The 72,089-nt window shown below is 42.0% G+C and overlaps 1 protein-coding gene across 1 annotated transcript; it reads right to left on the bottom strand.

The window, feature by feature from the left end:
* Positions 1-40,662: 40,662 nt before the first annotated feature.
* Positions 40,663-68,667, bottom strand: NXPH3 (neurexophilin 3). The gene is made up of 2 exons (XM_089674490.1): positions 68,016-68,667; positions 40,663-41,682 (listed from the first exon to the last, which is right to left on the bottom strand). The coding sequence occupies exons 1-2, from the start codon at positions 68,067-68,069 to the stop codon at positions 40,933-40,935; spliced, it is 804 nt and encodes a 267-aa protein (XP_089530616.1). The 5' UTR covers positions 68,070-68,667; the 3' UTR covers positions 40,663-40,932.
* Positions 68,668-72,089: the final 3,422 nt, after the last annotated feature.

Here is a 72,089-nt window from a genome sequence, read left to right as displayed (position 1 = left end):
ACTATTCCTCCCACTGACATCAATGATGGGGCACTATTCCTCCCACTGACACCAATGATGGGGCGCTATTCCTCCTACTGAAACCAATGATGGGGCACTATTCCTCCCACTGACATCAATGATGGGGCACTATTCCTCCCACTGACACCAATGATGGGGCACTATTCCTCCCACTGACATCAATGATGGGGCACTATTCCTCCCCCTGACATCAATGATGGAACACTATTTCTTCCACTGATACCAATAATGGGGCGCTATTCCTCCTACTGAAACCAATGATGGAGCACTATTCCTCCCACTGACATCAATGTTGAGGCACTATTCCTCCCCCTGACACCAACAATGGGAAATTATTCCTCCCATTGATAACAGTGATGGGGCACTATATCTCCCGTTAATACCAATGTTTTTGCATCGTTTACTCCGACTGATCCAGGACATTTTCTTCTCCCACTGGCCACAGTCCGTCCCCCCCTAAAGTCTGAAGGACAGTAAACTGGCCCTTCGTTTATACAGTTTGGAGTCCCCTGCTCTAAAGGAACGACACGGGTATGCTGTTCCTTCAGAGCATACGCACCATGACGTCACCGGCTGTAGAGACACTGAATATCTTCTAAACGGTGCACATTTAGGAGATTTTCCTTGTACCTACAGGTAGGCTTTATTATAACTCACCTGTAGGTAAAAGGGTCCAATGGGAGCAGTGGCGGACTGACCATTTGAGCACCAAGGGCCCGGGGTCAGTAGGGGGCCCCATGAGATGCCCCTGGTACCTTTTTATAGGCTTTTTTGGGTGTGGACGAGGACACGGGGGCCCCATGATCCCCTATTGCCCGGGGGGCCCCATGAGTTGTCAGTCCGCCCCTGAATGGGAGCTTACTACCACTAACTATATGTACCAATAAATTGCTTAATGTATTGAAGATCATTCCTTGTTGCTGACTTTCCTGATGGATTTGATCAATGCTGCGGTAAAGAGATGCCACCAGCTGAAGTTCCTACAGAATCCGACACTTCCAGAAGTGTCGGATGCATGGGCCTCTGCTGCACTCAGTGGCATGATCTGCTGCCCATACAACATTACTGTGCCCAGTAGTGATGCAGAGGCTGGTGGGAGGCACCAGGGCGTGCAGCAGAGGGACTAGAGCACAGTTGTCAAACACAAGGTCGAATCCGGCTCTCCAGGCCATTTCATGTGGCCCTTGCAATTCTCCTGCAGGTACCCTCTTGTTTCTGCCCCCACCCTGTCTCAGCAGTTGGCAGCAGAGAGGAGAATAGGACTCCTCTGTCAAATCCTGCACCTCTCAGTGCAACTTCAGCACCCCCCCCCCCCATCTCTGCCTCCCCTGGTCACAGCATTCAGCAGATTCTGGTAACTGTCTCCACTCCTCCTCTGTTCCTCCTCCAGACCCTGCACTTTCTGCTTTCCAGCTCTGTGCATGGTGATGCTAGGGAGGGTGTGCGATTCTTGACATCTGATGTAATGGGGGGTGGGGTGCTCTGGACATCTAGTCTTACAGATACAACCGGCCCTTTGAGGGCAACCATAATGCTGATACGGCCTGCCATGAAATGGAGTTTGACACCCCTGGACTAGAGAATCGACTTTCCTGAAAGTGTCAGGTTCTACATTTTCAGCTAGCAGTTTCTCTTTACGAGAAAGGGGGCACCACACCATTTTATTTTTGCTGACTGGCACTATAAAACACTGGTGCCCATGAGCGCAAAGCAGTGGTGGCATTTTTTTTTATTATACATCCCACATGTATACGTCCCATTGTGTTGGCAACGTGTGTCGGAACGCCAAAGCCATATATTAATGGGGGCTATTTTTAATGCCCTGGAAGCGATGAATAGTGAGGATTTGTGTGCAGAGAATTCCCACTCAGCTGTAGAACTGCTGTTCAGTACAGAATCAGCTTTACAGCTGCGTAAGTGTTCATCCAACAGTAATTACTTTGCTTTAATTAGATTTTTTCGATCTGTCCTGGGACGCCCATTAGGCGATGCTGTAGATTCCGTCAACCTATTTACATGTTACAACTATCCCTTTAATTTAATCACCCCGGGTCCCAGGTTTATGACCTGCCACTGTCCTCCAGATGGTGATCATTCACTGACTTTCTGTCTGCTTTATAAGGCGGTTGGGATGGATCGGAGTGTGTGTGGAACACATGGAGATCTTGGGTTCCTTATCATGCTTCAGGCATGGTTCCAGTTCCAGTAGACAGTGATTGAACGGGGCTGGCAGAGGGGAGGAGGAAATGTTTTCTATCTGTTGTCAGCTTGCTATGAGGAAGGGAGTGTTGGCTGCTTTAGGCTCCACTCTGAGTGAGGGTGCAAGCTGGGAAAAGCAAATATTGTCTAAATACAAGAGTCCTGTGCATTCCTAGTTGAATCTTGATGCGCTATGTGTATTTCACATCTCTGCAATAATCTTTACCTTCCTGTAATAAAGACCTGTCACTGCTGCTCTCTCCACTAGTGCAGGGTGGCTGGTCTTGTACCCGCCCCTTCCTACTATTAGCCTGTAGTGGGTGGGCCTGCTGGGCCCCTCCCACAGCTTTCTTCTGTACAGCACACTGATGAGGTCTCATCTACCTTTTACGGTATTAATTTGCAAAAAAAAATTGTGGGGTACACAAACTGGATTTACATCCTTTATGGATATTGAGGAATACATTTAACCTCTTGGCGCCGGCCAAACGCAAATGTGCGTCTGGGTCTAGACACCGAGCGGCCGCACATTTGCGTTCTATTAAAAATAAACATATGTGCTGAGAGCGTGCGTCCTGCGCGCTCCCGGCACACATGTCCGGTACTCACAGAAAGGTCCCGAACTCCTCTTTCGATCGGGACCTTTCCCGATCATGTGACCGTCATGATGGCGTGTCACGGCGGTCACATGACCCTAAAGCCCCGCCTCCCGGCTTCTGAAACCCTTAAAGGGCCGGGAGGCACCGGCGCCAATGGGTTAAGTAAAAGCTTTTGTGGCCAGCTTTAACAGTTTAGTGCATCTTTAAAAAGCATACAGGAGCTGTTTTACCTGCCAAAGGATTTGTATTTCTGTCTATTTATTTCACATACTTATATAGCGTCATCAATTTATGCAGTGCCTTACATATATATATTGTACATTCACATCAGTCCCTGCCCTCAAGGAGCTTACACTCTATTGTTCCTAACCAGGGGTGGACTGACAAATCATGGGGCCCCCGGGCAATAAGGGATCATGGGGCCCCTGTGTCCTTGCCAAAACTCAAAAAAGCCTATGAAAAAGGTACCAGGGGCATCTCATGGGGCCCCCTATGGACCCCGGGCCCTCGGGCAGTGCCCAAGTTTCCAAATGGTCAGTCCGCCCCTGTTCCTAACTCACATTCATACACATACTAGGGCCAATTTAGACAGGAGCCAATTAACCTACCAGCATGTCTTTGGAGTGTGGGAGGAAACTGGAGTATCCACACAGTCACAGGGAGAACATACAAGCTCCAGGTAGGTGGTGCTCTGGTTGAACTGATGACCCTAGTACTGCCAGGTGGAAGTGCTAATTATTTAGCCACTATGCTGCCATTTTTATTACTGAGATTTGCCCTGCCACACAGCACAACCAGGCTAGTTTTCTTTGCTGAAGTTAGGCAACACAAGTGGGTCACCTCTCCTCCCTTAAGCAGGCCATACATGGGTCGAATTCCGAATGACTTTTCGATCGAAACTCGAAAACATCGTTCGTTCTGTAATTCGATGGTGCCACCAATGATTTTGAAAAGCGGTAGTTTTTCACAAATTTTCCAGCATGCCCGATAAACTAAATGGGGAGGAAATATGAAAATCAGCTGGTGCCATTGCTCTACTAACAGAGCGAAAATTGGCCGATTATACTTAGGTGCAATTTTTAAACAAAGAAACGTTCGAAAATCGACCCGTCTATGGCCGAACCTAGTCTGAGATTGAAAGTGAAGAAATAGCAACAGGCTGATGAGGCTCTCTCTCTCTCTACTCTCTCCTTCTGTCAGCATGTGCCTTATCAGAATATATAAATGCATCACACCTGATTGGCTCATAGAGCTGATCCCTATTCTTCCAGTCTAATGCAGGCCATAGACGGGTCGTTTATTGGCCAAATTTTTGTCCGAACGAAAGATCGGCCGATATTCACACCATTAAGTGGGGCAATGCCGTCGGCCGTTCTTCGCGGATCTTCTCGTTTCTTTTTATCGGTCATGCTGGAAAATCCCCTTTTTTCGTAAGCATTGGTGGCAGCATCCATGGCAGCAACGACCGATTTTTTGTTTATCGGCAGACAATTCGGTCGATAAACGGCCCATCTATGGCCAGCCTAATTGCTACGATAAAAGGATTACAAGGGAAAGAAATCTAAGTCAGATATTTGCATTTAACCCCTTGCCCTCCTGAGGATTTCCCCCCTTCCTGAGCAGGCCATTTTTTGCGTTACGGCGCTGCGTTACTTTAACTGACAATTGCGCGGTCATGCGACGCCACACCCAAATGAAATTTACATTTTTTTCCCCACAAATAGAGCTTTCTTTTGGTGGTATTTGATCGCCTGTGCATTGTTTTATTTTTTGCGCAATAAGCAAAAAAAAGACCGACAATTTAAGAAAAAAAACTATATTTTGGACTTTTTGTTATTAAACATGTCCAGTAAAAAAATTAAAAAAATTAAATTTCATCATAAATTTAGGCCAAAGTATATTCTGCAACATGTCTTTGCTAAAAAAAAATCCCAATACGTGTACATTAATTGGTTTATGTGACAGTTATAGCATTTACAAATGGCGGTATAGATACTGGGATTTTGTTTTCTACTAGTAATTAGTGGGACTGCGGGACTGCGGGACTACGGCGGACATTCTGACACTGGGGTGAACTAACTTGGTGTCACTGATACCCCAGTGACACCAATACAGTGATCAGTGCTAAAAAAAAGCACTGACACTGTACTAATGGCACTGGGCAGGAAGGGGTTAATGTGAGGGTCGATCTTAGGGGTAACTGTGTGCTGGGAGCAGGGGCGGACTGAACATTTGGAAACTTGGGCACTGCCCGAGGGCCCGGGGCCAGTAGGGGGCCCCATGAGATGCCCCTGGTACCTTTTTCATAGGCTTTTTTGAGTTTGGGCAAGGACACAGGGGCCCCATGATCCCCTATTGCCCGGGGGCCCCATGAGTTGTCAGTCCGCCCCTGGCTGGGAGTGTTTTACTAGGGGGCGGGGGGTGTGTTCTTCACTGTAAACACACTGATCAGGATGGCTGTACTGTGCACAGCCATCCCAAGCAGTGTGCTGGAGCTGACAGGGAGGAAGATTGTTTGTAAACAAAACAATCTTCCTCCCCATTGGAGATGCTCGGTAATCACCAGGCGCCTGTGGGTAATTACCGACGACCCATTCATTTCAATGGGCTGCCAAATGCAAAGGAACATGCAAAAAATATGGCAGGTGCAACTTTTGAAATCGTGCCACGCCAAACCACATGATACTATGGAACTATGGAAAGCATCTTGCTTTTGCTAGATTCATTTAGAGTGCCATTACCCATTAACAGAGGACACCTCGTTCCCAACTGGTGCAGAAAACGCACACGCAAAAACCTTTTTTTCATGCCGCAAGTGGTGTGAATGGGCCCCTAAAGGACCTATGAAAGTATCGAAGCCACAAGCAGTCAAGCAACCTGCATTTTCAGTTTATGGTCAGCAGCAGCGGCCCCCATCTCTCCATACAGGTTCCATCTAATGGCCTTTGATGATAAATGCTTTTTCATTAGCATGCGGTGGCGTACGGATAAATGATTCTTTCTTCCAATTTCATTTTTTATCAGATCAAAACAGTAATTTAGACTTTTGCCAGTTTAAAGTAACATTTAATTACTTTCGGGCTCCCATGCTGCACTGCCTGCAGTGTGTATCATTATAGGTACATCTCCGATGGCTGCTTATGGTAATAAGACGGGCGGAGGACGTTCTAATTTACTGTTCCCCTCCTATGTTTGGATAGCTGCATACAGAGTTCCCTGTTTATGTGCTCGCTGACTCTAATTCCACCAGATATACACACTGGATGTTTGCACAACTGCTTAGCACTGCATCTAAAGACCGCTATGCTGAATGTAATTATGTTCTGTTTTTATTCCCTGACTATAATCACTTTGAATTAGCATCCTGATCTTTCACATCGGCATGCGGGAGAAGTTCTTGGCTTAGTCTCCATGGCTACAAAGATGCTATTTAGGCAACGGGTGGAGGTAGAAGATACTGGGAGGTTACTGCAGTTCTTGGTGCATTTCAGAACTATTCCTGAATAGGCGCATCGGCTACATACCCGGGGTATCCAAAGCCAAAACTTTTATCTTTGGTTTTTAGTGTTTGTAATGGAACCGACCCCAGACTGCGCTTGGGTACTTCTGTTAGACTACCGCTTCCCCATCTGAACACCGACAACAGACACCACTGACCATACAAGACTAGACGACAACAGTGTAACGGAACCGGACCCCAGACCACACTTGGGTATATTCCGTTATACCGCAGCTTCCCTGTCCGAACACCATCCACGGACCACACCCTTGAAATCCCTCAGGAAATAGACAGCACCCGACCCTTCTTAAAACAGGAAGTCAACTACTTTATTTTACACACACAACAAGTTATATACACAGGGCGGGGAAACACAACCAGGAACAGGAAACACATCATCAGCCCACCCCATCAGTGAGGAGGGCTACAGGAAACACATCACCCCTCCCCATCCAATCAAGACACAGAACAATGGGGCAGCACATGGCAAAAGGACAATAGACAGCCATGTGGCCGAGAACAAAGGACAACACACCAATACACAATAGACATTCACGTACACACCCTGTACCCTAACAGGCACAGGGTCACTTAAACATAAGAATTTGGGAAGATGATACAGAGGTCCCCCCACCCCCAAAAGTCACTTCCGTCACAACCAGTCTTGAAGTAATCCAGAAAGTAGACTACTTTATTTGAACACAAATACAAGATATATACACTCAGGGAACAATCCCCCCTTCCTGCATAATGACACGGGGCGGGGCAATCTACATTTAGTAACAAGAGACACACAGGTATTCAAACTTCACACCAGTAGACAGTCCCATCAGGAGGGAGGGCTGCTGGAGACCCCCCCCACTAAGCTAATACACATAAACACATACATCCCATAATAGTTTGGTCCCAAGCAAGACACACAATAGAACAATGGGAAGCAACCACATAACACCAAACAATCCACAACCCCCACCCCACCTATCTCCTAGACATGTCTACACAATATTAGGACAGATCACCCTGTACCCCTAACAGGCACAGGGTGACTTACACATAAGAGGGATATGGGGAGCTGAGACAGGAGTCTCCCCACCTCTCCAAAATGAGCTGGGTTCCATTGGCCCCCCCACCCAAAAGTGACTCCCGTCACAGTGTTCATGGTGTAGCACCCTCCTAAGGTTTAGAGTAAGGATGGCCATACATTATACAATTTTCTTGAGATTTTTGGTTTAGATTTACCAAAAACCATAAAATAGGAGGTCAAAACTAACAACACTTTCAACTGTATCAAATTATGAAGGCTCTTGCACTACATATTTGAAGGTAAATCTAAAGGAAATTGGGCAGAAATTGGACAGAAAATTGTATAGTGTATGGCCAGCCTAAGCTGCAAGGCAAATTTAGTTTAGCTTGATTGTAATTAGTGGAGCAGTGGTTGATTAATTGGGACTGCTCAGGTTTTCACAGGCTGCTGCTTTGCTACTTCCACTGTTTTCTAGAGATTTCTAGTACATAGTGGGTGGGGGGCAAGGCTGCAACCTGAAAATGTATGGGACTTCAGCCAATCCCTGGGGAGGTGTGCCCAGAAGGTGGGGATTGCCCATAAATAGTCTAAAGCCTAAGAGGCAGAGGGCAGTGATCAGTGTGTTGGTGTAAGGCAGCATTCCAGAGTCCAGCCTGCTGGAGAAGACCCCTGTTGAGGGGCTTTGCCCTCCTGGGCAGAAGCCGGGGAAGAAAGCCAGCTTTAAGAAACCGAGGTTCCAGCTAGGCTTACGTGGGGAGCCTAACAGCAGTGTGCCCAAAAATCTAGAGAGTCAGGAGAGAGAGTTCAAAGGATAGAGCCAATGGGAAGCTGTGGGAGAGAGTGCCGATTGTCCAAAAGTCGGTGTGAGTCTTCATCTCCCTCACGGGGAAAGAGCCTGGTGGATATTGGCAATAGGCAACTGATCATCCTGCAGCTAAGTACAAGTGTGCAAGCTGCACGTGTGACAGTGAGGGGCTTTAGTTTCTGGGAAGAGGACAGGTCACAGACAGCATAGAGATTCTGTAGGACTTTGCTGGAAGGTTTCAGGACTGGGACCCCTGTGGCACCGAGTAACCTTTCGATTTCTCTGCCCTCACGGAAGAGTGTGTGTTTCTACCCTACTGGGTCACCACAACCTCAGCAGAAGTTCTTTTATACCAATTAACTATTTTGAGGTATTGATCATCTAGGGCTCCCCTACCTCCCTCGAGTTGTCCCTTGGGTCTGCAAGTAACCTTTGTGGCTGAACCCCTCGGATCTCCTAGAACCACCACAACCCAAAATCTTGATGGGTTAGAACTTCTTTCAGGTTCTTAATGCTCTGTGTGTCCATGCTGGAGAGATTTTCTCTCTCTACTTGTCTACTGGACAGAGAGTGATTGAAAATTCAGGGATGCATTTATAAAAAATGTACATACTTGTTCAACCAACGAAAACTGCGAGTAAATTCTTCATGTGCAAATCAGGCAAAATCGAATGTTCTCAGAATATATTCTGCGCAGAATGAAATTTGTCAATTGAAAAAAAGAAAGTGTGAACAAGAACAATACTGCAGAAGATGAACACGAGAAGGAGTTAGCAGGAGGGGTGCTGAGGTGCTGGGACTAAGGAGGAGAACATTTTAAGGGAAGGCTTCAAAGGGGATGTTCCACCCCTCACCAATACAAGGGGAAATATCTGAGGAATCTACTGCCTCCATCCAAGATGAAGTCCAAAATGACCCACTCTGAAGATGCAATACAAAAAACTCTTTTCACATTTTTAGATGGCAACTGCCATATTGAAGGCACAGCTACAGGGAGAAAACCTATGACCATAGGATGCCTGGAACTGGAAATGGGCAAAGCTGCCCTTTGTTGCAGCATGTCACTTATAATATATATATATATATATATATATATATATATATATATATATATATACATTATACATACACATTATGTATGTATTTATGTATTTTTAAAAAAAATCTCCTTATTGCTATAGCTGCCATTATAATAAAGGGACAGGCAGGCCTAAAGTGAGAGGTTCTGTACGTGGAGGGAGTACAGTTTAAACAGATATAATATATATAATATATATAATTTTTTTTTTTAAATGATCATTTTGAAATCTTTTTTTTCTTTATAAGGCCAACTCTTTCATGCTGAAGCAAACACAGACTTGGCAGAATGCTAATTGGGTATCCTACTAGGTAGGAAGGAAGTCCTAGCACTTAATATAGAACTAAAGACAAAACCTATTTTTCATTTCGGATAGAGTAAGGGTTGTAACCCCATGTGAGGTTTATTTTTGCTATCTGTGTCTCATTGCGGAGATTTCCCATTACTTCCTGTTCCAATATCCAAAACAGGAATTGAGAAAATCGCGCTTAAGTGAGGGAATTTCTAGTTGTCACCAGAATTAGTGTCCCCATATGAAGATTTCTGCAGTATTCCTGTTCTGGGAACAACCAAAAATGTGGGATTTTCTTTGACTTTCACTGATAATAGTAAACAGGACAAATAGAGAGGGTGAATCTCCCTAACAGTGTCACAGACAGCAATGAAAACCTGACTCTATCTAAAACTAAAAAAACATTTTGCCTTTAGTTTCACTTTAACACCACCTTACCCCCCACCCAGGGGCGGACTGACAACTCATGGGGCCCCCAGGCAATAGGGGATCATGGGGCCCCTGTGTCCTTGCTCACATTCAAAGCACACCCAAAAAAGCCTATAAAAGGTACCAGGGGCATTTCATGGGGGGCAATAGGGGGTCATGGGGCCCCGGTGTCCTTGCCGACACTCAAAGCATCCCCAAAAAGCCTATAAAAGGAACCAGGGGCATTTCATGGGGCCCCCTACTGACCCCGGGCCCTCGGGCAGTGCCCGAGTACTCGAATGGTCAGTCCGCCCCTGCCCCCACCCCAAAAAAAAGGTTCCTCGCAACATAAGACCACCAGCTCAGGCACTCTCATGAAATGATACAGCGGCGTGCTGCAAACAAAATGCAGCTTCAAGAACAGATGGTCATCATTAACAAGTGAATGCTGCGCTTGTGCATCCAAAACTTTAAAACAAAGCCTTTTCAACATAAAAAAAAAAAAAAGAAATCAAAAATCCCCAAAATAATACCTCTGAAACAAAAGCCTACTTTTTAAAAAGTGAAGCCTTTCTCCAGAAAGAAAAAACATGAAGCTACATAAAATAAATAATATACCCCAGAAATAAATATACCTTTGCAGCCATTAAAAAAAAAGAAAGAAAAATTGACTGTGGATTGGTTAAGGTGATAGCTACAATAAATACCACCTTGTAGGCGGGAGTAGACAGAGGAATGTCCCTAAGGGGTTCATCTAGAGAACCAGATTGTTACAGAAAAAATAGACAGTGGACCCTCCGTGTACTTTGTGATGGTAGGAGTCCTTCCACACCAGACCTTCACCAGCGCACCCCACAAGCAGTGTTGCCAACCACATGACGTGAAATTTACTGACAGGACACCCAAAATTTAAGAACAGCACCAATTTTTTTTTTGACTGACAAGAATCATGAACAGGGGCGGACTGACCATTTGGGAACTCGGGGCCCGGGGTCAGTAGGGGGCCCCATGAGATGCCCCTGGTACCTTTTTCATAGGCTTTTTTGAGTTTGAGCAAGGACACAGGGGCCCCATGATCCCCTATTGCCCGGGGGCCCCATGAGTTGTCAGTCCGCCCCTGATCATGAAATTTACTGACAGAGCCACTTTTTTTACTGACACTTCAAAAAATTATAAAATGTCAGTTTGAAGTGCAAAATATATACCTAGTGCGATTAGCAATGTGTTTACGGTATAGGAAAAGTAAAAAAACCATATTTCCATGTAGGTCAGATTAAAATAATCCAGTACAGAGTTCCCCCTTACATCAGAGTCTGCAGGATTCCCCTTTATAATGCAAGGGGAACGTTGATGTAAAGGGGAACGCTGCAGATCATGATGTAAGAGGAAATGCTGCAGACTTTGGTGTAAAGGGGAACTCTGATATAAGGTGGTCTCTGGTCACCAGAGCACTCCACCCCCTTACATCAGAGTCCACAGTATTTCCCTTTACATCAGAGTTCCCACTTACATCAGGGTCTGCAGCACTGTCCTTTATATCAGGGTCCGCAGAGTTCCCCCTTGCACTGTAAGTTTAATCCTGCAGACACTGATTTAAGAGGGAACTCGGGGAACTCTGACATGGGAGGGACTCTGATGACCACAGACCACCTTCCACAGAGTGAATACACTGAGGAAAAGGGGGGGTTATTGATATAAGGGGGAACATTTATATCAGTGCCCCCCCCCTTACCTTACTGTATTCACTCCCCCTTACATCAGTGACGCCCCTCACCTCAGCATAGCCTCGTAGCATTGTCACCGACCTTCTCTCAGGTGCACCTTGCAGGGCTCATTCAGATGGTCCTCTCCGGGCTCAAGCTTGGTGGCTCTGGTTTCATCCTATATTCTCCTATGTTCATTATAAATGAGATGGTCAGAGACTGCAGACATGATACAGGAGAATTTCAGAGACTGCAGACATGATCCAAGAGATGGTGAGTACTCACTCAGAGTGGTCCTAGTTCTGGACTCGAAGAGCAAACAGTCCTCCCACCCTGTGTCGGGACTCGAGCAGCACACTAGGGATCATATTTTATGAGGATCTGGAGTCTAGTGGAGCTCACAAGTGATCGTCCCATGGACAGGTGGCCGCAGGCCTCAGATCCCAGCAAATCAGCAATTCCCCATCATCCATCCATTCATTCATGCATCATTGACAGTGGAGTGAGTGCATGGATGTGAGGGCCAGGGAGTCAAACTCCGTCAGCAGTAACAACAGTCAGATTTCTATGAATCAGCAGTTCCCCCTTACATCAGAGTCTGCAGAATTCGCCATTGGAATGCAAGGGGAACCCTGATGTAAAAGGGGAACACTGCAGATCATGATGTAAAGGGGAATACTGCAGACTTTCGTGTAAAAGGGGAACTCTGATATAAGGTGGTCTCAGAAATTCCCATTTACATCAGGGTCTGCAACGTTGACCTATATATCAGGGTCTGCAGAGATCCCCCTTGCACTGTAAGGGGGAATCCTGCAGACTCTGATGTAAAGAGGAACTCTGAGGACACTGATTTTGGGGGAACGCTGGGAACTCTGTTGTGTGTGTGTGTGCCGGGGGGAAGGGGGGGGGGGGCACTGGTGACCATAGACCACGTTCCGCAGAATGAACACACTAAGGTAAGGAGGGGTTACTGATATAAGGGGGAACTGCAGACATGATACAAAAAAAAAAAAGATGGTCACAGATGGCAGACATCATACAAGAGATGGTCAGAGACTGCAAACATCATACAACAGATGGTAAGAGACTGCAGACATGATACAGGAGATGGTCAGAGACTACATACATGATACAGGAGATGGTCAGAGACTGCAGACATGTACAGCAGATGGTCAGAGACTGCAGACATGATACAGGAGATGGTCAGAGACTGCAGACATGATACAAGAGATGGTCAGAGACTGCAGACATGATACAGGAGATGGTCAGAGACTGCAGACATGATACAGGAGATGGTCAGAGACTGCAGACATGATACAGGAGATGGTCAGATACTGCAGACATGATACAGGAGATGGTCAGAGACTGCAGACATGATACAGGAGATAGTCAGAGACTGCAGACATGATACAGGAGATGGTCGGAGACTGCAGACATGATACAGGAGATGGTCGGAGACTGCAGACATGATACAGGAGATGGTCAGAGACTGCGGACATGATACAAGAGATGGTCAGAGACTGCGGCCATGATACAGGAGATGGTTAGAGACTGCGGACATGATACAGGAGATGGTCAAAGACTGCGCACATGATATAGGAAATGCTTAGAGACTGCGGACATGATACAAGAGATGGACAGAGACTGCAGACATGATACAGGAGATGGTTAAAGACTGCAGACATGATACAGGAGATGGTCAGAGACTGTGGACATGATACAGGAGATGGTCAGAGACTGCAGACATGATACAGAAGATGGTCAGAGACTGCGGACATGATACAGGAGATGGTCAGAGACTGCGGCCATGATACAGGAGATGGTCAGAGACTGCAGACATGATACAGGAGATGGTCAAAGACTGCGCACATGATACAGGAAATGCTTAGAGACTGCGGACATGATACAAGAGATGGTCAGAGACTGCGGACATGATACAAGAGATGGTTACAGACTGCGGACATGATACAGGAGATGGTTAAAGACTGCAGACATGATACAAGAGATGGTTACAGACTGCAGACATGATACAGGAGATGGTTACAGACTGCAGACATGATACAGGAGATGGTTACAGACTACATGCGCAGTTCCAAAGTTAGCCCGCAAAGGTTGGTAACTCTGCCTCTAAGGAATGATGAAAATTCCTGGCTGGTGTACCAGGTTCCAACCCTCGGACACACCTGTGCATATGGCAGTTGACCAGGAATAAAACCATAGCATGGTGCACAGTTGACAGGCAATATCAGAAACAGGAATAGGTACATTTCAGCAATGCCTTCCCTGGATCAAAACATGTTGTAGCAAAGACATCACACGCTAATAGAACTAAAAGTAGCAGATTTTCTTTACTGCTGATCTGTGACACAAAAATAAAAGGTCTTAGTGTAAGGAATAAAGATAGAAAGAGCAGAAACATGACCTGACAACCAAACGCTTGCTGAGACTGAGGCTTTTTGCCACCCGCCACTACTATTTGTTCATGTTTTACAAATTTTTTAATCGATGACATATATTATTTATAGTTTCTTTCCTCGTAAGGCCTTACTTGCCCTGTTTAAGCAAACTTCAGTATCGGTGTTTCAATTATTTTACCAGAATTGAAAATATTATCTACTTCACAATGTTTTAATATGGCAGATTTTATCTTTATCATTGCCTAGGCAAGGTTGCTATGGTTAAAAATCCTGTGGTGCATCATTTTTCTAACCAGAAACATTATATAACTGCTTATCACTATGAAGACAATTCTGAATATTTCCAACAATTATTGATTAACTTGTTAGCGATAACACATATAGGTTCATGTATGTTCTACTGCCCATATCTGCAGTATGAATATACAGTATGTCAATATATAGATATATACCCACATGGAAGAAAAACATATTTTACATACATTTTAATAATATTCTTCCCAAATATATTGACATATATTTGAAATACTACAATTCTGGTCGTATTCAATATATTAAAAAAAAAATAAAAAAATAATAATATATATATATATATATATATATATATATATATATATATATATATTATGTTGAAATGCTTTTTTTATATATTACAAAATATATGAAAAATATTTTTAAAAATACATTTTCAAATATACTGTATGTCTTTAAAAATACATTTAATCTACATTTTTGCAATGCATTTTGAAATATATGTAAAAACATATGTTAAAATCTCTTTTTTTATATGTTAAAATAAATCTGAAGAATATATTTAAAAAAATATATATTTTAAAAAATATTTTTCATATAGTTTGTAATATATAAAAAAACACATTTCATATATATATATATATATATATATATATATATATATATATATATATATATATAATTTTTTTTTAAATATGTTGAACATAGCCAAAGTTGTCAATATATTTGGGAAGGTTATTTTTTAAATATATTTTTCTTCCATGGAGGTACAGTATTTTCACCGATCAGTCACAATATTATGACCACTGACAGGGAAAGTGAATAACATGGATTATCTCATCCCAATGGTATCTGAAAGTGTGGGGGATATGTTAGGCAGAAAGTGAACATGTTATCCCTGAAAGGAGAAGAAAAATGGGCAAGTGTAAGGATTTGAGAGACTTTGACAAAGGCCAAATTGTAATGGTTAGATAACTGAGTCAGAGCATCTCAAAATGCAGATCTTGTGGGATGTTCCTGGTCTGCAGTGGTCAGGACCAGGGGCGGACTGACAACTCATGGGGCCCCCGGGCAATAGGGGATCATGGGGCCCCTGTGTCCTTGCCCAAACTCAAAAAAGCCTATGAAAAAGGTACCAGGGGCATCTCATGGGGCCCCCTACTGACCTCGGGCGGTGCTCGAGTTTCCAAATGGTCAGTCCGCCCCTGGTCAGAACTGACCAAAAGTGGTCCAAGGAAGGAAAACCGGCGAACTGGTGACAGGGTCATGGGCGGCCAAGGCTCACTGATGCACTCGGGGAGCGAACGCTGATCTCTGTAGTCTGATCCAATTGAAGAGATATTGTAGCTCAAATTGCTGAAAAAATTAATGCCGGTTCCCATAGAAAGATGTCAGAACACACAGTGCATGGTTGGTTATGCGTATGAGGCTGCGTAGTCACAGATGAGTCAGGGTCCCCATGCTGACCTGTGTCCACATCCAAAAGTGCTTACAATGGGCACATGAGCATTAGAATTGGACCACAGAGCAATGGAAGGAGGTGGCCGGTCTAATGAATCACATTTTTTCTTTTACATCATGTGGATGACTGAGTGCATGTGCATCACTTTCCTGGGGAGAAGATGGCTCCAGGATGCAGTATGGGAAGAAGGTAAGTGGAGGCAGTGATCAGGCTTGGTGCCAGATACCAAAGCATACCTTCAGAGGTCTAGTGAAGTCCATGCCTCCATGGGTCGAGCTGTTTAGGTAACAAAAGAGGGACTTACTCAATATTAAGTGAGTGGCTATGGTTTAATTTTTGTGAACCTATATTTTTCAGAGGAGTAATCCATTCTTTAGCCCAAATAGTTATATATAGATAGATAGTTGTAGGTGTACATATGTATATAGATCCATGAATGTGACTTTTTATTTATTTATTTATATCTGCCAAATGACTATTCATTTTTCATGCTGCAGCTGTGATGTAGGGAGGCGATATGCAGCCCCTGAAATGCATCGACTTTTATACCCAATTGATGTTTGGAATAAAACCTTACCTTGGACTCTAATGTCTTAGCGTGGAGCTTTGATTCTAGATTCAAATATTATCTTCATATTCTGAGGCTACTGTGGTAGTTCCTCGGTACACAGAAGTTGCCTACTCATCGTCTTCATCACCCTTACACCTCACAGGGTCATCATCAGCAAAAATTTCAAGTTGCGGAGGAAACAGTGAGGCTCCTGCAGTTGTCTTGGAGGAGAGACAACCTCATCTGGGATTGTGTGTGCATGGGTGTTTCCTGAACAGCTGGCTAGCTAATGGAGACACCCACAATTATGAGGGGACCAACCTGAAAAAGGCACATATTCAAGAAAGCAAATTATAAGTAAGTATGGACTTCTTCCTTAAAATGAGGGTTTATTACCACTTTAAAGGCAGAAAAGCCTTTTTTTTGCTGCCACAGAGGTGTGTAATGATCTTGCTATGGCTCTTCATTGGTAAGAAAGATATTACTCTCAAACTAAATGACACTCTTGATCTAAAGAGCCCTCCTAACCCTCTTGTATTGAACTGTATTGTTGCTGTATTGCCTCCCGTTATATTGTAAAGTGCTGAGCAAACTTTTGGCGCTATATAAATCCTGTATAATAATAATAATAAAGAGGATGGATGTGGATGCCAAAGCAAAAGGTCTTCTGTCCAACTTATTTGTTTTGGTGATTGCATGAAGGCCAAGCAGATCAAAACATTATGAATATTTTTAGACTCCTGAAGTAGACACGACTCCCTTGCTTGACAAAGATGAAGAGTTTGATGAGAATTCATCACCTGACTTTGCTTAGCAATCCAAAATTTGTGGTGTAATCTTCTTTTTTTTCTGTGGAAAAGGCAAAAAAAAGGTCATCGGTTTATGCAGCTCATTTTGTAAGGCTTAAAGTGTTACTAAACCCACAACAGTAAAATCAGTCTGTAGATGCAGTAAAGTATGATTGTTATACTCAAAAAAAGAAATCCTCTGCATTGTGTAAAAAGAATGTTTGATCCTGACTTCTCTGATCCTCCCCTTCTTCCACATTCCCCATTTCATCTCCTGATATAGTACAGCCTCGGGGGACACTCTGCACATGCTCAGTTTGGTGTGTATTGCTAGAGAGTTTTTTATTTTTCTTGGGAGGGTGCATGTGATCAGCACAGGGCCAATCAGCACTGTGCAGGCAGAGGGACAGGGGTTATGCAATGTTATAGGGCAGCGAGAGGAGAATGAAAATTCCTCCTACAAGCTTTAACATGTGCTCAGCTGGACCCTGATAGATGTCACAAGACTGCTCTAACTGCTGGTGAGAAAAGATATTTAGCAGTTTATATTTACTAAAATAATTGCATTTCCATGATGTGTGTCCTGTTGGAGACCAGATATAGTGAATGCAGGGTCCTGGGTTTAGTTTTTAAGTGTCTTTGGGCAGCTACTGAATAACTTACTGTTTTGTGAAAGGTTTATAAATAGGTCTTAACCTTGTAGTAGCAAGTTTGGCAAACCAGAGAACTATGGACACGGACTTGAGGAAAACAAATGATTTATTAAAAACAGTGCTGTTTTGACTCAACAGATGGCTTGTGCTCTCATCTGCTAAGTGAGTTATAGAAAACTTCTTACAAGCGTATATACCAATAATTCTGTCACAAAGCATACATTTGTTCTTTCACTTTCTATACATTCAAAAGTCTTCCTAAACTCTACAGAATAACCTTGGACAGCAGCTACAGATAAGGGTCCCAGCTACGAGCTGTTACAACATAATAAAGGAAAAAAGAGAGTGGGGGGGGGTGAGCTGAAAACTTTGCTCTTACAAACACAGGCTACTAGAAATGTTACAGTTTAAAGGGGAACTCTACAACATCTGGGTGCTACCATAATCTGTTAACTATTTTCATTTACCTATTAAGATAACACAGAGGATACAGCAGAGTAAAAGTGGCCAGCAGCAGAACAGCATTAATCCGGGCCTAACCAGTGTATGCCTAACTTTTATTTTATCTTTGGGGATGGGAGTGCAGTGAATGTGAGTGATGTTATCTGAGGGGGTTTGGCTGAAAGATGTTGACCAGCTCTACCTATTAATCAGCTGTTGGAAGAGAGATATTGACCCTTAAAAGCATTTTTGATAGTACTGGTTCTGTGCACAGCAGCTGGGCTTATAAAAAAATGACTACAGCACTGCAATTCTAAGTGAAGCCTAGTGTCATGGTCAGGGATCAGGCTTGGAGACCAGTAGCCATAACAGTAGAGATGCTGCCACTGACCAGCTGGATAAGTACACAAGCAGGCCACCCTGGCGGATGATGCAGACTCAACCGAAGAGCAGAGTCTAAGCACCAACCAGTGTTCACTGGAACTCCTAATGATGGAGATAGGCTTTGCTGAGTTTTAGTACAAGACCAAGGTCCTAAGGATTGCCCCACCAGGAGGTGAGCAAGCTAGGGTCCAGTAGCAGATATAACAGGTAGAGATCAAGCAGAAGAGTAGTCGGTAAACAAGCCAAAGGACGGTAACATGTGGGTGCAGGTTGGAATCAAATGGAAGCATAGTGAAGGACAAGCCAAGAGCAAGATATCGGCTTGAGAGAGCACAATAATTGGGCAAAACTGGATGGGCTGAGACATTGCTTAACTGCTTCCCAACCGCCATATAGCAGAACTACTGCTACAGGGCAGCAGGGCTGCGGAAAATCACGTATATATACGTGATTTTGCATTTCTGGGTAGAGGGCGCGCACGCTCTGCCCTACTCATGCCTCCATTGATGGCTACAGATGTCGATTACCGGGTCCTGGCCAGAGATTCCCGCCGGCACCCAGTGATCGCTGAGGAACACTGACAGGGGAGCGGTCTGTATGTAAACAACACAGATCTCTCCCCTGTCAGCACCAGCATGCTGCTTTGTATTGCTCTGCATATCAGAGCAATACAAAGCAACATGCTTACATAGTAAAACACACACAGCACACAGTTAATCCTTTGATCACCCCAGATGTTAACCCCTTCCTGCCCAGTGTCATTAGTACAGTGTCAGCGCTTTTTATTATCACTGTATTAGTGTCACTGGGGATGTCAGTGGCAGTTAGGCTCCATGTACACAAGCCTACCCTGACCACCGGCCACGGGAAAACGGTCTGGAGAACAAGTGGTTAAATCAGGATGTTAATGGGAGGAGCAAAGAGTTCAAGGTTCACAAGAAACAAGAAACTAGGCAAGATTGTCCTAAGAGATCAGACAGAGAGCTATCCAGCATCTCAAATGGCTCAGCAAGAAGCGCTACTGTTGGATGCAGCAGAGGTTGTGGGTTCAGATCCTGGTCCTGACACATAGTTTGTCCAAGTAGAAGTAAACACAACCACTAAATGTCATACAAGCTTTAACACTTATATAAAAGTCTTGTTATGGGATAACAATGCTCTGCTTCAGTCTCCAAAAATCTCCTGCCTAGAAATCAGCATATCACATGCCTTCTCAAAGGAATAAACAGGCTTCTGTGTTGATGCACATTGCCCAGGAATATTACAATGTTTTTACAAAATATTGCAAGCTTTGACAATTAGAAAATTTGGCCTTTGAAAATACACATTCAGCACGTTATCATCGAAATGCATGTGGCCTCAGGGAAGGGTTGTGAAAAAAAAACTGCAGCCAGCAAAAAATAGGAAATATGCCCTTTTAAAAACACACATTCAGCCTGTTATGACTGTAGACAGTACATGTGGAGAGACTGTAACAGCAATAGGGTGTAACAATCCTTCCATCCTCAACCCACCAAATTCACTACGATACAAAGAATTTGGCTACCTAAAGGACATTCAGAGACCAGTGCCACCAAGTCCTACACTGATCTATCTCCATGCATTTATCAGAAGCACTCCCTACGGTTTTATTATTTTTTACAATAGTGCTTTAAAGAGATTTTTTTTTTTGTTTAATCTTTCTTATGTATTTTTGAACATCAATAAATATTTCAAATTTATTTAACCTCCATTGCAGGGCAAACTTTAAACCCAACTTTAAGTCCAAAGTCTTTTTTTTCCTTACTAACTATTTTCTTTGAGCACTGTAGAACTTAGTAAAGAAGGAAAAAAGACTTGGGATTTAGGTTTGAAGTTTTCTCTGCAAAGAAGGTTAAATAAATTTCTAACATTTATTGATGTCTAAAAATACATGCAAAAGATTTACCTAAAAAAAAAAAAAAAAATGAATTTACTGGAGAAACAAAATACATTTATTTTACAAAGTTTACAGTTTGCTATACACCACAATTATTTCTGGTTCAATCTTTTTTTACAAAGCAAAGATGGTCATGGGTGCTATATGGGAAACTTTTTTATTGGGAAGTGAAAGGAGGATGTCATATACGGTATATCTCACCCCAATTTGATCTACTAGGACAGATACATTGATGACATCCTGCTTTGGAGTTGGGATGAATCTTCTCTGAAAATGTTATAAAAGAACTCACAACAGGAGCTGAGAGAAGGCAGCGGGATAGACAGGGGGCAGCAGAGTGGTCAGGAGGGCAGCAGGATGGACTGGGGGCAGTGAGGTGGACAGTGGGGTGGGTAGGTGGGGAGGGTAGTCAGGTGGACAGTGGGGAGGGTAGGTGGGGAGGGTAGTCAGATGGACAGTGAGGTGGGGAGGGTAGTCAGGTGGACAGTGAGGAAACAATGGGGTGGATAGATGGGGAGGGCAGTCAGTGAGGAGACAGTGGGGTGGGGTGGGGTGGGGAGGGTAGTCAGGTGGACAGTGGGGTGGGTAGGTGGGCAGGGTATTCAGTGAGGAGACAGTAGGGTGGGTAGTCAGGTGGACAGTGGGGTTGGTAGGTAGGGAGGGTAGTCGGATGTACAGTGAAGTGGGGAGAGTAGTTAGGTGGACAGTGAGGAAACAATGGGTGTATAGGTGGGAGAGTAGTCAGTGAGGAGACGGTGGGGAGGGTAGTGAGGTGGATAGGGTAGGAGGGTGGTCAGTGAGGTGGGGAGGGTAGTCAGGTGGACAGTGAGGTGGGGAGGGTAGTCAGTGAGGAGACAGTGGGGAGGGTAGTAGGGTGGATAGGGTAGGAGGGTAATCAGGTGGTCAGTGAGGTGGAGAGGGTAGTCAATGTGGAGGGTAGTGAGGTGGGTAGGGTAGTCAGTGAGGTGGGTAGAGGGATGGTCAGTGGGGAGAGTAATGAGGTGGGGTGGGTAGGGTAGTCAGTGTGGAGGGTAGTGAGGTGGGTAGGGTAGTTAGTGTGGAGGGTAGTGAGGTGGGTAGGGTAGTCAGTGTGGAGGGTAGTGGGGTGGTCAATGAGGTGAATAGGGTAATCAGTGTGTAGAGTAGTTAGTGTAGAGGAGTCGGGTGGGTATGGTAGTCAGTGAGGTGGGTAGGGTAGTGTGGAGGGTAGTAGGGTAGGTAGGGTAGTCAGTGTGCAGGGGAGCGGGGTGGGTAGGGTAGTCAGTGTTGGGGGTACTGGGGTAGGTGAGGTAGTCAGTGAGATGGGTAGTGGGTTAGTCAGTGTGGAGGGTAGTGAGGTGGGTAGGGTAGTCGGTGATTTGGGTAGTGGGGTGGGTAGGGTAGTCAGTGTGGAGGGTAGTGTGGTGGGTAGTGGGGTACTCAGTGTGGAGCATAGTGGGGTAGGTAGGTTAGTCAGTGAGGTGGGTAGTGGGGTAGTCAGTGTGGAGGGTAGTGAGGTGGATAGGGTAGTGTGGAGGGTAGTAGGATAGGTAGGGTAGTAAGTGTGTAGGGGAGAGGGGTAGGTGAGGTAGTCAATGAGCTGTGAGGGGGGGGGGGGGGACTGTCAATGCTGGCTCTGGGCTGTGAAAAAGAGACTCTCAGCTCAGATCCCTGAAGCCTTTTAGGGCCCCCCCACTGTGGCATCAGAGCGACCGGGAGGGGGGGGCAATTGCCACCCTGTCCCCGGACCCAGTCCCCTCCTGCTCAGTTATGAATGGACAAAGTCAGTGATCAGTACCGATCACTGACTGTTCCTTCAGACAAGGAAGGGGCCGGTAAATTACATATTTATCAGACCCTTCCCCGCTCTCTTTGCCGACAGATCCCCCCGCAACAGCTGGTGGGAGGGGGGAACCCAGCAGTGCTGCGGGGGGAGGAGAGGGGGCCCGAAGAGAGTACACAGGGGGACCAGGAGGGAGGACAGGGGCTTGGAAGCAGCAGAAAGAAGATAGGATAGGAGGGGTGGCATATAGAAGAAACAATCTGTCTATTTCTTTCCTGCCGCCGCTGAATGTCTGCAGGAGGGAGAAGTGGACATTCAGCCGCGACAGAAGAGAAATGGACGCCCCCACCGTCCCTCCTATCTAAGCGGCTCCGGCCCACCAGGCAAATGGCCGGTGTGCCCTATGGCCAGTCCAGGCCTGACCGTATCCATTCTTTGCTATAAACACCCCTGTGTGTTATCTTAAGAAACAGCACTACACACACTACATACCTCATGGTGCAGGCTGTCTGATCGAGACCTCAGACCAAGCCGTCCAATAAGAGTAGTCATCCTTCTGAGATTGAGCTATTGAGCTCTGTGAACAATGTGCTGTATACTGGGCTATATCATCTCAATATGCTATATTTCATATTTACCTACAACAAACGTATTGTGAGTATTATTGTATTTTTTTTTTAACTCTGACCATAATAATAGAAATAATGTACAAAATCACTATTCCTTTCAAACACAAAAACAAGTCTTAAGATTGTATTTTCTACAGTCCCTTGGGATAGTAGCTTCATTAACCAGCTCAAGGATACGGCTTTAGCTTTTAAACCTCCCTTTATTCCAAATGCTGCCAACCCTATGCAGATGATCTTTCACTGGAAAATAAACAGCCATTTCTTTTGATACTACTTACCCTAAGTGACTCTTTGTGACAGTCTGAAGTACATCATGTTTGTTCTGCTTTCATCTGAAGTGAAATAACATGTTGTGTTTATTACCTTTTATGTTTTTATGACCTCCCTGTAGTAGATCAATGTAGAGACCATTGAGCATATGTATGGTGTGATAACCAGAAAATCTCTTGTAGACAATAGCATGCTTTTAATTAAAAAACCTTTTATGAATTGAAGCCCAACTCTAGGCTCTGCTCCCTTTTCCTCAATCACCCCACCACCCTTGAAGAAGTATTTTTTGTGTACTTTTTTTTTTTTTATCAGGTCTCTTCAGGACAGTCATGTGACACACCGGGTCGATTTCATCTTCACATTTTCTCCAGCAGTGGGTGTCCTTAAAGTGTTACTAAACCCAGGATCCTGCATTCACTATATCTGGTCCCCCACAGTACATACAACATGGAAATGCAATTATTTTAGTAAATATAAACTGCTAAATACCTTTTCTCATCAGTAGTATATAGCAGTCTTGTGACTTCAGCAGAGCACTGGGTAAAGCTTGTAGGAGGAGTTTTCTTTCTACTCTAGGAGGATACAAAACTCCTGACCTCTGTCTGACCAGTGCTGATTAGCCCTGTGCTGATCACATGCACTCTCCCAAGAAAAAAGAAAAAAAAAAACTCTCTAGCAATACACACTAAACTGAGCATGTGCATGTGGCTACGGGTTCAGTTTGTCTTATCAGGAGATAAGACGTGGACCTTTGAACAAGAGGGAGGAGGGGCAGAGAAGACAGGCTCAAATTTCCTTTTTCACAAGGCAGAGGATTAACCCCTTAGGTACCACAGTGAGTATAACAAGCCTGCTTTACTGCATATACCAGGCATGTCCAAAGTCCGGCCCGCGGGCCAATTGTGGCCCCTGTTCTGGTTTAATACGGCTCAACAGGTAATTTGGCAATATCTAAAAAGGAGAAAAGTGCCTCTAAGTGCAATATGTGGTACATTTATTGAGGAACATAATGAGAAACATATGATGAAAGAAAACGAAAGGCTTAGGCATATGTGGTGAAAGTGGAGGACATGACGGCGTCCTCGATGTATACACCGTAGTAAGCACTGGAGGAGACTCGGAATGTTCACAGGGAGCCGGCCGGCATGTGTGAGATCCAAAGATGGCGTCCGGAGTCCACCCTTGATCGCAATGTTGACGTCAGCGCGATGACGTAGGGATGTCCAGCATGCAATGCGATGCGTTTCAGATCATGCGCGAGGCCGATGAAAGGCAAAGGTGCTCTCCCTTCTCAAGCATTGAAGGAAATCAGTGAGAGTAATTTTCGCTTTTTTTTTAGGGGGAGAAACAAGTACAGATTTCAAAATGTCATGACCAGTATCGGTCGCTCCTTTATCCATTCATTTTTTTTGCCGCAAAATAATTGCCCCTCACGCATGCTCACTTCATCAAATCTGGTCCTCTTTGAAAAAAAGTTTGGACACCCCTGGCATATACAGACTGATTTTACTGTTGTGGGTTTAGTAACACTTTAATGATGTTGATGTGATGATGCTTCCTCAGGGGCGGGTCTATGAGGTCCTGCACTCACAGTATATCCTGGGTTGAATGACACTGGGTGAAGACTGAGGGCATCTAGTGGTGAAAAGGAATTACTGCAGGGGACAACTATGGAGAGAAGATGAATATTGCAGTTGGAGCTGCTTTTTCATTTTTGTATATTTTTATAAATGTCCAACTGTACCCCACAATGCTCTCCACAGTCTCACACTTCTGTACATTTCCTGGATCATTTTCAGACACCATCACATATGCAAACTCCATTCTGCATGTAGTCTTCTCTTCAGCATCTGCTCCAGCTCTGATCTTCAGTGACTGATCCAGCGCTGCTTCCTCCTCCAAGGCACGCACAGTGTCACTCATACAGCGAAGGATCTTTCTCCTATTGTATCTTGGTATGTTTTTGCTATACAATTGGAAATATTTTATGTATTCTATTTCATCTAATAACCAACCTTGATAAATCTGTTATCTTGTACAGCAGAACATGAGATGACAGCTGTGTATCAATCAATACTTGGTATTTGATCTGGATATCATTTTTCATTTTCTTAATATGATTCTTTATTTTCAAGCTGGCCATAAATGGAGCGAAGTTCGGCTGGTTCCTGATGAACTGGACAATATCCGCTCAGTGGGTGGCCTTGTTGGCCACCTCTTGCTTGGCATCCCTCAATTGAAAAAATGGAAAGAGCCAAGTGGAAAATTGGCAGCTGAACAGTGGATGTATCCAATCAGATGCAAGGGATTTTGACAGCTGGCAGAATACAACAGTCACAGTGGGAGATTTGTGCATCCGCTCTGTGTAGTGTGGATGGAGGTATCTACTGGGCTGAATAGAAAAAAATCGATATGTGTATGGCCAGCTATACCTTACAACCAGAACATGAGATGACAGCTGTGTATCAATCAATACTTGGTATTTGATCTGGATATCATTTTTATTTTTTTAATATGATGCCTTATTTTCAAGCTGGCCATTAATGGAGGGAAGTTCAGCTGGTTCCTGATGAACTGGACAATATCTGCTCAGTGGGTGGCCTTGTTGGCCATCTCTTGCTTGGCATCCCTTAATTGAAAAAATGGAAAGAGCCAAGTGGAAAATTGGCAGCTGGACAGTGCATCCAATCAGATGCAGAGGCTTGTGACAGCTGGCAGAATACAGCAGTCACAGTGGGAGATTTGTGCATCCGCTCTGTGTAGTGTGGATGGAGGTATCTACTGGGCTGAATAGTAAAAAATCGATATGTGTATGGCCATATATACCTTACAAGCAGAATATGAGATGACAGCTGTGTATCAATCAATACTTGGTATTTGATATGGATATCATTTTTATTTTTTTTAATATGATGCCTTATTTTCAAGCTGCCCATAAATAGAGTGAAGTTCGGCTGGTTCCTGATGAACTGGACAATATCCGCTCAGTGGGTGGCCTTGTTGGCCACCTCTTGCTTGGCATCCCTCAATTGAAAAAATGGAAAGAGCCAAGTGGAAAATTGGCAGCTGGACAGTACATCCAATCAGATGCAGAGGATTGTGACAGCTGGCAGAATACAACAGTCACAGTGGGAGATTTGTGCATCCGCTCTGTGTAGTGTGGATGGAGGTCTCTACTGTGCCGAATAGAAAAAAATTGATATGTGTATGGCCATATATACCTTACAAGCAGAATATGAGATGACAGCTGTGTATCAATCAATACTTGGTATTTGATCTGGATATAATTAAACATTTTTTTAATGTGATGCCTTATTTTCAAGCTGCCCATAAATGGAGTGAAGTTCGGCTGGTTCGTGATGAACTGGACATTATCCGCTCAGTGGATGACCTTGTTGGCCACCTCTTGCTTGGCATCCCTCAATTAAAAAAATGGAAAGAGCCAAGTGGAAAATTGGCAGCTGGATAGTGGGTGCATCCAATCAGATGTAGGGAATTTTGACAGCTGGCAGAATACAACAGTCACAGTGGGAGATTTGTGCATCCGCTCTGTGTAGTGTGGATGGAGGTATCTACTGGGCTGAATAGAAAAGAAAATCGATATGTGTATGGCCAGCTATACCTTACCAAAAGCAAGCATGATCTGTAGTCAACTAAGGATTTTTCTTTTACTGCACACTGCAAATACTGAGTAATAATTTAGTTGTTGGCTGCAGGGTGTTTAAAATTCAACAACTGCCTCCGTGCTTTCAAAGTCATAGAAAGAGTAGAGATGCGTGCTTGACCTTAGTGAACCTACTGAAGGTCCCCATAGACAAGAGATGATTGTGTCCATCTTGGTCAAATCAGTAGATGACTGAATGTCCTTGGACGTAGTATAGAAAAAATATAGAATAAAATATATGGACGTATTGTATGTTTGCATTCAAGTCTGCACAGAATTTCAACCAGGATCAGTACATTGCAAGGGCAAGGCAGAGGCTCCTTCATTTCCATAGATGGAGGTACGGACCTTCTGTTATGGGGCTGAGGGAAGTAATCGATGGACTACAAGCATGGGGACGTCACCGCTCTGCTGCCAGCGTGATTAGCTGTGCTGGTAGTATTTCCATTCACAGATCCCTATGAATGGATGAGTCATGCTCAGTGAGATTGTTAGTGTATAGAAGAGGGATAGACACTGTTGGGGATAGAACTCATCGACTTCCTTAATGAGGTTGTTGGCCTTGTATGACTAACCATGTCACTTGACTAAACCGCCGTGTCAAAGTTACAGCAATCATTTTATTAGCCCTAAGAACAGGGGTCTCCAGACTCTTCAGGACAAGGGCCGCACTGTATATTTTACCAATATAAAAAAAAATCATTTTTTTTAAATTAATGAGTCCTTTCTTAAATCAGGGTCCCTTTCACAGTCCCCTTTACAACAGACTCCACCCTTACATCAGAATACTCCCTTAAAGCAGGGATTCCATTACAGTCACACTTACATCAGCATCCCCATCAGAGTCCTCCTTTAAATCGGACCCATCAGAGGCCCCCTTACATCAGGGTCCCCATAACAGTCTACTCTTACATTGGGGTAGCCAACAGAGTCCCCTCTTACATCAGAGTGTCCATCTGAGTCCACCTTTACATCAGTATCCTCATCAGGGTCCCCATAACAGTCTGCCTTTACATCAGGGTGCCCATCAGAGTCCCCCTTACATCAGAGTCGTCCCCCCCCCACATCATGGTCCCCATCTGACTCCTCCATTACATCAGAGACCCCATCAGAGTCCCCTTTTACATCAGGGACCCCATCAAAGTCCCCCTAAGATCAGGGTCCCCATCAGAGTCCCTTTTTACATCAGGGTCCCCATTACTGTCCACCCTTACATCATGGTACCCATCAGAGTCCTCATCAGATTCCTCCTTAGATTAGGGTCCTCATAACAGTCCGTCTTTACATCAGGGTCCCCATCAGAGTCACCCTTACATCTGATCCCCCATATCAGGATCCCCATCAAACTCCATTACATCAGGGACCCCTTCAGAATCCCCCTTACATCAGGGACCCCATCAGAGACCCCCTTTACATCAGGGTCCCCATCAGAATTCTCCCTCACATCAGGGTCCCTATCACAGTCCCCCCTTCATCAGGGTTCTCATCAGAGTCCTCCCTTACATCAGGGTCCCCATCAGAGTCCACTGTTACATAAGGATCCTCATCAGATTCCCCCTTAGATTAGGGTACCCATGACAGTCCGTCTTTACATCAGGGTCCCCATCAGAGTCACCCTTACATCAGATCCCCCACATCAGGATCCCCATCAAACTCCTCCATTACATCAGGGACCCCATCAGAATCCCCCTTACATCAGGGACCCCATTAGAGACCCCCTTTACATCAGGGTCCCCATCAAAATTCTCCCTCACATCAGGGTCCCTATCACAGTCCCCCCTTCATCAGGGTTCCCATCAGAGTCCTCCCTTACATCAGGGTTCCCAATCAGAAGTTCCCTTTGTATCAGGCTCCCTATCAGAGTCCCTCCTAACCTCAGTGTCCCCATCAGAGCCCTCCATACCACTGTAAGACTTACTATAGCAGCAGGGCAGGAATGGATGCTGGGGCATACACGTCATTGGTTTCTAGGATGCTGGCAGTCCTATCAACCAATGATGGGAATGCTGATAGCACAGCGTGGGGGACACTTGTATTGAAGATTGTGGAAGGGGGTTGTTGGCTGAGGGTGGAGGTATAGACAACCTCTGCTGACCTGAACCCCCATCCTGTGTACATACACCACTGACCCTAGCTGCAGGCCAGATGTGGCCCACGGGTTGTAATTTGGAGACCCCTGCTTTAGAAAATACTTGGGCATCAGTTACCAAAATGGCTTCCTAAGGATTCAGTACCTAGTGATTCAGTTAGTCAGTAATGAGTTTACAGCATAGGCTACGTTGTGATGTTTTCATGACAAAATGGGCCCCTCAGTTATGTTATAGGGCCCTTGTTAAAAGACTTGCTTCATTCTTATATTGGCTTGACAGAAACCAACCCTTCTCACGTCTATAACTTCCAGAGAAAACATTTACGCCTTTTTTTTTCTTCTTTTCGACAAAACCATTACCTCAGAGAAGGTCCACAAATTTCCCTTTCCTCTGGAGACTAAGCCTTCATCTTCCTTCTCACCTGACAAAATGGCTCCCCTAGTGATGCCCCAATGAGATGACTAACCCCTAGAGACGGGATATTTTTTATTTCACATTCTCTAGGAGAAATGACTACCTCAGCAATATCATTAGTCCCTTGCGACCCAGCCTTTATTGTCCTGTCCATTTGACAAAACGACAACTTCCGAGATGCCTCGGTGATATGACTAGGCCTCTGGAGAATCGACAACAGCTTAGCGCACGTAGGCCAAAATGGACTACCTCGGTCGTATTATGATTTGAAAAGCTCTCCTGTCATATTCATCTGATAAAGCGCCTGGCCCCGGCATTACCTCATCGGTGTCGCTAATCCCTACAGAATATAGACGCCGCTTCTCCGGGAATAGCTTATAAGGCCCGAATGATGGCCGCGCCAACCGCTTTTAGGTGACAGGTAGACTCGAAGAGCAGAAAACGTAGGTAAGGAGAGTTCAGGAGCTTAAAAAGGAGGGAGAGATGGAGAGGAGGGAGGAGAGGAGGGGGAAGATGGATGGTGTGCTATACCAGAACAGCTGCTGTTGGGATCACTACAGAAAGATGCTGAGCCGGGGACGTGTGGACTGGTAATTAGTGATTAATAAGCGCAGCTACTGGGATCACACGCAACCGCTCTGTCTATGTGTCTCTGTGTTTGCACGTACGAACATAAATATATAAATTAGAAAAAATATATATATGTATATATAGTAAAATGTAAAAAAAAATATATGTATATATATATATATATATATGTGTGTGTGTGTATGTATATATATATATATATATATATATATACATACTGCTCTGTCTATGTGTCTCTGTGTTTGCACGTACGAACATAAATATATAAGTTAAAAAAAAAGATATATATGTATATATAGTAAAATGTAAAAAAAAAATAAATATGTATATATATATATATATATATATATATATATATATATATATGTGTGTGTGTATATATATATATATATATATATATATATATATATATATATACCGCTCTGTCTATGTGTTTGCATGTATCAACATAAATATATAAATGTAATAAATAAATAATTAAAAAAATAATTATATATATATATATTAAAATTATAAAAAATAAAAAAGAATAATATATATATATATGTGTGTGTGTGTGATTGTGTGTGTATATATATGTATATACCGCTCTATCTGTTTATGTGTCTCTGTGTTTGCACGTATGAACATAAATATGTAAATTAAAACAAAAATAAAATATTTAAACTAAAAAAAAACTAAAAAAAAAATATATATATATAATAATAATATTTAATAAATATATATTCTATATAATAAATATATATATATATATATATATATATATATATATATATATATATAAAAATGTGAAAAATATAAATAGATATACAATAAAATAGGAGCGTATGTGTCTAATATATATATGTATATATATATATATATATATATATATATATAAAATATATATATATATATATACATACACATATACACACACATAATATATATATATATATATATATATATATATACACACATATAATATAATTTGTATATATAATATATATATGTGTATGTGTGTGTCTGTACATATATATATATGTATATGTATATTTCTATATATAAGATAGACACATACGCTCCTACCCTCCCCATCTTCTCTAACCCTAAGTCCTTTCCGCTTATAATTATTCACTTTTTACAGCGCCTAGAAACCTGTCAACACTTTAAAAATAATCCTTATACACAAACAACTCAAAAAAAAAAAGAAGGCTAAAAAAACCTTAGAGTCGGCAGTTTTGTTTATTTTTCACAGACAACATTTTTTTTTGTAAGGTACAGAAATAATGTCCATATTGCACAGAACCCCGATAATGATATAACCAACATTTCCCACCCCCAACATATGGTACACTCGTAAACATCAATGTTTAAACTGGAGACGCTCCCAGAATCCTTTGCAAACAGCTGTCTGGTTTTTGTTGATCTGGCAAGGAAGGCGTTAACGGGTTGGCGACGGAATGACAGTGACACGTTTTTAGCGATCTAACCCGGTGGTGGGGGAAGAGATGACGGGGGGGGGGGGGGTTTGGATTGGCTAAAGGGTTCGTCCGTCTAAAGCTGATTTTTATTTTTTTTTCTTTTATAAGAGGACATCATTGAAATTTAACGTGGTTGTAAACCTCTGACATGAAATATAGACAAAGCATATCCCTCTGTAGTGTGAACGTCTCAATCCAGAGCACTGTCATGTCTGTCTGCTGCTTTGTTCCTCTGCTATTAACATGAATCACTTCTGAAAAGTTGAATCACACGGCCTGTGATTGACAGCCTCAGCTCTGTTCCTGTGTGCTGTGTGAAGGGGGTGTGCCTCTTCCCTCCAATCAGCTCTCAGAATTTTTCCAGTGTGTAATTGCAGCTCCCGGCCCCCGGGTTTGCAGAGCTGAGAGATGCTGTGTAAATTCTGCACTTTGAATGAATGTAGAGAGAAGAGTTTGTAGATAAACAGGTACAACTTCAGTAGAATGATTTGATTCATCTTTTTCTATCTCCTGCCAATCTCTTCACTGAGTATATGTAAGAGTTACAACCACTTTAAATGGGTACATCAATTGGGTAAATTTTGCGCTTTTTAAAATTTCGGGGGGGGGGGGGGATTTTAGTGGTGAGTCCTTTCCCACTTTTTCTGGAGTCTCACTCCTCCTTCCACATTCTCCCCAATATATGAAAAAACATCAAAGACATTGAAACCCTTGGTGGGTGGGCTACTCTTGATCTCCCCCCGATCACTAGAGGTACTCAGTCAAATATTTTTTTTTGCCTTCCTCTGGATCAACTGTGGGTGTAGGATTATAACTTTTTTTTTTCTATGGTTGAACTAGATGGACTTTTGTCTTTTTTCAGCCAGACTAACTATGTAACTATGTAATATTTGACCCAACAGCTTTAGATGGATTGACCCCTTAACATAGACATGTCACGGTACACTCCCGCACAAATAGCGACCTCCATTTTTTTTAAAACATTTTTTTAAAATTCTTTTTTATACTTTAAAAATGTAAATCTGGACCTCTAGCCACTTAGAATATATATTTTATCTGAAAAACCGGTAGCTATATATCACGCAACATACATGTAATAAACAAACGTAGCCTATCACAACCCTTGCTTGGGATTGCGATAATAATGATGTCGCCCCGTTAATGAATACATTTATGTGATTAATGTCCTTTTTTTTCTAATATATAAATACAGATTTAAATGTTGTATTGCCATAAAGTCCACTTTGGTGATAAAGACAATGTAATAAATAACATGGGGGTTTTTCCCATTGGGTATGTCCTCGTAATAGATGACAACAGGACTATCGAGGATCGAATCAATCCTTTAATACCGCTTGGGTTTAGTGTGCCTTGGTTCATGATTAATTGCATACAGGAAACTAACGTGCTACTAATGACCAAATTTAAGATGTGTACTTTTCCTTCAATATTTTTTGTTATTAATATGATTTTTTTTCCTTTTTTTTATTATTAGTATTATAAATAAAGAATTAGTATTATAAATATGTTGTCTAGCTTATTCATCTAGCAATGCTGCTGTTACATTTGTTTGTTCGAATGGGGCAAAATCTCCTGCTATTTCCACTATAAGTCGATTATTATCCCTGCATAAAAAAATAAAATGAAAAAATATCACATTATGGCCACTAGATGGAGTGAGGATCATTTTTAATTCCTATGTTACTTAGCTCCATCTAGTGGCCACATTGGGGTATGTTCCGAAACCACTCTTTTTTATGAAAAAATATCACATAATGGCCACTAGATGGAGCTGAGGATCATTTTTATTCCTGTTACTTAGCTCCATCTAGTGGCCACATTGGGGTATGTTCCCAAACCGCTCTTTTTTATGAACAAATATCACGTTATTGACAAATTCACGTTATTTTGTCAATTTCAGTTGGAAAGGTTTTGTGGTTCCTTTTAGTGCATTTGCTGCTCACTGGAGTGCGCTCACTAACTTATCTACATAAATATCACGTTATGGCCACTAGATGGAGCTGAGGATCATATGTATTCCTATGTTACTTAGCTCCATCTAGTGGCCACATTGGGGTATGTTCCCAAACTACTGTTTTTTTATGTAAAAATATCACATTATGGCCACTAGATGGAGCTGAGGATCATTTTTATTTCTATGTTACTTAGCTCCATCTAGTGGCCATATTGAGGTATGTTCACAAACCACTCTTTTTTTGTGAAAAATATCACATTACGGCCACTAGATGGAGCTTAGGATCATTTTTATTTCTATATTACTTAGCTCCATCTAGTGGCCACATTGGCGTATGTTCCCAAACTACTGTTTTTTTATGTAAAAATATCACATTATGGCCACTAGATGGAGCTGATGATCATTTTTATTCCTTTTTTACTTAGCTCCATCTAGTGGCCATATTGGGGTATGTTCCCAAACCACTCTTTTTTATGAAAAAATATCACATTATGGCCACTAAATGGAGTGAGGATCATTTTTATTCCTATGTTACTTAGCTCAATCTAGTGGCCATATTGGGGTATGTTCCCAAACCACTCTTTTTTATGTAAAAATATCACATTATGGCCACTAGATGGAGCTGAGGATCATTTTTATTCCTATGTTAGTTAGCTCCATCTAGTGGCCATATTGGGGTATGTTCCCAAACTACTGTTTTTTATGTAAAAATATCACATTATGGCCACTAGATGGAGCTGAGGATCATATTTATTCCTATGTTACTTATCTCCATCTAGTGGCCATATTGGGGTATGTTCCCAAACCACTCTTTTTTTATGAATGAATAATATTTGACCTGTAGAGGAAATACAGGGAGAACGTTCCATTTTGCCCTATTGGCACATATGTAGACGTGGCAGTTTCGTTGGGCGAAATATCTACGCAGACCTTTTTAAATACACCCTAAAGTGTTTTTTGGGGAAATTTCTACCTGTAGATGTCAGTTTCGTTCTTGGGTGTTCTCTTTGACTTGTTTCTGTTGAATTAGACACCTTTGGGGGGGGGGGCAGCTCTGTAAGTTTTTGCTAACAAAATTGCAACTTGTGAGTATTAAGGCCGGCCATACATGGGTCGATTTCAGAACGATTTTTTGTTCGAAAATCGGACCTAAGAATAATTAACCGATTTCCGATCTGTTAGTGGGGCAATGGCACCGGCCGATTTTTGTGGTTCCTCCCCATTTCGTTTATCGGGCATGTTGGAAAATTTGTGAAAAACGACCGATTTTCGAAATCATTGGTGGCACCATCGGATTACAGAATGAACGACGTTTTCGATTTTCGATCGAAAAAATCGTTCGGAATTCAACCCATGTATGGCCTGCTTAAGTCTTAATATTAAATTCCCATGTTTCCCAATATTTTTTTTTACTATTGGGCATCTGTGCATTTTATATTTTTTATATATATTTTTTTATATATGTTTTAGTCCACTGAATAACAAAACTCTGATATCTGCCTTATAACTCTGTCCTGAGGAAGCGGAGTTCTGCAGCAAAAATAGTTGATGCGTGTCCATAGACACTGAATCCATTCTGTATCTGAGATATCACCGTGGTCCAAAATCAAATGTTATATGTTGTATATACCTAAGAATAGGTTTTATCAGTACTATGTGCTGCTTTTATCTGCTCTATCAATAGAATTTTGAAATGCTTCAGTTCAGGTGTTTGTAATCTTTGATGCAAAGTCCATTCTTCTCTATTTAGTCCTTGGATAGTGACTGTGTGGCATTTGAGGAATTAAAATATTTAAAAATTTTATGATTTCACTCTTTCATACTAATATACACAAGTGTACCTGCCAGCATACATATGTGGTGCCCAGGGGCGGACTGACCATCTGGAAACTCGGGCACTGCCAGAGGGCCCGGGGTCAGTAGGGGGCCCCATGAGATGCCCCTGGTAGCTTTTTCATAGGTTTTTTTGAGTTTGGGCAAGGACACAGGGGCCCCATGATCCCCTATTGCCCAGGGGCCCCATGAGTTGTCAGTCCGCCCCTGGTGGTGGCTGCATTAGTTTTCATTTTTCAGGCTAAGAAAATGGTCAGCAAGTACACATACCCACATGGAAGAAAAATATATTTTAAAAATATTCTTCTCAAATATATTGACATATATTTGAAAAACTATAATTTTGGCCATATTTAATATATTTAAAAAAAAAATATATATATATACTTATATATAAATACACATAAACACACACACACACATATATATATATAAATACACACACATATATAAAAATACACACACACATATATATCTGTCCATTCAGTCGTATCCATCCCTTGGCAATTGCATGGACCGTCACTTGTAAGCGACTTTTTCTATGAATTCTCTTAGCAATTATTTTTACAGGGTAGGTTGCTAGGTCTTTCCTCAACCCCTACCATGCAATCCTGCATGGCCAGGGATGAAACTAGGACAATTTAGACAAGAGCCAATTAACCTACCAGCATGTCTTTGGAGTGTAGGAGGAAACTGAGCACCTCAAGGAAACCCGCGCAAGCACAGGGAGAACATGCAAACTCCATGCAGGAGGCACCATGGTTGGGAATTGAACCTATGACCCATTTACTGCAAGGCAAACGTGCTAACCACTTAGCCACTGTGATATATATGTGTATATATATATATATATATATATATATATATATATATATATATATATATATATATATATATATATATATATATATATATATATATATATATATATATATATATATATATATATATATATGTATATATATGTATATATATGTATATGTATATATATATATATATATATATATGTATATGTATATATATATATATATATATATATATATATATATATATATATGTGTGAAATGCGTTTTTTATACATTACAAAATATATGAAAAATATTTTTAAAAATAAATTAAAAAAAAAATATTCTTCTGATTTTTTTTAACATATCAAAAAGTCATTTTAACATATATTTTTACATATAAATTGTAAATGCATTCACATTCAAAAACTTTAGATTACATGTATTTTTAAAGACATACAGTATATTTGAAAAATATTTTTCATACATTTTCTAATATATAAAAAACACATTTCAACATACAGTATATATATATATATATATATATATATATATATATATATATATAATTTTTTTTTTAAATATTGAATATGGCTAAAAGTGTAGTATTTCAAATATATGCCAATATATTTGGGAAGAATATTTTTAACATATATTTAAAATATATTTTTCTTTCATGTGGGTAAGACCTGTTGATCTTGCCAGAAATGCCATGTTCTTGCCACTTCTTGTGAGATCAACTGAAAGCACAGAATGTTAGCTTCATTCTGTAAACTATTTATCTCCCCATCCCTCCTTTAATGGAGATAAGGTATGTTTGGGGCCCAACCTAGATAACTACCCCCCCCCCCCCCCCCCCCCGCCTCCCCTTCATAGATATAGTGGAGCAGTGAGCAGAGTCACCTTAGGACAGTAAGTTTGTTATCTGACCTGGTGAAAATAAATGTAGCTTAAATTATTATTATTATACAGTACTTATATAGTGCCAAAGGGTATGCTCAGCGCTGTACAGTAGCAGGGGGGACAGAACATGAGACAAGACAGTAACAATACAATACACGAGGGGATTGAGGGCCCTGCTCTTTCGAGCTTACAATCTAGGAGGGAGGGGAAGGTGGCACAGGAGGAGATGGCTGTGGGGGATGGAGTGGTGGGAGGAATGGAGGAGGTTAGTTGTTAGGTGAGGTCAGGTGTTAGGTGATGTTGGGGTAGGCTTCTCTAAAGAGGAGGGTTTTCAGGGTGCACCTGAAGGTGAGGAGGGTAGGTGACAGTCTGATGGATTGGGGGAGGGAGTTCCAGAGGATGGGGGAAGTCCTAGAGAAGTCCTGCAATCGGGCGTGGGAGGAGCAGACCAGGGAGCTAGAGAGTAGGAGGTCCTGTGAGGAGCGGAGGGCACGGGTAGGGTAGTATCTGGGTATCAGGTCAGTTATGTAGTTTGGGGCGGCGTTGTGAATGGCTTTGTAGGTCAGAGTTGGCAGTTTGAATTTGATGCGTTGGGCAATCGGGAGCCAATGAAGGGATTGGCAGAGGGGGAAGGCAGATGTGGAGCGGTTGGTAAGAAACTAATGCAGCTACCACATCTAAGGACTACTAAACGGCAATAAATATAATTTTTGTTTTGAGTTTTGATTTGCTTTAAATAGGATTGAACAGAGTCACCTTAGGCCAGTAAGTTTGTTATATGACGGATTACCTAGAGAAAATAAAAGTAGCTTAAATAAAGAGAAACTAATGCAGCTACCACATCTAAGGACTACTAAACGGCAATAAATACAATTTTTGTTTTTGAGTTTCGATTTGCTTTAAATAGGATTGGATATAAAAGATTGCAAAATCATTTTAACTCTATAAATCAAAATAAGAAAATTCCCGAGAGTTATATGAAACCCAACAGGGGCTCTAACCTCTCCCCAATCAAAAGAAAAAGTTTTATTTGCGGATATACTTCAAAGGGATTAATGTCTGGTCATTTTGTTGTATTGTCCTCCTCTTCGTCCATTAAAAAGATGCCGCCTTTCAGTTTTATTCACTGTGGAATAGGACAAGTCCTTATAATGTATGTTTTAGGTCTTTCCACTAATACATTGTATAAAACCAGAAACTACAACTAAAGGTTTTGCCTCCTGCTGGAGAAAACCGGCACTGCAGATGGACCATATAACCTATTCTCTATGAGAACCATTCGGGCTGCCCCAAGAGACTGTTGGAAGGTGGGATCTACTCATATTACCACAGGGAGGACTCCAAGTCGGGGGGATTTCTATCATTTATTTCCAGGGATTTCCCTTTAGAATGTTTTAATGTGATTTGTGCTTTGTCCTTTAAATTAGGTTTTATAGCCACCAATATTAGGGTTTTTCTTACTATGTTTTAGTTGATCCAAATATATAATGGAATAAGAAATAAAAGTTTCTTTGTAAGTGTTACAGCCATATAGATATAGGTGCAGCGCTATACCTATATCTATATGACTTTTTGGAAGGTTTGATTTGGTTGCCTTTTTGGTGTCCTAGCAGCTATCCCCCACTTCTCAGATATCACTCGTATTGACCTTTTATCGCTCATTAAGTGTTACAGCTAGGCAGATTTAATAAATCAAAGAGCAAAAGAAGCAACAGATCTAGTTTACTGCTCATCCTCATTGTCCTGTACACTGCTTTATTAAATACACTTTTAATAGACTTATTAAAGCCATAAAGACTAGGAACAAATTGCACCCATAGCAACCGATGGGCGTTCAGATTTTTCTTGTGTGACTATAGTAAAGTTGAATGCGATTGGTTTCTCTCGTTCACCCCGGGAGCACGAGCATTGCCCTTTGCACTCATTTATTAAATCAATAAATGAATCCCAGTGGAGCAGAATGGCATTAGCTATAGTAGATAAGAGGTTATTGGTGACATGGTGGGCTATAATATGTGACTTGTATCATATAGTTACATGTGTCTATTATAACAGGCGCGGACCGTACAGCTTACATGAGCATAGACTGAGGTAATATTGTCATGGGTTATGCCTTACAACGTTGGCAGATTTTGTCACTGTACAACCTATGGGAGACAGGATGACTGGAGAGAGTTGTAGCTTTCTACGAAACAGTCATACATGCCTATATTATCTTCCAATTTGGCTGGAAAAGAAGTGTTACACATGGAAAGAAGGCTAAAATGACTGGTTTATATTAATATACCACAACCTCCGGCAGGTTATAGTCTGGCAGGTTAACTAGGTGACCATATGTAGGACATAAGAACATGTCTGGAGTCTAGTACAAGGAAACAGGGCATGTTGCCTATAGTAGCTGATAGGGGGAGGACTGATAACTCATGGGGCCCCCGGGCAATAGGAAATCATGGGGACCCTGTGTCCTCGCCCACACTCAAACCACACCCAAAAAAGCCTATGAAAGGTAACAGGAGCATCTCATGGGGCTGCCTACTGACCCTGGGCCCTCGGGCAGTGCCCGAGTGGCTAAATGGTCAGTCCGCCCCTGGTAGTTGCCTAAATTATTGCTCTGGAGCAGGATTTCTCAACTTGCGGTTAGTGCACCTCTAGGGCAGGGCTGTGGAAATCCACACTTCATGTGGTCCATTCTATAAGCCAACAGAGCATAGAAGAGCCTCCGAAAACCATGTGCCCAACCTTCAACACTCAGACCCCAGCAGTAAGCAGTAGGAGTGAGAGCAGTGATTTTAGAAATGGATTGTAATGGCAGCAGGAGCGGACTGACCATTAGAGCACTCGGGCACTGCCCGAGGGCCCAGGGTCGGTAGGGGGCCCCATGAAATGCCCCTGGTACCTTTTATAGGCTTTGCTGGGTGTGCTTTGAGTGTGGTCAAGGACACAGGGGCCCCATGATCCCCTATTGCTCGGGGGCCCCATGAGTTGTCAGTCCTCCTCTGAATGGCAGTCTATCTCTAGTGGTTGTATGTAACATGTCCCTAGTCTTGGCCCCATGCAGCTTGTCTCCATTCTCCAACCACACCAGTAGCATCTCCCCAGTCTCTATCCATCTCCTATAATATGCCTGCTGTTTCTGATGGTCTTCAGTAGCATTGCATATATTGGTTACGTCAAGGACCACATTGTATGCCCCTATGCTTTATAAGGTGACAACCTCTGCTCTAAAAGATCCAACACCATTATTTTAGGTGTAATATTTATAGGTGTAGTAATATTTTAGGTGTCGTGGCTAGTCTTTGGATTTGCCCAGCCGTGTTGTAGAGGTCCATCTGCAAGACTAATGGGAATTATGACTCATAAGCTAAACTCTACAAAAAAAATATAAATCTTGTGAAATACTACACTTTGCATAAAATATTGATTAATGTCTACTATGTTTAATCTATACACTAAAGAATGAGCTGCCAGTGTATGTAGATATTCTGGAGTCACTGGCAACCAATGTAAACACTTTCAGACCGGGGTTTGTTACTTAACAGACAAACTACAGCAAGATTGTAAACCACTACTCTAGAGAGTGAAGGGGGTGATGTGAATGATTGTTGTGGACAACACCTCCCAAAATTATTAATATGGACCAAAATGTGAATTTAGATAGTCAACCTTTTCATATTTTCACTGGGTTTTGTCTCATTATGATGCACACCTAAATTTCTTTCTATTTAGAGAACATGTGTCTGTTCTAGCAAAGATGAAACCAGTTATTATTTGAGTAAAAAAAACTGACATGAAGGAGATTTTGGAGCTCCGTTTAGGTTTTCCTGGGAGATCAAACATTAATTCATATCAATGGGGGAATAACAATATAGTTGTTATATTGTGTGTATATTGAAGTGGTTCAAGTTGATGTCCAGCACATCACTTACACAGCTTTTTTTTTCCACTTTCTCCACAAGAACACACACCACAATGGACCAGACCAAGGCACAGGAAGTCCATAAAAGGTAGACCCAAAGTTAGCCAATCTAGGCTATTCATTGCTACCAGCACTTATAATTTCAGTTCAGCCTGATGGTGAATATGGAGAGCTGCTGTGATAGTTATAGTCAGGGCAGACCTTTTGCACTAGTCTGTAATCTGTGGTGTAAAAGGAGACATACACGCAAACAATCTTGAAAGGGTGTGAACATGTCCAAGAGACCTTGCTACGAGTTTGCTGCTGATGGCAGGTCTTTGACGGATCATGAGGACACAGACCTGTCTTAATTGCTTTATCCACTTTTTCAAACTCCACACGGCAGTTGAAAATTTTTGATTCCTTTGCTTCGGCATACATCTGCTGCTCCAGATCAAAGTCCAGGACTTTGGATGGTGGAACAAGACTGACAGACACATTTCCCTGGCCAGTTGAGTTGTGAAGGAAGAAGACACTGAAGGAGCCATTCCCATGGTCCACCACTTTCCCAGTGATGAGGAGATTAAGCTTTACAGTCTTGATATTGGAATAAAAGTCCCCCCAACCAAAGACTTTCTTTGCTCTTCCGGTTGACCTGAGCACAGACTGGCGCCGGACCCTTGCTGGAATTGAAGGTTCTTGATTGTGATCTATATCTGAAAGACTGTTCAGGACATCCCAAAATTCCGGGGAGTTAGAGAGAAGCTGAAGAACTGTAGAGTTTAACGGGTTGGAACTACGAGGCTTGGTTGGGGAGGAAGTTTTTTTTCGAGGGATTCGTGGTCTCGGCTGAGGCTTGGCTTCTGATTGGTCTTCATCATCAGGATCACCAGGGGAGTCTTCTGGCCCACAGATCACCTAGGAATGATAGACAGCTAGTAAATGACGTCCATCAGAATAATTGCTAATACATTTATAAAGAATATTTATTATTCTTTAGTCAAGTAGTTGCACAAATGAAGCAAAGTATGAAACCTAAGCTAAGAATCCGATAGTCAGCAGGCTGTACATCTGAAGGCTTACTTCTTCCACAGCTAGTTCTTATCATGGTGCATTTTCTGAAACATACATCAAAGTGCAAAGTGAATCATTACCGAATCCCAGTAACTTTAACATATCTGACTTCTGCAGATATGAAACGTGTGAATCCTGAATATGTCTGCCTTTCTGAAAACACTCACAGAACATTTAACCAAAGCCTTCCCAAGGACCAAAACTCAGGTAAGTGTAATCAGAAAAGCACCTGGACCTGGAATCTTAGTACTTACAAAAGGCCTGTCCTCCAGCATTAGCTTCTAAGTTTTCATTGAATCTCACAGTAGAGCTTCTTGAGCATTAGATGGCCGATTTATCGAACACATTGCTCATTGCAACCAATCAACTTCCTTTTTTTCTGGCAGCTAAAAGTAGAAACCTGATTGATTGCTGTGGCCAACCAATCAGGTCGCCCCCAGGTTCACACATCAGCCTTTCTACCTTAGTTTCCTTGCATCCTTTCTTCTTTCCAGTTTTCAATTTCTCCTAGCCTTTTCCAGTCTCCCTCCTCACTTTGCCTTTATTGATGGCACCTTACTTGCAAAGCACAAGCAGTAGCAGATGCTGCTGCTGATAATTACTGGTACTGAGTACTAATCAGTGTAACCAGCTTAATGAGAGCTGAGTAATGTTCTGGCACCTGACTTGCACCCCCCTGGGTATCACAATGTCAAAGAGGTTTTCAAGAAAAAGACCACTACACAATACGTAACCCATAGTGTGCTAACGGCCAATGTCAAAGAAACCACATTTGGCAGCAGAGGGCAGAGATAATGAACACTGGTGTAATAAACAGCCACCATAAACAGCCACACACTGCTCTGACTTGTGGAATGAATAAGAACACATTCATGATAATTGCACATTCCACATACAGTATATAAAATCCTAGATTTGTCCAGGTGTGTCTGATGTTGAAAATGTAGAAACAGCAAAACAGCTATTTAATAAGTATATAGTTAGTGAAATCAGAACTCTTGGTCTGCATTAATATTCTGGGTCCATGGTGCAGAATGTACTGAAGACAGGGAATCATAACAGCTAGGCTACTAGTATTTTCACAAGGTGGTCAATTATTGTAGCCCATGCAGGGGTGGACTTACCATTTGGAAACTGGTCAGTTGGGTCAGTACGAGATCCAATGAGATGCCCCTGGTACCTTTTTCATAGGCTTTTTTGAGTTTGAACAAGGACACAGGGGCCCCATGATCCCCTATTGCCCGGGGGCCCCATGAGTTGTCAGTCCGCCCCTGAGCCCATGTATTATGTGGAGGCTGCCATGCTCAACCTCTGGTCTTGGCATACTAGTTGAAATACATCCTGTTCTAATGGCTTTGGTGCATTATAAAGTACTTACTTGGAGCATGAAAATATAGATCAGGAGTTCTAACTTGACCCTAATTTTCTAATTCATACAGTATGCTTGTTACAGGTTGTACTCAGAGTGAGTTAATTTTTCTTAACTGCAGTTAGGCAATACTGCGTAGTCGCCTGCCCTCTTTCATTCTGTGATTGGACAATCAAGGAGCAACACACTGATGAAATGTCCCTCTTCTGTCTGCTGCTTCCTTGTCAGCACATGTGCAAGAGACAAAACTTGATTGGCTCAGAGAACGTAGACTGGGAGAGTATCTAATAAGTTCTAGTATGGAATAATAGGCTGCTATCAAGTCAGTTTCAGCTACTTGCTCTAGTTTCATTCAAAAAAATACATTTAACTATGTTTTTAATGAATACATAATTTTGTTATTTAATTTTTTATGAATTTATTTTTTTTACTATTGTATAGAATCTAACTTTAAAGTGACCCTGTCGCTAGAATACCACAATTAAATCACAAATTGTCTCTAAAAGAAAAAAGGTAATATTTACCTTCACTCTCTTGTAAGGCTACAGATGCTGCAGAAGATACTTGGTCCCTGGTGGAGGCTGTGGTTTCTCCCATCACTGCTATGTTCTTTAGTGATATGGCAGCCAAAAGGAGGAACCACAATTCCCAGCATGGGACAAGGCCATGCTGTAAAAATCTTCTTTCTTTTATTTAAGAGCTGTGTGTTGCATACCAGAAGCAATTCAAAAGAGTGAAGATTTTACTCTCCGCCAACCGAAAAGGTTATGGTCCACAGAAGTCCCTAGAGCAGGGATTTTTTTCTTGAAATTTATGGTTTATAATTACCAAGGTCTGAGAACCCTGAAGCGGTTGTATAACCATTAGGTGGAGAATTAAGCTTATTATTATTCAAGGCTATTATGGTTTAATAGATAGAATTAGAAGTTTCTGCATTCAGATGTTAAGTACAAAAAACTGCTACTAAACTGGACTTGTGATGATACAACATTCAGCAGTGGTGGTCCTCCCAACAAGGATGCTTAGAATGGCCTGTCTGAACCATGAAGGGGTAAACAACACCTTTGAATGTTCTGAGCTAGTTCAGCATTTACTACAGTGGCTCACTAACATGTTGGAGACCAAGTATGAGACATGTAAAGACCCTTGTAAATTCCCTATCCCTTCATGTTACTTCACTGACCAAGGCTTAGCAGCCCAAAAGATCCCCCAGTTGCCCAGAACTATTCTATTTCAAACCAGTCCTTCCATTATTTTTGCGTTGCAGAAGAGCTGCACTCCAAGGAGACCAGGTTACAATCATGCAAAGGATAAAACCTTTTGATACTCCTGTTGATCGCATGATTCCCAGGTAAAGTCTATAGGGCAGCTAATCTCAACCAGAAACTCTAAAGTTCCTCCAAAAGTATCTAGGGGTTCCTTGAGCTGTGGCTAATTGATCTCCCAACCTGCATTTTTCCAGGTCCAACGTCACTTGGTAGATCTTTTTCGCTGTCAGTAAGTGTGACCACCACTTTAAGGGGGCATTGTTCCCATTGACTATCAATATAAGAGGCATTCTTCCCACTGACCCACCATTTGTTTTAGCATGGGTTTCCAGAGATCTGAAATTTATTTTTAAAGGTTTCTGGGGTAAAAAGATTGCAAAAAGTTGCTAGAGGGTATATGGGAGACAAGCACATCAGAACAATTGAGTACATCCATCATATGAATGGAGTGCCATTCCAGCAGCTACTGGGGTCCTAATCTTATGATATCTCGGTTACTCCACTTTTTTGTGTCCAGTACATCCTTGAATCCATCTCTACATAAAGCCCTAAGGAAGTGGGAGTTCTGGGCCCCTGAAATGCATGGACTACCCACTTTTGTATTTTATTAAATAAACCATGTACTAGACATATTCAATCCCTCTCTACATAAAGCCCTAAGGAAGTGGGAGTTCTGGGCCCCTGAAATGCATGGGCTACCCACTTTTGTATTTTATTAAATAAACCGTGTACTGGACATATTCAATCCCTGTGGTGCTCTCGCTGTCATAAACACTTTACACTTCCATTATTTTTAGAACGGAATATGGATCTGAAGGTCAAACATGTGTAAGCTCCATTCAAAAAGGGAATAATTTGAATAGTCAAATTGTTATTCATAGAACTGTGTAATATAATAGGCTGTAAAGCAAAAATTTGAGTTTAAAATATTTCAAAATATTTCTCTTACATCTACTCAGAACAGAAAAAATAAAAGTCAGCAGCTACAAATACTGTAGCTGCTGACTTTTAATAAAAAGACACCAGCCCAGAAATCCAACATTCTCCTCACCCAGGCTGGTTCTTCACTGGTTTTCTGGTCACTGGCACCACCATCTTGGATGTGGGAAGTCGGTAATGACTTCCTGTTGGTTCACAGCTGGCTTCCCACTGCACATGTGCAAGATGCTCTGAACTTTCTGAATGGTCTTGCAGCCTCCTGGGACATGTGACATATCCCAGGAGAATGCAGTCGGGAAGGGAGGGGCGAACTTCCTCTCTGCTGAAATAGGTGATGTTTTACTTTCTGTCCTTTGGATACAACAGTTTTGAAAGGATGGAAGAACCACATCAGCTTTGTAACAGCCAGTTAGTTTCGGGGGCTCAGCTCTCCCCTTTCATCAGGGTTAAAAACCAGATAATGTAGGCACCTGGATTGGAAAAGCTCAACCTTTAAAAACTTCCATAAATTACTCTGGGGCTCCAGCAAGACCCCACAGTTACTGGTGAACTGTAAACCGCCTATTGCGTTACAACACATTTCTATAAGGTTCAGTGCTCCTACATCACAAAGAATGTAGATACAACAAGAAACAGAAGGAGATCTCTCCAAAGTGAGGAAAATACCCTTGTAGACACCAGAACAAGGTTCCCCATTGGAAGTCCCCCCCCCCACCCCCTTCTGTTCTAGTGGCAATTTATAATTTTGGATTTCCCATCACTTTCTGTCTTGGGGTAAAGGTCACCAGGACAAATAGGGAGAGTTAGAACAATTCAGTAGCAGGGTTCTAACACCTCACCACTCAACCCAAATCTAAAATAAAGTTTTGCTTTGGATTTACTTTAAGGTTCTGCATCCCAAATTTTTTCAGCCGGGGGTTATAGAAAGAGCGATGATAAGCCTTACCCTACCAGAAAAAAATATGTTGGGGAACATCAGCACTAGTAGGGAGAGGTTGAATAATTCTCTACTCGAGTTCTAAACCCTCACCACTCTACAAAATCTAAATTAAAGTTTTGTAGCTGGATATACTTTAAGGTTCTGGATCCCAAATTTTGACAATCAGAAGTTTATAGAAAGAGTGATGATAAGCTTAATCTTACCAGGAAAATGATGTTGGGGGCCATCAGCACTAATAGGGAAAGGTTGAACAATTCCCTAGCAGGGTTCTATCCTCTCACCACTCTTCCCAAATCTAAAATAAAATTTTGGCTTTTGATACACTTCAAGGTTACATAGTTACATAGTTAGTCTGGCTGAAAAAAGACAAAAATCCATCCAGTTCAACCATTAAAAAAAAAAAAAAAAAAAGTTATAATCCTACACCCTCAGTTGATCCAGAGGAAGGCAAAAATAACTCAGCAAAGCCTGATCCAATTTGCTTCTGCTGGGAAAAAAATTCCTTCCTGATCCCCCGAGAGGCAATCGGATATTCCCTGGATCAACTTTACCTATATATGTTAGTATCCAGTTATATTCTGTGTATCTAGGAAAGAATCCAGGACATTTTTGAAGCAATCCACTGAACTGGCCAGAACCAACTCTTGAGGGTGTCTATTCCACATTTTCACAGCTCTTACTGTGAAGAAACCTTTCCGTGTTTGGAGATTACATTTCTTTTCCTCCAGACGTAAAGAGTGCCCCCTTGTCCTCTGTGATGACCTCAGGGTGAATAACTCTACACCAGTGGTTCTTAACCTGGGTTCGATCGAACCCCATGGGTTCGGTGAGTCAGTCTCGCGGGTTCGGCGGAGGTGAAGACCCACACCCGACTCATATGATTCGTGATGACATGCCCCGCTTGTCCATCATTGGCTGCAGGTGGTCATGCAACATCGCTTAGCCCAGTGGTCGGCAAGCCGCGGCTCGCGAGCCACATGCGGCTCTTTATACGCATTAATGCGGCTCTTGTGTGTCGGGCGCCCGCTCCCCTCCCTCCTCTCGGGCGGCAGGGACTCTGCAGCGTGATCCAAAAAAAAAAACAGCCAGGGCAGCGCGCTCAAATGCAATGATTGGCCAGTCTCGCTGCCACTCACATCCTGATAGCCAGTGATTGGCTGTCAGGATGTGTGTAGGCGGGGCAGCGTGACGAACGTGAGAGGAGCTAGGCTGAAGACCGGAACGGCGTGGGAATACGGCGAGAGGAACGCGCGGAGCAAAGGTAAGTGAATTGACACAGGGGGGACTTGGCTTACTACTTGCTACTTACTTACTACTACTATATAAGGGATGAATTAATATGGGGGATGAATTACTATATGGGGGATGAATTACTATATGGGGGATGAATTACTATGGGGGATGAATTACTATATGGGGGATGAATTACTATATGGGGGATGAATTACTATGGGGGATGAATTACTATATGGGGGATGAATTACTATATGGGGGATGAATTACTATGGGGGATGAATTACTATATGGGGGATGAATTACTATATGGGGGATGTATTACTATGGGGGATGAATTACTATATGGGGGATGAATTACTATATGGGGGATGAATTACTATGGGGGATGAATTACTATATGGGGGATGAATTACTATGGGGGATGAATTACTATATGGCGGATGTATTACTATGGGGGATGAATTACTATATGGGGGATGTATTACTATGGGGGATGAATTACTATATGGGGGATGTATTACTATATGGGGGATTTATTACTATGGGGGATGAATTACTATATGGGGGATGTATTACTATATGGGGGATGAATTACTATATGGGGGATGAATTACTATATGGGTGATTAATTACTATGGAGGATGAATTGCTATATGGGGGATGAATTACTATATGGGGGATGAATTACTATGAGGGATGAATTACTATGGGGGATGAATTACTATATGGGGGATGAATTACTATATGGGGGATGAATTACTATGAGGGATGAATTACTATGGGGGATGAATTACTATATGAGGGATGAATTACTATGGGGGATGAATTACTATATGGGGGATGAATTACTATATGGGGGATGAATTACTATGAGGGATGAATTACTATATGGGGGATGAATTACTATGGGGGATGAATTACTATATGGGGGATGAATTACTATAGGGGGATGAATTACTATATGGGGGATGAATTACTATATGGGGGATGAATTACTATGGGGGATGAATTACTATAAAACAGTGGTTCTTAACCTGGGTTCGATCGAACCCTAGGGGTTCAGTGAGTCAGTCTTGCGGGTTCGGCAGAGGTGAAGACCCACACCCGACTCATATGATTCGTGCAGTAAATATTCATTATTATGTTTTTGTTTTTGTGTGAAAATCATGTTTTAATGGTTTTGTTCTTTGTTCTTAACGGTTTTGTTCATTTTGTGCACCTATGTATAAATATATACCTATGTTTTGAATTTTAAAAATCATATTTTATTTTTCCAATTAAGAAGGGTTCGGTGAATGCGCATATGAAACTGGTGGGGTTCAGTACCTCCAACAAGGTTAAGAACCACTGCTCTACACCGAGTTCACTATATGAACCACTGATGTATTTATACATGGAGATCATATCCCCCCTTATGTATTATACATGGAGATCATATCCCCCCTTATATATTATACATGGAGATCATATCCCCCCCTTATGTATTATACATGGAGATCATATCCCCCCTTATGTATTATACATGGAGATCATATCCTCCCTTATGTATTATACATGGAGATCATATCCCCCCTTATGTATTATACATGGAGATCATATCCCCCTTATGTATTATACATGGAGATCATATCCCCCCTTATGTATTATACATGGAGATCATATCCCCCCTTATGTATTATACATGGTGATCATATCCCCCTTGTGTATTATACATGGAGATCATATCCCCCTTATGTATTATACATGGTGATCATATCCCCCCTTATGTATTATACATGGTGATCATATCCCCCTTATGTATTATACCTATTGATCATATCCCCCTTGTGTATTATACATGGAGATCATATCCCCCCTTATGTATTATACATGGAGATCCTATCCCCCCTTATGTATTATACATGTTGATCATATCCTCCCTTATGTATTATACATGGTGATCATATCCCCCCTTATGTATTATACATGGAGATCATATCCCCCCTTATGTATTATACATGGTGATCATATCCCCCCTTATGTATTATACACGGAGATCATATCCCCCCTTATGTATTATACATGGTGATTATATTCCCCCCTTATGTATTATACATGGAGATCATATCCCCCTTATGTATTATGCAAGGTGATCATATCCCCCCATATGTACTATACGTGGTGATCATATCCCCCTTATGTATTATACATATTGATCATATCCCCCCTTATGTATTATACATGGAGATCATATCCCCCCTTATGTATTATACATGGAGATCATATCCCCCCTTATGTATTATACATGGAGATCATATCCCCCCTTATGTATTTATACATGGTGATCATATCCCCCCTTGTGTATTATACATGGAGATCATATCCCCACTTATGTATTATACATGGAGATCATATCCCCACTTATGTATTATACATGATGATCATATCCCCCCTTATGTATTATACATGGTGATCATATCCCCCCCTTATGTATTATACATGGTGATCATATCCCCCCTTTATGTATTATACATGGTGATCATATCCCCCCTTATGTATTATACATGGTGTTCATCTCCCCCTTATGTATTATACATGGTGATCATATCCCCCCCTTATGTATTATACATGGTGATCATATCCCCCCTTATGTATTATACATGGTGATCATATCCCCCCTTATGTATTATACATGGTGATCATATCCCCCTTATGTATTATACATGGTGATCATATCCCCCCTTATGTATTATACATGTTGATCATATCCCCCCTTATGTATTATACATTGAGAGCATATCCCCCCTTATATATTATACATGGTGATCATATCCCCCCTTATGTATTATACATGGTGATCATATTCCCCCTTATGTATTATACATGGAGATCATATTCCCCCTTATGTATTATACATGGAGATCATATCCCTCCTTATGTATTATACATGGAGATCATATCCCCCTTATGTATTATACATGGAGATCATATCCCCCCTTATGTATTATACATGGAGATCATATCCCCCCTTATGTATTATACATGGTGATCATATCCCCCCTTATGTATTATACATGGAGATCATATCCCCCCTTATGTATTATACATGGTGATCATATCCCCCCTTATGTATTATACATGAAGATCATATCCCCCCTTATGTATTTATACATGGTGATCATATCCCCCCTTATGTGTTATACATGGTGATCATATCCCCCTTATGTATTATACATATTGATCATATCCCCCCTTATGTATTATACATGGAGATCATATTCCCCCTTATGTATTATACATGGAGATCATATCCCCCCTTATGTATTATACATGGAGATCATATCCCCCCTTATGTATTATACATGGAGATCATATCCCCCCTTATGTATTTATACATGGTGATCATATCCCCCCTTGTGTATTATACATGGAGATCATATCCCCACTTATGTATTATACATGGAGATCATATCCCCACTTATGTATTATACATGGTGATCATATCCCCCCCTTATGTATTATACATGGTGATCATATCCCCCCTTTATGTATTATACATGGTGATCATATCCCCCCTTCTGTATTATACATGGTGTTCATCTCCCCATTATGTATTATACATGGTGATCATATCCCCCCCTTATGTATTATACATGGTGATCATATCCCCCCCTTATGTATTATACATGGTGATCATATCCCCCCTTATGTATTATACATGGTGATCATATCCCCCTTATGTATTATACATATTGATCATATCCCCCCTTATGTATTATACATGGAGATCATATTCCCCCTTATGTATTATACATGGAGATCATATCCCCCCTTATGTATTATACATGGAGATCATATCCCCCCTTATGTATTATACATGGTGATCATATCCCCCCTTATGTATTATACATGGAGATCATATTCCCCCTTATGTATTATACATGGAGATCATATCCCTCCTTATGTATTATACATGGAGATCATATCCCCCTTATGTATTATACATGGAGATCATATCCCCCCTTATGTATTATACATGGAGATCATATCCCCCCTTATGTATTATACATGGAGATCATATCCCCCCTTATGTATTATACATGGTGATCATATCCCCCCTTATGTATTATACTTGGAGATCATATCCCCCCTTATGTATTATACATGGAGATCATATCCCCCCTTATGTATTATACATGGAGATCATATCCCCCTTATGTATTATACATGGAGATCATATCCCCCTTATGTATTATACATGGTGATCATATCCCCCCTTATGTATTATACATGGAGATCATATCCCCCTTATGTATTATACATGGAGATCATATCCCCCTTATGTATTATACATGTTGATCATATCCCCCCTTATGTATTATACATGGAGATCATATCCCCCTTATGTATTATACATGGAGATCATATCCCCCCTTATGTATTATACATGTTGATCATATCCCCCTTATGTATTATACATGGTGATCATATCCCCCCTTATGTATTATACATGGAGATCATATCCCCCCTTATGTATTATACATGGAGATCATATCCCCCCTTATGTATTATACATGGAGATCATATCCCCCCTTATGTATTATACATGTTGATCATAGCCCCCCTTAATCTCATCTTCTCAAGAGAGAATAAATTTAGTTCCTCTAATATTCTGGATTCCAAATTTTCACAGACAGGGGGTTAGAGAAAGAGCGATGATAAGTTTAACCATACCAGAAAAATGATTTTGGGAGCCCCAGGGATAAATAGAACGAGGGAGAACAATACAATAGCAGGGAAGCAGACTTCAATACAAACCTTGCAGGGGTTCTAACACCTTATTATTATTATTATTATACAGGATTTATATAGCGCCAACAGTTTGCTCAGCGCTTTACAATATAACAGGAGACAATACAGCAACAATACAGTTCAATACAAGAGGGTTAGGAGGACCCTGCTCCTTGGAGCTTACAATTTACGAGGCCTCACCACTTTACCTATCTATTGGTTTGGATACCCTTTAAGGTTCTGGATCCCACATTTTGACAATAGGAGGGTTATAGAAAAAGTAATGATAAGCTTGACCTTGCCAGAAAAATGATGTTGGGGACCATCAGCACTAATAGGGAGAGGTTGAACAATTCCCTAGCAGGGTCCTATCCCCTCACCACTTTTCCCTAATCTATAATAAAGTTTTGGCTTCGGATACCCTTTAAGGTTCTGGATCCCACATTTTTACAGCCATGGGTGTTAAGAAAAAGATAAGTTTTAACTTATCAGGAAAAAAAAGGATTTCAGGTGCCCACTTACTTTCATGTTTTCTCTGTACCTATATGCTGTATCTCTATTTTAACTAGCAGCATGAGAAAATTACGTCTTAAAAGATTAATGGAGACTCCCGTTTTTTGCTGTGCTGTATAGTAGGGGTAGCACAGACTCATCAATTTTAAAACCACTTATCCATTTTTTTTAAACAACAAAAGGCAATGTTCTGAATAGACAAGCTTCTCATTTTGGCTTGCACCTAGTGTTCCTGTGCTTGTACAGAGTGTAAGCTCTGTAGGCGTGGATGTCAAACAAGGGCTATTAATGGCCTGAGAGCTGCAAGGGGTTAATTTTAAACAAAGAAGGGGGGGGGGCATAACCATGGAGACAGATACAAGGGGGCAGCTGGTGAATGATCTTGGCCCATTGGGAATTGGGTTGAGTGAGAACAACACATGGCTATACAAGGATGCTACAAGGTAATCCGGCCATCAACAATGCACTGCATATAAAACACATTACTCCGAAGAGCAGTTCAGACTGATAAAGCACCACTGACAACAACATACAAGATAGTAATAAGCTATGATAGCCATTCTGGAATGAAGACAGACAGATGAGCCAGTGAAGGCAGCCTGGCTCACATTAATGCACAGTCACAAAATAATACAGATGTACAACCCAGCATATGAATGCATAATATAGAAAATACATGCATGAGCTCAACGCGGCACATGATCATAACCCATAAATTCTAATAACGCCTTAAATTGCCACATCAAATGGCAGCTCGCTACTATGAGTCAATGACGAAAAAAAAAAACCTTAAAAATGTAAAATAACATTGGACTCGGGACTAAGACGGAAGATTAATGTAAAGTAACAAAAGTGCTCGTCTATTTAATTGTACCTATTTAAAGTGTAATAAATATTCTGTTTTCTGAGCTGCTATTTTTAAGCTGTTTAATAGCAGGTGAATAAATAAAATGTAATAAAATGGTAAAATGTACTATATCAAATAATAGGGCTAAGCTGCCTATTTAATGGCACTGGCATAAATAATACATTAAAAGCATAAAATAAATAGTATAATGTGACTGCTTAGTAAAATTAGGTAGCGCAGAGGGTAGTAATGAATGTAAAGCGCATTATCCCATAAGCCCCAATATAGGTGGTGGGGGTAGGGGGGTCGATGTGATTGTTAGAGAACACATTAAAGTGGTCGTAAACCTCAGACATGAAATATGAACACAGCATTTCCCTCTATAGTGTGTACGTGTCCCAATTAGGAGCACTAATTGCCATTTCTGTCTTCTGCTTTTTTCCTATGCTATCAGAATCAATCACTTCTAACACGTTTTCCTGACACCAAGAGAAAAATGGTGACAGGGGAGAGACTGCTAGCAGACTGATTGCCTCAGCTCTGTTCCTGTGAGCTGTGTGAAAAAAGGGGTATGCCTCTTCTCTCCAATCAGCTCTCAGAACTCTCCTCACTGAGTTCTGCAGAATGTAGCATCAGCTCTCCGCCCTCTTTTTTTGACAGCTTAGACAAGCTTTATAAATTCTGGACTTTGAACGGATGTAGAGCAGAGAAGACTGCAGATACACAACCAGGGGTGGACTGACCATTTGGAAACTCGGGCACTGCCCGAGGGCCCGGGGTCAGTAGGGGGCCCCATGAGATGCCCCTGGTACCTTTTCCATAGGCTTTTTTGAGTTTGGGCAAGGACACAGGGGCCCCATGATCCCCTATTGCCCGGGGCCCTATGAGTTGTCAGTCCGCCCCTGTACACAACTTATGTATTATGATTTGTTCCATCTCTGTGTATCACCTAAGGCCAACCACTTCACTGGATATAGGTAAAGATGTACAACCACTTTAAAGCTGAATTGTCGGTAGATATAAAAAACAGCATTAAATGTATTTTTTAAATGCAAATAGTGTATGTACCTGAATATGACCTGGGATCATCTTACATTCCGTGTACAGCAGGGCTGGAGTGTGAAAGGAGAAAGCAGCCCAAGGAGACAATATGTTCATGTGCTGACAAAAGCATGAGTTTTTTAGAGAGATGTTCCGCTTCTCCTTTCACTGGTTAGGGGTTGGTCTGGGATGACCTGGGCTCAGAGGAAGTGGGTTAAATGATGCTGGCCATTAGTCTGAGGTCATCTAGTGGCAGAAAGAAGCACTGCAGGGGAAATATCTTGAATTTTACAGCAAACACTGGTTTTGTTATTTTATCTTTTTATAAACTTTTAATTTGTATCTTAAATCTTTGGCTGCGATAATATATCTCAGAGTTATAGAATAAATTCATTTTGATTGGTTGCAGTGGATTACTGCCCTTTAAAACTAAATGCTGGCACTATCCAACAAACACTGCAAAGTGTGCTAAACAAAATCACTTAAAGCCAATTTCCAACCCTGCCACCCCCCACCCCTTTCATTAAATAACCCCCCCCCCAAAAAAAAACCAAAAAAACTCACAAATGTCCTTCGCTCATGCTTCTTATGAAGGTGGAGACCAGTGATCCATTGCTGGAGTCTGGGACTGCCAGCAGCCATTCTTCTTGCCTCCCCTGTTCACTATCATGCCACGGCAATCTTCTGGAACCTTACAGGACCCCACTGTTTAGTTCTCTATAATCCACTGTAGTCAGGATCCAGAGAGCACCTGAGGTGGTCACTGAAAGTGTATCTGAACCATTTTTGATCCACTGAGAATACAACAGCAAAAAGTCATCAGAAATCAAGTAATCTACCACTTACGAGTTTGATTGACCACTAAAATCACTTGATTGTGAAGTTGGAATTGGGTCTTAAATTGCAAGCTCCGATACTGTTTTTTAAAAACTGAATTGAACGGAAATTGAAATTTAACAATAATTTAAAAATATTGTTAATTTCATCAAAGGCAATCTGATTTTTTTCGACATGTTTACTCAGGGCTTACTTAAAGCCAGGGGCAGTCTGACCATTCGAGCACTCGGGCACTGCCCGAGGGCCCGGGGTCAGTAGGGGGCCCCATGGGATGCCCCTGGTACCTTTCATTGGCTTTTTCATAGGCTTTTTTGGGTGTGGGCGAGGACATGGGGCCCCATGATCCCCTATTGCCCAGGGGCCCCATGAGTTTTCAGTCCACCCCTGCTTAAAGCACCTGATGAGCTCACTTGAACTCTTTTTTAAAGCCCCCTGTGCATCCTCCCAGGGCCCCCACTTTATGTTTTGGTGTCAGGACCTGGATCAGTTGCTGTTGGCACTGTACTTCCTAGAGCAGAAATATGTAGTTCTGGTCTCCACCAGCTGGTGTCTCCCAGCAGATCCCAGTAATCAGTTTCCACTTGATGCTGGCTGCTGAGAAGTATTTAGGTCCTCCCCTACTAGTGCCTCATAAAAGGCCAGTGCTCTTCCCCATACTGGATCAGTGCTCTGCCCCCTACATGACTGATACCCTACCCCATAAAGTACCAGTGCTCTGTCCCATACAGGACTGGTGCTATGCTCCATAAAGGATAGGTGTTCTGCCCTGTACAGGACCAATGCTGTGCCCCATACAGTATCAGTGCTCTTCCCCATACTGGACCAGTGCTTTCTGCGTTTTGCTGCCTTCAGATTCTGTTTGCCTGTACTTGCTCCTGCCCTTTACCCTGCTGCCTTGTACTTGCTCTCCCATGTTCCTGATCCCAGTTTTGATCCCCCCTTCCAATCTGCTCCCTGCACCTTCAGTTTTCCCCTGCTTTTCTGTATTCCCCATTTTCTGTACAGTATATTGTATATAGTTAGTTATTTAGGCTGTTTGTTATGTTGATTAGTTAGGTATTCTACCACTGGGGTTTTAGTTCACTTATATTTTTATGTTTGCTGTGTGCTGGTGTATGGATGGATTTTGTTTCACTGTAAATAAATCTCACTTAAAGCATGCACAGTCTGATCTCAGTAGAGTGGTGGTCTGGCCATCCCTGCTACTAATTCCTGAAACTTGCTTTTCAGTATGTACCAGACTGATGCAGAGAGCTGTGGTGATGTGGTGACACCAGTGTCACTCTCTGCACTACTATACGGCGACTGAAGGGTGCCATGAGGATGTCTCCTGAGGGGGTTTGACCAGGATGTCCTGCACTCACAATACCTCCTCAGTCTTTTAGGTGGAGTGACATTTAGGGTCATTCAACCCAGAAGACTGAGGACATCTAGTGGAAAAAAAAAGGACTGCAGGGGGACAACAATGAATTGAAAATGAGTTTAGCACTGTGAGCAGTTTATTTTTTACACATGCTAATGACCTATTTTAATTAAAACTCCTGGATTTGGGGCTTTAAACAAGCCTAACAGTACAGTCTTGTATTAGCAGGCACAGCCCTTGACAACAGCTGTTTAATAGTGCTGGGTAAAAACAACAAACATTTTTGTGCACTATATTGAAACAAAGCAAGCATGACAATACAGATCGTGCAGAAGAGATGTACAGTGGTAGCCTACAGTGATAACAGGAAAAATTATACAGCTACATGATGGAAGGCTGCTCGACGAACACACGGTTACAAAATGGCAGTTTCAGGAGAGGGTAGCATCTGTTAAATGAGCCCGCAAATCCATAGAGACACTGAAATGTTGTACAAGAGCTACACAATGAAACGGATTTGATCAGTCAGAAGTAGTGAGCTGGTCCTGTATGAGGCAGGTCTTGTATGGAACACCAGTCCTGTACAGAACAGAGCACAGGTCCTGTATGGGGTAGAAAACTGGCTTTATATGGGGCTGAGCCCCGGTCGTGTACAATGTAGAGAACCAGTCCTGCATACGGTAGTACACTGGCCTTGTATATGGAAGAGCCCTGGCCTTGTATGGGACAGAGCAATGGTCCAATATGGGAAAGTTACTTGGTCTTGTATGGGGCAGAACCCAGATCCTGTATAGAACAGAGCACAGGTCCTGTATGGGGTAGAAAACTGGCCTTATATGGGGATGAGCCCTGGTTGTGTACAATGTAGAGAACCAGCCCTGCATACGGTAGTACACTGGCCTTGTATATGGAAGAGCCCCGGCCTTGTATGGGACAGAGCAATGGTCCAATATGGGGAAGTTACTTGGTCTTGTATGGGGCAGAACCCAGATCCTGTATGGGGCACAGCACCAGTCTTATAAGGGGCAGAGCACTGTTCCAGTATGGGACAAAGCACCAGTTCTGAATGGGTTAGGGAACCCCTCCTATATGGTACAGGGTATTGGTCCTAAATAGGGAAAATCACCTGTCCTGTATAGGGCAGAGCATTGGTCCAGTATGCGAATGAGCATCAGTGCTGTATGGGGCAGAACACCAGTTTTGTATGGGGCAGGCAACTGGTCCTGTATGGGGAAGGGCGCCAATCCTGTATGAGGCAGAACACTGGTTCTCTATAGGGTGGAACACAGGCCTTGTTTGGGGAAGGGCTTCAATTCTGCATTGTGCATAGCACTGGTCCTGTATGGGGTGTAGCACTGGCCTTGTAAGGGGCAAAGTACTGGTCCTGTATGGGGAAGAGCACTGGTCCAGTATGGGGAGGAGCACTGATACTGTATGGGGCACAGCATTGGTCCTGTACAGGGCAGAACACCTATCCTTTATGGAGCATAGCACCAGTCCTGTATGGGACAGAGCACTGGTACTTTATGGGGTAGGGTATCAGTCCTGTAGGGGGCAGAGCACCGATCCAGTATGGGGAAGAGCACTGGCCTTTTATGAGGCAGAACACAATCCTGTATGGGGCAGAGCACTGGTCCTGTATGGGACATAGCACTGGTCCTGTTTGAGGCACAGCATGGGTCCTGAATGGGGCACAGCACGGGTCCTGTATGTGGCATAACATCAATCCTGTATGGGTTAAGGCATCTGTTCTATGCATTTCTGGTCATTGGCCCTGTGTGGGGAAGAGCACTGGCCCTGTATAAGGCAAAACACTGATCCTGTGTGGGGCAGAGAACTGGTTCTGTATGGGGCACAGCTAATGTCCTGTATGGGACAGAGCACTGGTCCTGTATGGGGCATAGCACCAGTCCTGAATGGGTTATGGCATCTGTCATATGAGTCAGGACACCGGTCCTGAAGGGGAAGAGCAGTGGCCCTGTTTGAGGAAGAACAAAGATCCTGTATGGGGCAGAGCGCTGGTGCAGTATCGAGCACAGCACTGGTCCTGTATGGGGCACAGCAACAGTCCTGTATAGATTAAGGCATCTGTCCTATATGGGATAGGGCACCAGTCCTATATGGGGAAGAACACCAGTTCTGTATTGGACACAGCACTGTCCTGTAGGATGTAGGGCATCGGTCCTATATGAGGCATAGCACCGGTCATGTATGGGGCACAGCATCAGTCCTGTATAGATTAAGGCATCTGCCCTATATGGGATAGGGCACCAGTTCTGTATTGGACACAGCACTGGTCCTGTAGGATGTAGGGCATATCGGTCCTGTATGAGGCACAGCACCGGTCCTGTATGGGGCACAGCATCAGTCCTGTATAGATCAGAGCATTATTCCTGTAATGAACTTGTGATAGCTCTCACACATGTAAATATCATTCACATTGACCCAACTCAAAAGCCATAGGCAGCCAGATCCTAATGTGATTTGTCCATACATGGGGAACATTAAGCTGGACAGATGGGAATATTTGAAGGCATGCAAAAATACAGATCCTTACCAAGCAAGCTGCAGTAGCATTTAAGGAACCTTAAAGTCTATCTCTGGAGAACACAAAAAACTCCCTTTTTGCAGTGCTCCCCACGCACTTCAAGGGATAAATGCTTGTTTATGCCTACATATGGCTCTAGTAGTAGGTGGCACTCAAATCTTCATCCTCACAATCCGGTCTGTGGGCGGTCATTCCATGTTCTCACATCTATTGACCCTGCTTTGTACTTGATGACAGAGTGCCTGCGACTGCCTGGGGAAAAGGCTGCAGGGATCCGATATTGAGTGCTTAAGGTATGCTAGAGTGGCCTTCCACTGATATTAGTATATTCATTTTAATATGATTTAAAGGCTGATCTCCAGGCTGATATAAAGGACACAAATAAATGCAGTTTTGTAATCAGTATTACATCAATAAATTAATTTTTTGAATGCAGGCAGTGTAAAAACCTGAATCTGATCTGGTATCAACCTTTGCAGTCCCTATACAGCAGAGCTGGAGTGTGAGAAGAATCAATACAACCAGCCAATCAGTTCATGTGCTGACTAGAAGCATACTGATAGGAGGAGAAAACAGAGTGGCAGAGAGATGAGCTTATCACAGTCCAGTCTCAGGCTGGGGTGGATCCAGGATGACCTGGGCTCAAAGGAAGTGGGTTAAATGATGCTGGCCACCAGAGCAGAGGTTATCTGGTGGCAGAAAGAAAGTAATGCAGGGGAAACCTCTGGTCTGAACTTTTAATAGGCTGTTCATTTTTTGGTCTTTTTATTATTGGCTGGAGTTCTGCTTTAAAAGCCTTTGTCATATTGCCAATTTACGACATCCCAAATAAAGTCTAGTTATTGTCAAAGGATCTAACAAATATTGTACAAAAACTGCCCCTGTAGCCCTAATAAGATCCATTAGCTGTTGTGAAGGAATGTACCCTATGTGAATACACATACACGTGTGAAATGGCACCTAATTAGAGCCTAGCACCATCTAAAGAATTTACAGTACCCTCCTGTACTCAATAGAAGGCACCTTGCCAGACTCTGCCCCAGTTTATTTCCATAGTACCCTGGGAAACCCAAAACTTGGAATGCTTCATTTTGAAAATTATGAATTAAGCCCTGGTTGAGCTTTTGCCCAAACCCTCTTACTCTCGCCCCACCCTATTGGTTATTGAGGTCACTCATTACTTTTAAAGGCTAATACGGTGGTGCAGGGGTGGAAGAAGGAGGGTAAAGTAGGACCTCCCATGGTATTGATGGTTTTCCAGCATTTTGGTTTTGCTCTTGAAATAAACTGAATCCAATGGGCAGCTTAACACATTCACTGTGATCCCCCAGACCTGTAAACTGCATACTATCAGTTGGTTTTACTAGGTCTTATAAATACCTTTTATTCTTTGGAATCATTTGTGGAGACTAGTGAGGAAGAGTCTGGCATGTGCATCCAGTGCCACCAGTCTTTCAATGAGGAGGGAAGGGTTCCTGGTGTCTGAAATAATGTTTATCGAAAGTATAAAAATGTACGGATCCAGCCAACGCATTTCAAAGGCATTGTCTCCCCCTTCTTTAGGGCCATTGTACAAACATAAAAGTATACAAACAGCATTTGTGATGTATTGTATACTTTTATGTTTGCATGTTAGCCCTGAAGAAGGGGGAGGCAATTCCCCCGAAACGTGTTAGCTCGATCTGTATGTTTTTATCATTGCAATAAACAATTGTAATCCTACATCAAGAGTTCCATTATTCCGGTCACCGAGCACTGCTCCCTGCTCATTCAAGCACTTCTCACTGCAACGACTGCTCCATCATACCAGAAAGGTAGCAACCAAAACCCCCAAAGAGGGTCCATCATCACTTCTCACTGTTTGGGTCAACCCACTGGAAGTGATCCCTTCCTAACCCCCTGCTAACTACTAGTGACTGATTGAATCAGTCTAGCAAGGTCTCCAGTCCAAACTTGGCACCAATCTGGATGTGAGGGCAGGCCATGGCATAGGTGCGCATTACATTGATACTTGATTATTGGCATTGCACCAGCTCCCTTCAGAGAATGAGTGCAGTGAAAGCATACATGAACCTCCTTTGAGCTGCAGAAACAAGTGACAGAAACGGCTGCAGCTCAAGATATGGGTAATGGTTAGGAGTAATTCCCGAATCAAATCCCCAGACCCCTCTTTGGGTTCTGTGTGAACTGTACACATTGCACACATTAGGGACACACCAATGCTCTTGTGCTAAGCCCATTTTCTTATTGATTAAAGAGCAACTCCAGGCAATCAATAAAAGCATTTATTGAGGAACTAATGCTATCCAACAAATGCTGAAGCTGTGCTAAAAGTCAGAAAGTTCACTCAGTTCATCTCAATCTGATAAAACTCCACAAGCTCACATTGATCTATAAAGGTTAACCGGGAGTGTACTTCCTGCAACCTGTGCTATGTAACTTCCTCTCTCTCATTCTGCTTCTGGGATCACCAATCACATTCCAACTTCCAAAGCAGATTTTGAATCTGATTGGTGGCTGTGAAAAAAATCTTAGTAGCGGGAGAGGCAGCAAAGAGCCTGAAGGGTGTTTCAACAACACACACAGGCTTTTTTTTTAGGATCATCAGACTGATGAATTGGTCCACCACAACAAAGCCTAGGTGAAAAACTGAAAAGCTAAGGTAGGCTGTGCTCCTTGAATATACATTATGATTTGATTTAAAGTTTTGACTGGAGCTCACATTTAATAGGTTTTTAATTACCTTTGTAATCCCTTTGTCTTCGTTTCATTTGGAAATCAATCTGTTTGAGTGATGTGGGGTTGGGCTCAACCCTACTGCCAAATCTTTCCTGCAGAGTGGAATCCATGTAGAAGGACTTTCCTCTACTATCATCTTATCAGACTCAGATTTTTCAGCTGAGCGCATTTTGTCACCAACTTCATATGTTCCTATAGAGTATCTGTTGAAGGATGAGTGATAAACATCTCTTTGATCTGTCCCACTAGCGGACCTTACAGAGTATTCTCCCTAGGAATAGATGGAGAATTAATTTAGGTCTCTGACTAAGGAAGCTCAGTTATGAGGTGGAGCTTGGTCTATCATAGCATAATCAGGGGATTTCTCTTCCCACCACTGTCTTGGAAATGAGTAAGGCCAAGCATGCGAAAGGTTGCCTCGAGCCATGTCTTACTCCACTCAAAATGGAGATTTTCGGTTGAGTTGCTCTAAACCAGCCATTCTCAACTAGGGTTCCTTGGAATTTAAGGGATCCTCCAAGGGTGTCTAGGGATTCCTTCAGTTGTGGCTAACTGACCTCCTATCTGATGGAGCCTGCAAAGTTCCAGGTCCAACGCCACTTGACAGAGATAGCGGCATGACTGCAAGTGTTATTCTGGCCACCCCTGTAAAGGGAGCATTCTTCCCACTTGACACCACCAATGTAAGAGCACTTTCCAAATGACCCCCAATGGACTAGTCACACAAGGGGTTCTTAGAGAAATTAAATTGTTTCAAGGGTTTCTCTGGGGAAAAAGGGTTGAGAAAGGCCACTCTAAACACTACTTTTGCATACCAGAACAGAGGAAGTGAGGGCATAAAAAAATAAGCTACGAGCTAACAGTAACTGAGTCCACATTTCTTAGATCAGGTTGCATGCAGCTTCTATTATGCTCTGTTTCTTTATCTAGAGGTCTACCATATTTTAACAGTAGGCACATCAAGGAGGCGTTAGAAGACCACAGGCAGGCTGACAAATATGTCTGATGCTATCCTTTAGAATATGCCACCTAATGGTAAGATGAAGATAGCCTACATGCTAAATAAGAGAGCGGGCCCCTTTTGCACAGCAATACACTACTTGACCTAATAACCTACATTTGAAAATGAATGAATAAGGTCATTTAACAACTCAGCCCTCCATAAACCATTGCCTATTACAGAAGACCTCTTCAACCCATCTTAAAAACCATCGATCAATAGGCCGTTATGTATATCTTTCGATAACAAGCCTGCAAAGCCCTGATAATCTCAAGTAAATGTACTTAAAAATCTTTCCCAGCATCATCTTGAAACTCTCTTGAATCAATGGCCAACCCTTATTAGATAACTAGCTGGCATTGTCTGAACTTTAAATATGTCTCTCATTACACCACTAGGCTCCCTAGTGGGACAGGCCTTTTAACCTATTGAACATGTCAATGTCAATAGGTCATTCGACAATCCACTGGGACTGACAGTTTGCATGACCTAGTAGGAAAAGCTACACTCCTCCATGTAGAGGATGAGCCTAAGTGCCCCGTTAGTTGTGACAGTTACAGATAAGGCAGGTCAATGTGACACTGGCTGTACAAGGAGCTTCATGTATAATCTATCAAGCATGTCTCTGGGTTTTTAGATCTGGACAGATTTATTATAGGCTAAAGAAAGGAAAATGTCAACCAATCAAGCTTCATCCTTCATCTCAACTTGCTGTGAAAAATGACTGCTAGCATCTGATTGGTTGCTTAGGGTAGTACACTTTCCTCTCTGATTTTCAGACGTTTGTCCCAGAGAGAGAGCAGGCAAGCCGTAATTTTATACATTATATTGCCTGGGCTAGGCTGATTTAGACAATCCCAATTTTTTAAAGCTCATCATTTCTATAGACTTCGCCTTCCACAAAGCTGCAAGCTTATAAATGAGGGACTGTTCCTTTAAGTCATTAAACATTCTATTGTAATTAGGTCATTTTTGCTCCTGTATGGCACACTTTGGTTAGCTAATGAAATGGGCTTCTACCCGTAGATCCCTCAGTTCATATCTGATGGATCTTTAGCCCATCAAACGTGCCCAGCATACAATTCATCTGACTAGACGAAACACGTCAAGCTTCCTAGATTTCCACTGCTAAACCTTTAACCCGCCTTTGATCTTATGGTAGATCCCCTTCATCCTTTCAGGTAGATATCCAGGTTGGTAGGTCTCATACTATGCTAGATTGCTAGCCATTTCACCCCTGCATGATCTCTTTCTCTGTTCACACTTACTGCTCAATATCTTCCAAAGCAAACCACTAGCAGAGCTGTAGACCTTAGCACCTATACAAGAGAGACCTTTCAACTCTGACTGGCTGTCATCTCTTCTGTCTGATCATACCTAGGATTGTCTGTAAAAGTCAAGCTCTACCCAAGTCCGTTGATCCATGCATGTACTGTAGACTGACCCTTTAAATATGTCCTTTTAACTCTTCTTTCTGATCTTAGGTGAGGACTCCCATAACATGTACACGTCTGTAGATATCTGATGGCACACTTGATAGAATGGTTAATCTATTCGGCACACAGCTTTCACCAGATGAACCAAGGCCACATTTATTTATTTAACTCTTCAAATACAGACTCAGTTATGAAGGTCTCTGGATTAAATGATATAGAAGCACTGCACAACTGTTATTATATGTCTCAGGTATCTCTCAGAAACATCTATTTATCTCTTCAAATACATTGCTCAGGTCTTAGGATCTGTGGAAGAAATTGGCATAGAGGGCTTACCTTGTATTTTTACAACTGCCATTTCTTACAGTGGTTGGTCATGGCTGACTATTTAACACTTATGACCTAATTTTCTCACAACTTTCATTTCTTACAGTGGCCATGGCTGACTATATAACCCTTATTACCTTATTTTCTTACAACTGTCATTTCTTACAGTGGCCATGGCTGACTATTTAACTTAAGCCTTATTACCTTATTTTCTTACAACTGTCATTTCTTATAGTGGTCATGGCTGACTATTTAACCCTTATTATCTTTTTTTCTCACAACCTGTCGTTTCTTATAGTGGTCATGGCTGACTATTTAACCCTTTTTATCTTATTTTCTCAGAACTGCCATTTCTTACAGTGGCCATGGCTGACTATTTAATCCTTATTATCTTATTTTCTCAGAACTGCCATTTCTTACAGTGGCCATGGCTGACTATTTAATCCTTATTATCTTATTTTCTCACAACCTGTCGTTTCTTATAGTGGTCATGATTGGCTATTTAACCCTTATTACCTTATTTTCTTACAACTGTAATTTCCTATAGTGGTCATGGCTGACTATTTAACCCGTATTACCTTATTTTCTCAGAACTGCCATTTCTTACAATGATCATGGTTGGGCTATTTAACCCTTATTATCTTATTTTCTCACAACCTGTCATTTCTTATAGTGGTCATGGCTGACTATTTAACCCTTATTACCTTATTTTCTCAGAACTGCCATTTCTTACAATGGTCTTGGTTGGCTATTTATCCCTCATTATCTTATTTTCTCACAACCGCTATTTCTTACAATGGCCGTGGTTGTCTATTTAACCCTTCCAGCATCTTAAGATCTCTGGAATACAACTGTTATTAAGTCATGAGCAACTATCATTGGATCTTTTCCAATTTCTTAGTAATGGTCTTCAGCTGTGTACGCCTAAAGACCTCTTCTGTAAAATTACATGGTGGTATTAACCCATGAAATACCTAAATATCAGTCTTTCCCTCTTTTAACCTTTGGATCTGCTGTTTAGCTTTCAGTACACAGGTTTTGAAGGTCTTTGGAATGAAAGTAATTGATAAAGGTATAGCTGTCATTTTGGGACTATTTAACTCTTAAATACACATCTGAGGTTAAAAATCACTACAATAAACTAACATGGAAGACAATGATTTATTAAATATATATGTGTAATCAGTTTATTATATCATTTTAATAGTGATTTATTAAATATGTGTAATCAGTTAATTATATTATTTTAATAATTATTTATTAAATATATATGTGTAATCAGTTTATTATATCATTTTAATAGTGATTTATTAAATATATACGTGTAATCAGCTTATTATATCATTTTAATAATGATTTATTAAATATATATGTGTAATCAGTTTATTATATCATTTTAATAATGATTTATTACATATATATGTGTAATCAGTTTATTATATCATTTTAATACTGTATGTTTAACTCATTATATACTTATCCAAGTTCAAAGAGCTCCCTAATAATTCTCAGGATTTTGCACTTAACTCCTAACATGTAAATCCAGATCTAAAAATCTCTGTCATAAAATGATATGGTGGTACAACTAGGCTACAACCAGACCATTCGATCTGAAAATGTCTACAATCTATTAAGCGAATATATTCATCAAATGTCATTGGTTCTTCATATGCAGGACTGTCTGTTTAGCGCTTTGAATGGATTTTTAAGATGACATAATCTTTTACAAAAAAAAAAAAAACACCTGTCATCAAATCTGATCATTCTATTAACTCTTAAAAATCCTCTTGAATAAAGTGTCAAAGCCATATTAACACAATAAATACAGGGCTATCATTACATTGCTCCAGGTATTTTCATACTGCCTACTTAACACTTCAAGTAAAAGCACCCATTTAAAAATCTCAAGGCAGAGCGATTAACCCATTAAATACACAGCTGTGATCATTTTCCCCGGAGACCCGTCTCGTTATCTCTTCCAAGTGTGAAGATTTCCAGAATAAAATTGGGAAAAGGCACTATACTATTAAATGCACAGCAGCATTAGATCAGAATGCTAAGACCTGGCTACTTAACTCTTCCAATACCTGTCCAAGCCTGAGGATCTCAGAAATACAATAAAGTAGGTGCATTACCCCCAAGACCAGACCACACTTACAATTCTCGGAATCATTGAGCACTTTAAATATATGATAAGATACGTAGATTTTGTATAATCGGAAAAGGCTGAACCTCTAAAAGCCATTGAGGTTTCTCCAGATCATACCTGAAACAAGCTATTTAACCTGTTAATGTCTGGCTCCCAGTTATCCTTTGGAATTGTTAGTGCTTCTTACTCCTACATTGGACTGCCCCCCCTAAACCCCAACAACCCCCCTCCCTATAATTTTCTATGCTTCTAAATAGCTTGTTTAACCTATTACACAACCCCAAGACGGTAGATCTCTACGCTCATACATGTGACTGACTAGTAAACCTATGAATCATGCCACTGATCTTAGTTCCCTCTGGATCACTCAGCCCCTTACAGTCCCAATTTCCAAACCCCTACATATGAAAAAATACAGCTAACCTCTTCCAGGTTGGCTCCTTATTGTCCAGTACCCCCCCACCTTGCAATGTCAGACCTTTAAACCAGACATCTAGTATCCCCATGACCCACACGCCCCCTATATATTGCTAAAATGCATGTATACTATTACATTAGATGGCTGGAAAGAAGCAACAGGTAGGGGATTGTTAAACGTAAGCTAGGGATATAAATCCCCCCTCTTGTTACGGAAAAGCTTGGGCTTGCAATGTGACCGTATGCACTCTATAGGATGTGCACAGGGGGGGCTTACACATAATACACAAGGCAATATATCATATGTTGGAGAGCAGCAGGTGTGACAGCCTGCCAAATGGAGGGGTGGGGGGGTAGATCAGGAGGGGGGCTTGAGATAAACATAGAGACAGACAGACAAGGGGGGGTAAATAGAGATATTTCAGATCCAGTACTTACCAGATAGATGCTGCCTTGGACGAGGAATATAAAACAGCATTGTGTCAGCTGCATTTTGCTCAGCGGCTGAGTCTTGTAGCGTACACTCACCTGCGTTCAACATCCATGTGTATGCTGTGAAGACCACAGCTAGATATACACACACAGCCTGACCACCTCACTAATTCCCCCCCTCGCCGGTCTCTTGCACTTCTCTGTTCTTTCTCGCCCTACATAGGTGGCCCCGGTCCCCTCCTCTCTCTCTCTTTCCAGTCTCGCCTCTTTTTATCCCTTTATCATCACTCTTGCCGCTCTTGACTCTACTCTTTTTTTTAAATTTTCCTTCTTTCTCTTGGCTGGTCTTCTCCACTTGCTCTCTGCCTTGCTTGTCCCTGCCGTCTCCGTTCTCCACCTGCTCCTCTTCTTTCTCTGCCCGTCACACACCTTTCTCCTCTTCTCCTGCTCTCATTGGCTCATCCCTCTTCTGCTTGTTCCCTCGCTTTTTTTTTTTTTTCTCGAGCATCCCTCTCTCGCCAGGTCTATGGCTTTCTCTCTATCACAGGGGTCTACGAATCCCCCCCCCAACCCCTCTTCCTCAACTATGCCTCCCGCTCTCCTTCTCCTTGTGTCTTTTTCTCCCTCTCTATCTGACCTTCTATCTCCCTCCCTTTTTTTTCTCCTCCCATCAGACACTCTCCTACTGTCTGTCTGTCTGTCTCTTGGTCTCTGTACATCCCTCTATGTTTTTCTCACGTACAAGTTGCCCCCCCCTATTTACAAGCTCGTACCTCTCACCTTCTACTTCCATCCTTTAATTTATTTATTTAATATATTTATTGGTTACGTTTGAGACAAAACCTTATCCCCCTCCTGCTGTCATTTTGTCTGAATTTTTTTAATTTTTTAAATTTACTTTTATTTTACCTTTTTTTTAATTGTATTTCTTTATTTTTAACAGTTAATCACTTTTACGTTCCTAAAACAACTAACGTCTTGTTTTTTTTTTTAAAGATTGACTCATTTCTTTTAATTATGACAACCATCTATTCCATCACATGTCCCCAGACCGTCAACGGAGGGGGGGGGATTTCGTATCTGGACGCACCATTACGAATGCGCATTAAAGCGGATTTTGTGTAGTACTCCCTTGAACAGGCTTGTAAACAGGTACTGGCGACATAATCCTCCTGAAAATGATGTCTAACACTCTCTGTCTCTTATTAGACCATCCCCGTCTCTGGCTTTTTCTCCATCTCTCCCGTGCATGCAGGGTCAATATGCCGGGTTACGGACAAGGCTTTTCCAATTAAATTGATGTTTAGACAGACATTTTCATTCTCTGCATGTTAGTGCCAGGGAATAGAGAGACCACCGCTACTTACTATCTGTTTTTATGACTGATCTAGGAAAAGAAAAAAAAAAGACCTATAAGAAGAGGATTCTATGAATGAAAGGAGGTATAGAGACATTTAAAAGAACAAAGCAAAATAGCAGTATGGCCGAAACTACACACTCAATAGTTTATGAATAACCCCATGTTGACAAATGTCTCATTTACAGTCCATTGAAATAACTGCATTGCATATAAGGTGACTGCCTACAAGAGGTTAATTAAAATGTGTTGAGTGACCAGATTCCTCCTATGTAGATAAAGAGAACCTATGTTTGAGAAAAATTGCACCTATTTGATTATGATGCTCTGCCATAAGTTGCAAGAGTGTACCACCTACTTTGTCGCAAACTTTTTTAGTGCCACTAAAGCCACTGGAATGTCCCAACTTTAGGGATATAGGTAGAGTAAAGCTGTTCCAATTTCAGCCGATTCTTGCTGGAAGTGTACTGCCCTGCCGTGACTGATCCATTTAGCAAAAGTCAATTGTTTGATCGACTTTTGTTGAAGGAGTCTTTTGGTAAATTGTTGGTGGAATATGGCCTGCATCCAGACACAGCTGTCTTGGGTAGGTGTGGTCTTTAAACCTTTGAAATCACTGATATCTGGGGAAAGAGGGAATAGTTTGAGGAGGTTTGCAGTACTCCAGATATGCCCAAAAGTTTGCGAACTCCAGACCATTACTCCTGCACACAAAAGCCAGCTCAAAATAGATATGGTTTGAGGAGTTTGGTGTGGAGGAACTCGAGTGGTGAGTGACCTGTTCAGAGTCTGGATCTCAACCCTGTTGAACATCTTTGAGGTGAATGGGAAAGTCAGCTGGGAGTCAGATCTTCTTATCCAACTTCAGCACCTGACCATACTCATGCTCTTTTGGCTGAAAAATGCCCATAGACAAACTCAAAAAACTTGTGGAAAGCCAACTCCATAAAGACATGTTTTGAGGAGTTTGGTGTGGAGGAACGTGAGTGGCCTACCAAGAGCCTGGACCTCAACCATTTTGAAAAACTTTGTAATTCCAATTGGGAGTCATCTCTCATTTTCTGAGTGTGTCTATGGCAATTTGTAAGGTCACATACTAATGTTGGATCAGTATGTGACCTTACAAATTCCCATAGACACACTCGAAAAATTTGTGGAAAGCCTTCCCAGAAGAGCGGAGACTGTTGTAACTACAAAGGGAGCCCAACTCCATATTATTGCCCATGGTAGTAGAATGGGAAGTCCAATAAGCTTCCAAGGATGTTAATGTCAGGTGTCCACAACTATTGGTTTTGGTGAATGTTCTGCACTGTATTGTGCATACTGCACAGAGCTGGAATGGGTGAACATATGAACATTCAATGGGATTGGTGCCTCATGGTTGCCCTAGTGCTGTTACATAGGGCCTTGGAGGGTATACTTCGTGAGAACTTGGGCAAGCTGGTGTGGAACTTTTTTGATACATTAACAAGTAAGTCCACTTAAAACTTTTATTTATGTGTTGGTGGCTGCCTATCAAAGTTATGCAGGATTAGCTCTAGCTAGTTGCTTTGGGTTGATGATGATTTTGCCTATTGCTTCCCATGCAGCAACAGGCAGCAGGTAGATCCTGGCACCCTGAATTACTAGCTGCACATACCTCCTGTAGCCATAAAGGAGATTACCTTATATTGAGAATGCAGCATAGGTTGTAAGACTCACTTGCCTGACTTTGTAAAAGTTGGGGTTGGAGTGAATCTACAAACTCCACTCAAAAAAAAAAATCGACCTTGGATGATACAAGAACATGCCAGCATGTGTGTACCCAATAGCTTTGCGTGACCATTTCCAGCATTGGCCCCAACACCGCTTCAAGGATCCTTTGGGGTAGGCTGGCAATGGGATTCTTTGGACCCTGTGTATTGGTAGGGTGCCCTGGAGTCCCAAAACGATATATAAAAATGCCATATTTAGGTATAGTAGGCAGACGGACAATAAACACAGTTCATAGTTTGGGTTTATGTTTACCCCACAGCTTCCTCTCTCCCTTCAATAACCTTCATACAATCCTTGATATGTAACTCATATAGACATTGACTGAATAATTGTTTTCCGTATGACATAATCAAAGCAGAGCCCATCCTTTGCAATGCATTCTGGACGCTAGTACGACTGTCTCTTGCTCCCCATGGATTGCAATGCTTTGTTTCCTAAAATTGCATCAGGGCCAAATCCACATGGGGTATGGGGACACAGTGACACAGGTGACATAAACAGATGTTCCCTTGTGCTTAAAGTCACACAAGTGGAGAAATGGAAAGCTCCTTGCTTTTAACCCTTGCTGCACCTCATTTAGCACTTGCAATGAACAGGACTAGATGATGCAATGTATCTTAGAGCAGGTTCAAGAAAACAGCAAAAGTTGGCCTACGGGGCTAGCTAAGAGCCAGGAGATGTTGGTTTAGACCTGCTCTGGCCAAGTGGGATCAATTAGACATGAAGTGGTCAGAATGGAAGGTGTAATAATTTGAAGTGTTGTGTCTTTGCTTCTCTCATATGGCCACTTCCATTGTCCTCCAACATGATATTGCAGCTCTAATTGTCTATTTAGCCCCTTGATGTAGATATCTCACTGTTGGACTTGCTGGGTTTCACTTACTCTTGTTGTGTTTGTGATTGATAATGATAGTAGTGTGGAATGATTAATTATAGTAGTAGAAGGGTCAGCTTCACTACCTTGCAGG

Source organism: Staurois parvus, unplaced genomic scaffold (assembly GCF_062004578.1).
Source record: "Staurois parvus isolate SC_StPar_1 unplaced genomic scaffold, SC_StPar_1.0 ptg000151l, whole genome shotgun sequence".
In the NCBI taxonomy this organism is placed as follows: domain Eukaryota; kingdom Metazoa; phylum Chordata; class Amphibia; order Anura; family Ranidae; genus Staurois; species Staurois parvus.
This window is presented reverse-complemented; position numbering and strand designations above follow the sequence as displayed.

Excerpts from the sequence above, each read along its gene's own strand:
- NXPH3 (XM_089674490.1), bottom strand. The coding sequence starts at position 68,069 with ATGCAGCTGACACAATGCTGTTTTATATTCCTCGTCCAAGGCAGCATC. Across the intron at positions 41,683-68,015 it reads TCCAAGGCAGCATCTATCTG|GTGATCTGTGGGCCAGAAGA; the intron begins GTAAGTACTGGA and ends TATCATTCCTAG.